General features: G+C 41.8%; 1 long non-coding RNA gene across 1 annotated transcript; it reads left to right on the top strand.

Annotated features, from left to right (window-relative positions):
• Nucleotides 1-45,393: 45,393 nt before the first annotated feature.
• LOC144366889 (uncharacterized) lies at nt 45,394-45,904 on the top strand. Its single transcript, XR_013426052.1, has 2 exons — nt 45,394-45,586; nt 45,821-45,904. It is a non-coding gene; the product is annotated as an uncharacterized LOC144366889 (long non-coding RNA).
• The last annotated feature ends 26,185 nt before the right edge of the window (nt 45,905-72,089 follow it).

Raw genomic sequence — 72,089 nt, 5'->3', positions numbered from 1 at the left:
GGTCTGGATGCCAGAAATATCTTCTATCATTAGACACACATCTGGAGAGAGATGACTTTATTCCATGCTATGGCTGATGCACATTAATTCTTAGGGTTAACAATAATTAATATAAGTGATTTATTTTAAATGATAATATAATTATATGTATATATATGTAATTATCATCATTATTGTAACAATGAAAATAATTAATGGTATATTTATGTTGCCACCTCTTTTTTCAGTATGCTTGAGTTAATTTTAAATAGCACTTGTCTTTGTTAATTATCATAGACTGAATGACTGTGTCCTCAAATTTATGACCTTTGTTGTGATGGGATTGGGAGGTGGAGGCATTGAGATGTATTTAGGCCTTGAAGGTGGAGTTCTCATGGATGGAATTAGTGTCCTTATGAGAAAATTCTGGAGAAAGCTTGGTTCCTCTCTCTCTGCTCTCTGCTCAGTGAGGAAACAAGACAATGGGCATCTGTAGACAAGATGCCCTTCATCAAGAACTCAGTCTTGACCTTGGAATTCTAGTCACCAGAACTTGAGAATGAATTTCCATTGTTTAAGCCACTAGGTCTACGGCAATTTGTTATAGTAGTCTGAACACTGAGTGTACAAGCTTAAAGTAAAAGAAAATAAAGGAAAGCACATTGGAAGGACATCACATCATCTAGACAAGAGAGACCTTCCATTCCTCTGACCTCTGTGATGTGTTCACCAGATGTCCTATTCTTTAAGGCACTTTGAAATACATTGTCCCAACTATTGGAACTTTTTCCAGGAGGGTTCCTCCTATTTACCTCCCTCCAACAAAAGTAGGAATTCAGACACTTTCAGATCCTCTTTTCCCATCCTAGCCCTGGAGACTTCTTTGTCTCCTATACAAAAATTCAAAGTCATTCTCTTATCTCCTCCCACTCACTCAGATGCCAGTGTGTTCTAGTCAGCTTTTCATTGCCATTAAAACACCTGACAAGAACAACACAGAAGAGGAATAATTTATTTTGGCTCACTGTTTCAGAGATTCAGTCCATGGTCAACCAACTCTAGCTCTGGGCCGAAGACAAGACAGAACATCATGGCAGAAGGTTGTGGCAGAGGAAAGCAGCTCAGGATGTGGCAACAAAGAAGCAGAGATAGTTCTGCTCATCAGGGACAACACAGAAACCACAAAGTCCCCAGGGACCTATTTCCTCCAACCACACTCTACCTGTCTACTGTTACCACCCTGTTAATTCATATCAGTGGTTTAATCCATTTATTAGATTTCACCTCTCATAATTCAGTTATTTCATTTCTAAAATTTCTTTCATTCTCTCAAAAATGAACTTTTGGGGGACACCTCATATCTAAACCATAACACTGAGAGTCCCCACACCTCTCTGCCTGGACCCCAGAAGATTAGCCTTGGAAATCTGGCCTATAACCTCATGGGCATGAGAAGTGAGATGCTCCTAAGAGATTAGGGATTCAAAAGGCCGCCACTTGGTAAAATGGCCAGGATCGTGCTCATGCTGAATTCTATATGTAGAGCACCCTTGAAGCCCTTCACAGAAGCCAGGGCTGCAAACACCAGAATCATGGGCAGCAGATTGCACAGAACTCACTACATACCCCCACCGTGGATCTTTGATTTAAGACTCCATACCCTCTCTCTGCCCTTGGAGGCAAACAGGGTGATGGTGGGGTGGGGTGGTCATGCTGCAGAACCAGTGTTACCTCTGCCCTTGGAGAACGCAACACAAAAATTTCTGTAAAAAGTCACTGGGGAATTCTGCATTCTGCCCTAACTCACTGACATTCTGCCTCCTCAGCATCTATCCTCCTTTGGGAGTGCACAGCCTAAATAGATCTAGAGAGAATCTTTACCTGAGGAGCTCTGATTTCTTCCCTAACTCATCCCAGTGAGCAAAATAGTTAAGAGGTATTCCAATCAACTTCCAGACATGGACAACCAGGTACAGGAGACCTTTACAACCCCAAATAGACATGACAGAAAAGAACCTCTACAGGACATGTAGTTAATCTGGCAAAAATCAAGACAGAGAAAGAATATTAAAAGCTATACCCAAGAAATTTCAAGTCATATTTAAAGGTAGGAAATATAAATAAAATTTACAAGGCCTTAGCTAAATTAACAAAAAGAGAGAGGAGACCCAAGTAAATAAAATTGTAGTTGGAAAATGAAATTTACAACAGAAACCAGTGAAATTCAAAGGATCATTGGGTAATATTTTGAGTAACTGACTATATGCCAATAATTTGAGAAGTCTAGAAGAAATAGACATATTTCTGGACACATAGACCTTCTAAAATTGAGTCAAGAGGATATAAAAACCTAAATAAATCACAAACAAGCAATGAAATTGAAGCAGAAATAAAATGTCTACTAACAAAGAAAAGTCCAGGTCTAGATGAAATCAGTGCTGAATGTTACCAAACTTTAAAGAAGAATTCTTATCAATGCTCCTGATACTCTTCCATAAAATAGCAAGAGATAAAATCCTCCCAAGCTCATTCTACCAATCTAGTATCATCCTGCCTCCAAAACTTAACAAGGAAATAATAAAACAAAATAAAACATAAAGAAAAGAAAAAGAGAGAAAAGAAAACAATAGACCAATATTCCTGACAAATACTGATGTAAAAATCCTCAACATAATATTTAAAACTGAATTCAAGAGCACATTAAAAAGATCATACACCATGAGCAAGGTGGTTTCAGTCCAGGGATGAAAGGATAGTTCAACATATGCAAATCAATAACATATAGATAGGATTATGGATTAAAAACAGATGATCATCTCAATAAATGCAAAAAAAACCCCTTGATAAAAGTCAACATTGCTTTATAATAAAAGCCCTGAATAAATTAAGTATAGAAAGATTATACCTCAACATAATAAAGCCTATCTATGACAAATCCAAAGCATTTCCTCTAAGATCAAGAACAGGACAAGGGTGTCCATTCTTGCTACTTTTATTCAATATAGTTCGGCAAATTTTAGCCAGAGAAAGTAAGCAAGAAAAAGAAAGAAAAGAGATCAAAGGAGAAAGTCAAATTATCCTTATTTGCTGATATGATTCTGTATTTAGAAAATCCTAAAGACTCCATCAAAAGATTCTTACAACTGGTAAACAAAGTCAGCAAAGTGGCAAGATCCAAAATCAACATGCAAAAATCAGTAGCTTTTCTAAACACCAAAAGTGAACTCACTGAGAAAAAGAAACCAGGAAAGCCATCCTATTTACAATAGCACCCCAAAATATAAGATAAAAGAGAATAAACCTAGATGAATAAGTGAAAGATCTGTACAATGAAAAGTACATAACACTGTAGAAAAAAAATTGAAGAAGATACCATAATCCAAAAAAATAAAAAACCTAACCATGTTCATGGATTGAGAGTATTAATATGGTTAAAATGGCCATACTTTCCAAAGCAATCTACAGATTCAATGAAATCCCCATCAAATTACCAAGGAAATTTTTCACAAAAGTAGAAAAAAATAATCCTATAATTCATATGGAAGCACAAAAGACCCCTAATAGTCTAGCAGTCTTTATTTAAAAAAGAGCAATATTTGAGGCATCACAATACCTGATCTGAAAATATGCCACAGAGTTATAGTGCCAAAAACGCATGGCACTACATAAAACACATATGAGGACCAATGGAATTGGATATAAACCCAAAAATAATTCCACACTTCTTCAGCCAACTGATCCTTGACAAAGGCATCAAAAACACACATTTGAAAAAGAAAGCATCTTCCATAAATGGTACCAGGAAAACATGTTATCATGTAGAAGATAGAAACTTGACCCCTATCTCTCACCCCATAACAAGAAACTGATCAAAGAACTTAATTTAAGATCTGAGATTCTGCAACCACTCAAAGAAAACAGAAAAACATTCCAAAATGCTGGCATAGGCACGGAATTTCTGATTAGGATTCCAGTAGCTCAGGAAACAAAAGCAAGAATTGACAAATGGGAACACATCAAATTAAAAAGCTTTTGCATAGTAAAGGAAACAATCAGTAAAGTGAGGAGACAGCTTAAAGAATGGGAGAAAAATCTTTGCAAGCTGATCATTTGTCAGAGGATTAATACACAGAATGTATGAAGAATTCAAAAAACTTAACAAAAAACAAGTAAGCCAAGTAAAAAATGGGCAAATGACCAGAATAGACACTTCTGAAAAGAAGAAAAACAAATGGCCTCTAAATACATGAAAGAATGCTCAATATCATTTACCATTAGGGCAATGCAAATCAAAACTACACTGAGATTCCATCTCACCCTTATGAGAATGACTATTATTTTTAAAAATGCTGGTAAGGATATAGAGAAATAGGAATACTTATACACTATTGGTAGAAATGTGAAGTAGCATGGCCACCATGGAAAACCATATGGGTATTCTATCCAAAACTAAAAATAGTTGGGCATGTTGGCACATACCCCCAGCTACTTGGCAACTGAGGCCAGAGGACTGCAAGTTCTAGGCCAGCCCAGGCAACTTGGCAGGACCCTGGCAAATAAAATAAAAAGGGCTAGTAATAAATTCAGTGATAGAACATTTGTCTATCATGTACAAGACCCTAGGTTCAATCCCTAGTAATGCCAAGGGGGGAGGGGTAGACATGTTTATTGCAACACCATCTACAATATCCAAAGTATGAAATAAGCCTAGGTACCTGTCAACTGATACATGGGTAAAATAGATTGTGTATACACAATAGAGTATTATTCAGCCATTAAGGAGAACTAAATGCCATCATTTTCATAAAATGGATGGAACTGGAAGTCATCATGTTAAGTGAAACAAGCCAGACACAGAAAGACAAATATTGCACGTTTTCTCTCCCATGTGGAAACAAAATAAATAAATAAATGATGATGTGAAAGTAGCAGGAGTATTAGGGAGAGGAAGAGGATGAGGGTGTGGGGAAATGGGGAGCTAGGAGAGAGGGGAGGGAAAGAGAGGGCAGGAGGAAAGTAGACATGATCAAAGCCTGAAATATGCATGTAAGTAAATGTCACAGTGATGCCCATTAATTTATACAATTCATATATATTAATAATTATAATTAAAAATAAATGAAGAGACTGCTATTCTCCTTCCCCCTTTCTATACTCTAAGAATACCTAACAGGTCACCTATTACCTTCTGTCCACATCACAGGTAACTAATATCTTCCCATGGCAAAAACAAAGAAGATCCTACCCCTGAGAAATAATTTTTTTGTATTCTTAAAACTGTAGAATTTGGGTCTTAGTGGGTGTCATATTAATCAAAATGGTCTTGTCAATGCTTCAGTAACACCCTTAAATCTTAGTGGATTTTTAAAAATGGTATATTTAATCTTTATACTCCATGAGGTTATAACCAGAGCTTCTTCTTTGCATTGTCCACACTCTAAGACCTGGCTGACACAGCATCACTTTCTGGAATAATTCTGGCTGCCATGGTAGAGAAAAAGATGAATAAAGAGAAGGTGGAAATTTGTGCTCAGACTATCAAAGTTTGGTGAGAAGTTAAATATATCACTTCCTCCAATCTGCATTCACCAAATCCCATTGTTGCACTTACCTATAAGTGGTGTAAGGACAGAATCAGAATGTCTATAAACATCCTAAAAGATTAACTCAGAGTACCAACCTTGTCATTTTATATTAGAATGTCAAGAATGGAGCTTGGCATTTAGCAAGGGTTATGATCATTGTTATTATTACTATTATTATTATTATTATCACATTACATGAGGGGAAACAGATGCAAAGACATATATGATAACCTAAGATCACATATATGTGATAGCCAAAGAAGACATATTTAAGAACTCCAGAATTGGAGTTCTTCACTGCCCACTTACCTGAGTGCATAGGAAAAACATAACCATATCCACTTATTGGACCATGGATCCAACTAGAAGAACACAAAGAGTTTTGCTTTGTTTTCTTACTGAGTTACCTTTGGTTAGGAAATGTTTTCTATGAAAACAGAGTTAGCAAGTCATTTTAAAAGTTTTGGAGACCACGTAATTTCTGTCCCTATTACTCAACTCTAACACAAAAGCAGCTACAGCCAGTGCACCAGCAACTGGGCACAGCTGTATTCCACTACAACTTTCTTTACAGAAACCAGTAGCAGACTGGATTTGGCCACTAGGCTGTAGTTTGCTGATCTCTGTTTTACTATGTCCACTTATTTATTTTCTGTTTCTGGAGATGGAGCTCAGGGCCTCATCCATGCTAGCCAGTTGCTCTACCACTGAGATACATCCCTAGCTCCTACAGAATCCTTTATTGGAGTAAGACTGGTTAATTAAAAATATGGGAAGAACCAAAACAAAGAACCCTTGAACAAGCCCTCTCCGTGTGCTTCAGTTTCTCTACAGTTGGTAGGATTATAGTGAGGATTAAACAGGTCAACATGGATAATGTATTTAAGAGAGCCAGGCCCATGGAGAGTCCTCCAACCAGCCCTGCTAATGTGCATTGTCATTATTAGGTGTCAAGACTGTCCAAGTCCCTGCCCTCCTGGAGTGGGTATTTAGATCCAGCAAATCAGACAAAGAAACAAGTAGACATATAAGATGTTCAGAGGTGATGAGGGCTGTTAAGGAAAATGAAGCAGGTTAAGGGGTGAGGTGGGAGGGGTGCCTAAGGGATTTTGTGCAGAGCCAGTGTGGGGGGGATAATGAGAAGAAAACTTTGTGAAGGGATGGAGCAAGCTATGCAGACATTCCGGAAGTCATCATTCAACACAAGTCAAAGCAAGTGCGAGGTCCCTGTGGTCAGAGCCTGCTGGCAGGGTGGGAGTGAGCGTGGCGGTGGAAGGGGAGGTCAGGCGTGAGGGCTGGTGGGAGATACAATGGAGTGGAGGAATGCAAAGGGAGCAGGCTAAGGGCCCTGGTAAGGATTGTGGATTTAATGCTGCATGAGATTATTGTTATCATTATAGTAATATAATTATTATTAATAATATAATTATCCTGTCCTCTCAGCTTTCTTTTTTTTCTTTTGCTCACTTGTTTTATTCTTCTTTCTCCTTCTTGCTCCTCCTTCTCCCCATCTGTGCCTCTTTCTCTGTTATCCTCCAGATCCGTTCCGTACTCATCCTTTTGTAGCCCCGCCCCCTTTAGGTGACACTTGGCTCTGGCCGTGACAGGTGAAGCCCAGGTCATTCTCACTGCCCCTGAGAATAACCAAACAGGAAAGCCCCGCCCTGCTCAGAGCTTTCCAGGAGGATTTAAATTAATTCCTCAGACACCGAACACAGACAGAAAGGCTTAGGGAAAACAAGATGAACATTGAAGCAGAGAACTCTAAAGAATGTACTGTTGTTTTTTTATACAAGATTCTGAAGCAGTTAAAGAAATACGCAAGTTGTATTGGGTGGATGTGAGTACGTATAGTGGAGAAGAGATGGACGATTAATCCATGCTTTTCTTCCGTTTTACAGTGCCGAGTTTGCAAGTTTATGTGTATGTGTTTATCCCAGGATTCAGAATATAACCAACTCTTGTTTACCAGAGGAGATAGACGTGACATCAATATTCCAAGTAGATGAAAACTGAAAAGTGACTTTCACTGACATATTTGTGAGATAAGTTATCATTCTGATTAAACAAATGTTACATATGTATCTGATGGTGGATCTGTGGGTATATACCCATGCAGAGAGAGAACAATGACAATTGGTTATAAGAGAGAGATGGAGAGAGAGGAGAGAAGAGAAAGAAGGAAGGGGGCACCGAGAGAGAAAGAATATGCAGAAACCATCCATCAATACTCAGGGTTGCTGTGTAATGGGCAGATTAAACCTCCTCACAGGAGTTCTTGGCCCCAAATGCCAGAGGACCAAAATTCAGCTGTGCTCAGAAGTTTGTGGCTGAATCTGCCTGTGGGAAAAACACTTATTAAAAATAATTACAGTAAGAACATTTAGCACAGGTATAGACTTTAAAAATTTTTAAAGTGTGTCATATGTTTCTTGTTGACTGTAGGAAGGATGTTGCACAACAGATCTGCAGAGCACCTCCACCTTGCTGGACTGAACTCTGATGCCCATTGATTAGTGCCTTCCTGCTCCTGTGTCCTGCAGCCCCTGGAACCCACCTTGTCATTCTTTGCATCTCTGAATGTGACTGTTAGGTCCCTCATGTAAGTGGAACTGCAAAACCATTTGATTTACTGGAAGTTCACTTAGGAGACCCTGGATCATTTTTACTTTTCAAATTTGTATGTGCTGTGAATCAGCTAAGGGATGTCAAATGCAGATTCTGGTCCAATAGGTCAAGAGAAGGTCCTGGAATCCTGCATTTCTAATGAGCATCAGATTTTGCTGTTCCGTAGGCCAACTTGAGTAGAATAATGGACTTTTAATGTAATAATAAACTCAAAAACTTTAGTGACACCAAATATCCCCTTTATTGCATTAAAATGGCGACATTTGCAAGAATACATCTTGACAGGAGGCAAGCAGGTGTGGGGACCTGCAGAATTTCTAAAAAGATTTGATCAAAGTTTTCAAGACAAATTTACTTGATTTGGAAAAATGTTGACAAATTTATGGGAATAGTGTCCAAATGTGGTCTTGGTCTTGATCCCCGTGATCAGATGGCTGGAACCCCAGTGGATGCTCTTCTTTGGTTCTTCTAGTCTGGGCCCTCTAGTCTGAGCAAGGTGTAAGACTTGTTTAACAGACTGTCTGGCCAACATGTGTTGGCTCTTGCTGGCCTTGGTTGCCATCTGGTGGCAAAGAGCAATAGAACTTTTATATTTGTAAATCCAGAAATCATCAGATTTAGTATGTAGCTCTCAACTATGCATGATGCTGGTGTGTTATCCCAATTAAGATCAATTCATCTTAAAAATACTACATTTCTAAGATGTGTAGTTTGAGATTTAATATAAGCACATTTTCCTCTCTCGTTCTTGATTGCATACACTTGCTTAATTCTGTACATCTTGGCTCAGCAAACATCTTGTGCCCACTTCTGTTTGCTGTATGACCATGGGCAGATCTTGATTTTTAAGGCCTTGAGGTTTAAATCTGTAAAATGGAACTAATTTACCTACTTCAAGAAATGGTGGTGAGAAGATGCTTAACCCCAGGGTCTGGTGAGAGTTCAATAGTAAGAGCTAAAATTGGCAGCAATGTTAATGGTCATAATATTTTTTAAAAAATGGTGAGAGTAAAACAGGATATTTTGTTAATTCCAATTTAAAAATGAGGAAAATGAGGTCCAAAAAAGTCAAGTGATTTATCCAAGGTAACAAGTCCAGTGTCAGATCTAGATGTCAAATGTTTTTTAAATCTAGACTGTGAATTCCTTTAATTGCCAAATTGCTTTTGTTGTATGTATTAGTTTGATAAAACTAAAAGAAAAAAAGAATACTAGTCAAATTTCGCTAGGCTATGTGCATAACACAAACTAGTGAAATTTCACTAGGATATGTGTACCTAACTCAAAGTTGTGTATCTAACACAAAGGTTTGTTTCTTGCTTGTGTTTACCAGATTTTCTGAACTGTGGGTGCTCCTGTGGACAAAACAAGTAAATAGAGTTGTGTGTCAGTTGGTGGAATTGGTAGGAAAATGAGGAATTTTAAAATGTTGGTTATTTCTCTATTTTCTATGAAGTTACAAGCTAACATCATCTGATGACGGTAAGGTGAAGAAGCACTGTGGATGTAAGAGGAGATAAGTTTCACAGTGCACTTATTAGGATAGCACAGGAGGGCTGTTTGGCCAGTTAAGAGCCTCTTAAAGGGCTGGGGATATAGCTCAGTTGGTAGAGTGATTCCCTCACAAGCACAAGGTCCTGGGTTCAATACCCAGCACCACACACACACACACACACACATACACACACACACACACAGCCCACTGAGTTCTCTGTTGTAGGTCCCCTCAGAAATACTGAAACTGTTTGGGTTTAGGTGTAGCTTTTTAAGTAGAAAGGTACCATGAATATAACTCACGGGAGGTAAGCAAGTTCTTATTTTTATTTATTTATTTAGTGACAATATCTTAATCCCTTCAAAACCTGAAGGGAACCTGAGGTCATGCAGTTCATTCTCGTCACTCCTCTCTGCCCATCCTGCTGGTGGAGAATGGAGACTCAAAGTGGACAACCTCAAAGTTATGAAGGAGACCAGAGTCAGCCCTGAAATGGGATCCCTTGTGGGAAGAGAAGTGTTCCTTTGGCGTCCCATGACCATGGGCCATTCTTCACGCTTGCTTTGCCTCGCACTTCACAGCCTCAGCCTCCAGAGGGCGCCCTAGGCCATCGGTTTATGGAAGTGAAGGTTTAATCTGAGGGTGCTGGTAGTACATGGCTTAAAATGTTGCAGGCATATCATCAGGAACTGGGAGCATGGTAGGTGAAATTGACTGCTTCAATTCTTCATCCCTCCCCATATTCACCCTTTTTTTCATATTCCTTTGCGTTTTCTCTGACTGGAGATAAAAGTGTACTTCCCTACCCCTTGACTTAGGCGTGGCTATGTATCTTGCTTTGCCCAGTGGGGTGATAGAAGATGTGCTACAGCTAGAGGTTTGGGTTGTGCATTTATTCTCTCTTTGAGAATATTCTCCAAGAATCCCACTCATCCGAGGATGGAGGGGGACTCAAAACAGAACCAGAAGTGACTTGTAGCTTAGAGCCTAGATGAGCTCAGCCTGGATCAGCCACCCCTCTTCTGACCTGCAACTGCATGAGCAAAAATAAATGACTATGCTACTGAGCTTGGGGTAATTTTCTGTACTGCATTTTTGTGGTGACAGGTAACTATACAGGGGTATCCTTTCAGAATTCATTATTCTTGCTTTCTTGTCATTTAACTTTCCCCTAAAAATAGAGCACCACAGAATTTGTAGATAATTGAGGAGCTCAGTTAATAGCTTCTGCTTATCAAAGCCTTGTTATGGCATGTCACCATTTCCAACTAAAAATGTGCAAACCGTATGAGAGGAGACAAATTTGCATGCATATTCTAACTTCATGAGAAAAAGTTAGGTGGGGGAAGAAATGAACTTTTACTCAAAGTTTTGGTTTGTTATTTTCACATTCCATCATATGGTAGCTAGAAAAGAAGCTTGAGATAAGGAAAAGCAAGAGTGAAAGTATGCAGAGGGAGAAATGTGGAGAGGATGGAAGGGAAAGAAGGGGAAGTGGGTGGGTGAGAATGGTTGTGAACCCTGGAAGGGCACAGGAAACCCAGGCAGAAAGGGAAAGAACAGAGATTTCTCGTTAGAAAATCCAGGGATTTGGAATTGAGAGAATAACCTGATGTGGGGTAGATGCCTTTCTCTATTACATGGTGTCCACAGGTCACACACACACACACACACACACACACACACACACACATTTGGACTAAGAATATGCATAACAACTAAACTTTTAATACATTGTATAAATTCATGGATATCACCATGACCCTTATGTACATGTACATATTGTACCTTGGTCATGTCCACCTTCCCTTCTGCCCCCTGTTGTATTCCCTTCTCTCCCAGTCCCCTTCCCCCATTCCCTGATAGCCCCTCTTCTACTTTAGGGCCATTTCTCTCTCTCTCTCTCTCTCTCTCTCTCTCTCTCTCTCTCTCTCTCTCTCTCTGTCTCTCTCTCTCGTTTCTATACCTGAATGGAAACAAAAACAACACTTGTCTTCAAGCTCCAGTATTCTTCCTTCTACTTGACCTGGTCTGTCATTGAGGCTTTCAACTGAAAATTTTAAGGAGTTTTTTTCATTTCTAATATTTCTGTCTGATGTGTTTCTTTTTGCTGAATTGCTTATTCATATCCTGAATTGTCTTCTTTATTTATTCAAGTGTTTATCTTGAATTTCATTGAGAATATTTTTTAAAAGTCATTTTTTTTTTAAATTTTTATCAGGCATATTTCATCCAGGTCAATATTTTTGGAATCTGTTACTGGAGAGTTCCGGGCCTTTGGAGGTATCGCTTGGCCTTGTTTTCTAGTATTTCTTGTGTTTCCATTTGTGCTCATTTTGGGGGATGAATATCTCTTCAACTCTCATGGGATGACCTTCTGGGTAAGCAGTTTCTCTTGGTGATGTGTCTGGGGCATCAGTTGTTGTGTAAGATCAAGTTTATTTCCACTGGCCACGTTAGCATTAGCTCCTCGTTGCTTTTTTGGTTGTGATTGTGGGCTTGGATCCATGCTCACTGTATTGGAGTCTGAGAACCCACTGTCTCCTCAGGTCTCTCAAGAGCAGACACTGGCGATTTAGGCAGGCATGGTGTGGAAAGCAGACGACATGGGGTGCATGCTCTCTGTCTACTCTTACTCTAACATGGTGGCCACTATCAAGTGTTGGGGGTTCCCAAGGGCACTGTTGCCATTGGTTGTGTTACTTGAAAGAGATTTTGAATTGGTTGGACCAGTTGTGGTAAAGAGCCTTAAGTTTGTGTCTTCTGATGAGACACTTGTGAAGATCCTGGTGTTCAGTGCTTCACAGGGAGAGGTGAGGTAGGTTCAGCTTTCCACCTTTGTCACTCATATCCAGTCTTGTCTGCAATGTACAGTGTTGTAGAGTGTCCACTAGGTCCTGAAGATGAGAATATGCATGGATTTCTGAACCCCAGAGCAGCAGAAACTCAAACAACAGCATGCTTCTCAAGATGGTCCCAGCATTAGCACCCTGAGAATTCACTGGGATAAGGCAGCCTGCTGCACAGGGCACAGGTAGGACCAATGTAGGACCTGGGGTAGGTGCAGTGGCACTCATGTTGAGTCAACCCTTTCTGCTGCTACTGTGGGCAGTTTACCCAGGAAAAGGACCTCAGACTCCCTCTAGCAGTGTTCACCTGGGGATGGATTGGCAGCCCGGAACTTTTGTCTACCCTCTTCTTTAAGTTGAAGGGTCTTCCAAGCTACAAGTGGGGCTGGGTCATGGCTGGAGCTGGGTACAGTTCCCCTCAATTGAGTGGGGAGTAAAACTCAGTGGCACAACATCCACCCCATGTGTGTGAGGACCTGGGCTTAATCCTCAACATCTCAAGAAAAATAAAAAGTAAAGAAAAAAACAAAAACAATAGAAAAGAAAGAAAAGAAAACATTTTTAAAAATCAAAAGGAAAAAAAAGAAAAAAATTTAAAAGTTTTGAATTAAAAAACAAATATATCCTCCCCACTTAAGTGTTCAGGGGAGAAAGCAAGGGCAGATGATCACAATCTATGCCAAACAAAGCTTCTCTTTGGGTTTTACACTGTGTGTCTTTTGGGCAGAACAGTGGCCCAGGGTTTTCACCCCCCGCCCCCATTCTTTCAGTTGTGGTACCTGCCAGGCATCTATCAGGAGTGAGTTGAAGTTGCAGTTGAAGCTGGTTGAAGACCCTCTCAGCAATGCTGAACATGGATATGAGCTAGCACAGAATGTGGGAAGCGCCAGGCACAGATTCTCTCTTGAGATTTTAGGCTGTGCACCCCTGGGGCAGGGGAGAAGCTGGTGCTGCAGTGGTTTCCCAAACCACAGTGTTCTGCACTGGGAGAGGGGTGGTGGGAGCTCTGTGATCCGTCACCCTTGCTACTGATGTCTTCAGTCTTGGCACCTGTAGGAAACTATGTACCACAGGTGATGCCCCTGAGCTCAGAGGACAAATTCCTGCTTTGTCCATTCCAGAGGGCAGCACCCTCCACTCCCCTCCGTATTACAGACTATATTTTCCACAATATATAACTCATAGCAGATTTATGTCAAAGTCACCCCCCACCCAGAGCCAAGATTGTCTTTTGAGGTGGCTACTCACTGAGGCAGTGCAGTAGAATGTCCACTAGGTCCTGAAGATGAGAATATGCATGGATTTCTGAACCCCAGAACAGCTTAAACTCAAACAACAGCATGCTTCTCAAGATGGTCCCAGGACCAGCACCCTGAGAATTCACTGGGATATGCAGTGAACTTCTCTAAAGCCAGCCTGCTGCACAGACCCCAGGTATCTTACCTAGGCAAGCTGTACATCTGCTAGGTGACAGTTTCTTCACTAACAGAGCATGCTGGGACTCTCTTTCACCTATACCCCCACCAAGGGGAGACTCTCCCACCATGGTGCCAGATGATAGGTACTGGGCACTTTGTTTCTCTTGCCATTCTGTTATCTCAAGTCTCTGGATCTCATCAGGTTGCTGTCTCTCTGCGTCTAAGCTCCAGCACTCTCCCATAGCCACTCACCACAAGTAGCTACAACGCCCGTTGCTTTGGTTGATCCTGTGGAGAAGGCAGCAAATGCCAAGTGCCTTTTTTCTGCCATCTTGCCCTTCTCAGTTACAATTCATCTTCTGAACTGTGTTTCACCGTTTACATAGCTGATTTCAGGTCCTTCTGTATTTCATGTAGCACATTATAATCAGTTTTGATTACTGCCCACTTTCTACATTATAGTGGAACTTGGCAAATTATATAACATGGCGAATATGGGCTCCCTCTGTCCCTGCCACCAATAGCATTGGAAGTGGATATTGAGATGAAAGATGATATAAAGTAAGAAAGACAGGATAAGAAAGTGAAGAAAGAGGAAAAGCTGGGATAGAGAAATGCTAGTCCAGTCACCAGAGATGGAAATTGATGTTGGCCCCAAAACTGTGTTGCTGTTGGTTGCCAGCCTAAGCTTAGCCCAAGCTCAGCCCCTGTGCAGAGGATTGGCTGAACTGAACTCCCTTCTTCAGGGCTAGTCTGGTGTGCAGAGCTGGCTAGATGACAAGACCATTTTTAATCCCACCAAGTAGGATCCAAGTTTGCAAGATTCCTTGGTTTGCCCAGTTATCCCTCTGTCTTTTTCCTCATTCCTGTTTTGTCTCTTTTCCTTATTCAAGAAGTGTTCCAACTCCCAAGTCAGAGCCACAGACACAACTGTGCCCACAGAGAACACAGGAAGGTCGGGGGTGGAAGGCTGCTTTGAAGCCCTTGGAGAAAGCCTATTGAAGCTGTCAGAACAATGCTCTCCAAAGTTGTGTGGTTCTAAGATGTCACTTCCATTTTTTTAACTTCTAATATGCTTTCCAGAGTGGAGGAGTAAAAGAGAGATGTGAAGGTCAAGGCTGGGGGTTGTGTACAAACAAACCTAAGCACACGTCCATGGGAGTCATCTACCACATAAATCTGATGGGAACATAAAGGTCAGAAGCCCTATTTCCAGTCCATCTTCTGCTCTAGGTGTACTATGCTCAGAACTTGGTAGATGTCATGTGTTCTACTCTGAAAGTTCCTGGAAGAAAGAGTCTGTACTATTGCTCAATAGCACGGGCCTTTGCTTTTTTTCCTTTTGTTCAATAAATTCAGGTAAATGTTTCTAAGGCCAGTCCCATCGTCCAGCATTTATTGAGGTAGGTGGCTAGAGTCCTCTTTCTGCCCTTTTTCTGCCCTCTCCTTTCCATTCTTCCACTATTTGGGGCACTCACCATTGAACGTTGCCTTTCTCACTATCCAGCTCTGTAACAGTGGGAGAGTGGCCGTGCCACCCGACCTGGCCACCCTGCCTCCATTTCTTTATCTTTAAAGGGAGGCAGATAATAGTAGATACTTTGTAAGTGGTTGCAAGTAATTAATGATACATTACAGATCTAGAATAGTACCTAGTATGGTACATGTTCAATGAATATTGGTCATTATTAGTTTGTCATTTGGCCCTGAAATTATTTCAAGGTTGACGGATCACAGATCACACAAAAGAAGTCTAGCAAAAACAACTACTACCACCATTGACTGAGGACTTTTTATGTACCAGGCAGTATTCAAATTCTTTGCCTACATTTAGGGAAGCAAAATCAGGTAGTGGTTAAGTGTGCCTAAAGTTTGGGGACCAAAACTGATCAAAGAAGTGATGTGAATAAGATCAGGTAAGCAGATGAGATCAACATGTTAAATTTCTCAGGAACCTGTGATTTATAAACCAAGATGAAAAGAAAAACAATGGCTTGCTCTTGGTGGAGTTTAGGCGTCCATTGCAATGTAAACTAAGTGAGGTGATATAGGAAATGACACTTAACCTGGGCCTTTACAGTATCCTTCAAATAGCCTCTCATATATCTGGCTATGGAGAAATTGTTATTTTTTGTTTGTTTTGTTTATTTGTTGTTTTCTAGTCAAGCATAAGTTGAGCTGACTGCAGCTGTATTTTCAGGTGTTTGGGGATCAATACAGGACAGTTATAGAATGGGTCACTCCTCTAAATGAGGGCACAAGGGTTGCTGTTGGTTTCCTAGCTGAAAAGGGGAATCTGCTTCTTTGACATTATCCCCTGAGACAAGAAGGGGCATCAGTGAAAAACCAAGTAATAATCAGGTGAAGAAAAGTAATGACTTTAGCCTTGGCTGGGTTGGATTCAATTTATGTCTGAAGCATTTCAGTTTTAAGCCACTAAACCTTGGTCAGAATCTTGGGGAGAACAAGACCCTACAATTCCGAAAAGCAATCAAAAAGTAACTGCCAAGTTATTGGAAGGTTCCATGGTGCGTTTCTAAACCAGTGCTAATCTAATAAATGTACACGCGATGAACTGTGAAATTGAGAACATGATCGTCCACATTCTCTAAGCCAGAGGAATAAAATGGTTGTTTTCCCCTTTATTTCATATAAAAAAGGCATCACAGATAACCGGTTATTCTGCACCTTTGTATAAAACATGGAAGTTTGCATGTTTAATGCTATTAGTTGGCAACGAGAAAAGACTTGGAAAGTTACGATCTGTGGCTGGCCAGAACCCCAGGATCAAGCAAAAGGTAAAGAAGAATGCTGGGATTTTGAGTTAAATGGTCTGGGTTAGGAGTTCAATCTCTGCTTTTCAGTACTGTGTGAAATGAAGGCATTAATTCCTACTTTGTACCATCAATGAGGTTTAAGTGACATAATGTTTGTGAAAATGCTTTATTAAATTAGGAATCACTATTTTAAATGGATGAATGAATATGTGTAATGTAGGAAATAGAGTGTGTAAATATTTTTATTTCAGTTTAAAGAAACAGGCCCAGAGGTGGAAGTGTAATTTTGTGCGATACGTCAGAAAATGTACTGATTACATCAATATTTTTTTGAAGAAGAACTTTAGGGAAAGGTTATGAAGTAGCTCACAGAATAAAAGAAAAGTCTGGGAACCCGGTGTTTTAGTCAGTTTTTTCATTGCTGTAACTAAGAGACCTGATGAGAAGAATTTTAGAGGAGGAAAAGTTTATTTCAGGGCTCACAGTTTCAGAGGTCTCAGTCCACAGACAGCTGGCTCCATTCCTCCAGGCTTGGGGTGAGGCAGAACATCATGGCGGGAGAGTACGGCAGAGGGAAGCGCCTCACATAATGATCAGAAGCTGAGAAAGAGACTCCACTCTCAGATATAAAACATATACTCTATAGCCACACCCCCAATGACCCACCTCCTCCAGCCACACCCTACCTGCCTTCAGCTATCAGTTAATCCCTTCGGGGGACAAATTCACTGATTGGGTTAAGGTTCTCATAACCCAATCATTTCTCCTCTAAACCTTCTTTCATTGTCTCACACATGAGCTTTTGGGGGACACTTCACATTCAAACCATAACAACCAGGATCAGAAAATATTCAGGAATGAATAAAAGACAGCTAAGAATACAACAAAGCTCTCACCATGGAAACAGAGTAGTTAATACTCTGCCATTGATGCCACACAGTAAGTCACTGGTCACCACTGCTGCTGGACTCCAACCTGAGCAGTTGCCACATTGAGGAATCTGACTATCCTGCATCTTCGTGTCTAACATCCTTAAAGATTCAGAGTCCCAAGTAGAAGCTTCTTATGAGCTGATCCTGGGACAGGGGCACTCCGACAGTGCCCTCTCTGTAAAGAGCCCTCACTTTGTCTTCTGCAGTGGGAATCCAACCCCTGGACCCCTAAGACATACCCAGTGAAAAGTTTCCCTAAATCAGATGGAATTTCCTCTGCTGCTTAAAGAAGACAAGGAGCATAGTTCTGCTCTTTGGCTTCCCACAATTGGCATGCTTCCTCCTTCTCACTATCGTGCTAATCTCCTTGTCCCTCTAATTTCCTACGTAACACCTAGTTAATAAAACGCACCCCAGAGGGACAGAGGTTTCACACATTACTCTATCCATGTCCACATCCAGGATCCCTGGCTAATGCTTATTTTTTTTAACTAATCTGCATAGGTCTGTTAAAATTCCACCTTGATTCCTGTAAGGTTCTGTTGGATGATTCTCCTATAGAAAACAACTGTCGGTTCTAGGCATAAAAAGAAAAAAAAAAGGCAGCTGCCCAAAGACCTTGGATTGTGAATAGAAGTAGAATCTAGCAGGGAGGACACTCTGGGAAGAGGAGAGAAGGGAGCTGAGTGGAGGTGAGTTCCCACGCCTGTGCCTGGGAGGCCTAGGTGTTGTGGAGTGCAGGAAGCACCGATGGGAACACTGTAGTCTTTCTGGACAGGGGAACAAGGGCTGAAGCCAGGAAAACTGAAGAGACTGGAAGGGGAAGACCCAGGAATGGCAGCCACAATTTCATCTGTCTCCACTGTATAGCAGCAGATTTATATGTCTGATGGCCAGATGGATCACCACAACCAGTTACGGTTCCTCTTTTGCCTGTTCACCCAGTGGATGTGTCGCCCCAAATGTCCAGGTGGCATGTTCGGCTTCCAATCCAACATGGCTATTGTTGCCTTCCCTGGGCGGGGGGTGGGGGAAGGAAAAGAAAAAAACAGATCTCTAAAACCAAAGCTGGAGCAGTAGAGATGGAAAGAAAACTGGCATTATACCCCTTCACTCCCACTCCTCAGTTCTCTCGTGGTGAAATGCACTCACTGGCCATTGGTTTCAAGCATATTCTCTCCCTAAAGGACAGTACACCATCTCGTGTTGTAACTGAATATTACAGTCACCATCATATTATTTCCAGAGCACACTGCCTCTGGGTGACGAGGCACACAGGCTGAGGCTTTAAGTAATTCTGCAGTAATCAGCAACAAAGGTCCTTACTCACTCACTCTCCATGGGATGTTGCACCCCTGCTACGTGGTATTTTCACTCTCCAGGACCCAGGCAGATGGAACAACCTCTTTCAGGAACATTGTTGGTCTCCTGACAGGAAAAGCACAACATGGAAACCATTTGCTAGCTCAAAAGCTGCTTGAGGGCTGGGGTTGTGGCTCAGTGGTAGAGCACTTGCCTAGCACATGTGAGGCACTGGGTCTGATCCTCAGCACCACATTAAAATGAATGAATAAAATAAAGGTATTGTGTCCATCTACAACCAAAAACATTTTTAAAAAAAGCTCTTTGAAAGTAATATATACTTCCACTCACACTATTTTTTTCTTTTTTTAGCCTTGCGTGGACTGAAAAGGATGTGTGTGTATGTGTGTGTGTGTGTGTATATATATATGTATATATATGTATATATATGCCTCTATATGAAAATAGATGGAAGAACTTCAGTATACCACAAGTGGAGAGTCCTTGGAACATCTGTTATTGCTTGCCTTTCCACTGTGGAGTGGCTTCCTTTTGGTCTAAAGCACTACAGTGTGGGATATCATGAGTCATTAAGTGAGTCCATTCATAGTGATACTGGCAGGATCAAGATGGCTTAGAAGCCATCAAGAGGAGCAAATGCAAATATAGAAAAGCATGTATTCTAGCGAGGAGAAATCACTAGCTTGCCCATCATCCTAAGGATGGGTGTAATCAACCTGGACACAGATGTCCCTCAGGGTTTACATGCATAGACTCCAAACCTGCTGCTGTGGATACTAAGTTCACAAGACCATTAAACAAACACTGAGGTGGCTGAAGGAGAATCCGTCATGGCAGAATTTTTAGTGAGTATTAATGTGAGAGAGAGACAAGTATTCTCAGGGTCTGGACCCAGGAGATGCATCTCCAACTTATCGTTATCAATCTTCCAATCTTGCACATTTCAAGTCTTAATCACCCGGACAAATTACTAATTTTGTGAATTTGTTGAGGAGTTGCTCATGAATTGGTTCATCATTGTAATTCAAGCCATCGCCCTTTAGGGGAAAATGAACAATAAGGTTATGTAGAGCTTTAAGTTTTTCTTCCAGAAAGATTTTTCTTCTCTATTGTTCCCAAGGCCATGCCAAGTGGAGATTGATAGCCTCAGCCATCCACATATGACCAGGGCCTGCACAACCTGAACACCAGGTCTGAAATGACCTGTTTTTCCTTCAGTAACCTGTCTTGATGAGCACCCCACCACATCAGAGGTGTGTATTAAGGGTGGTCCAGCAAGGCAGAGGTATGATTCACTGACTTCCTCAACTTCCTTGTTTCTCTAGAACCTGCTCAGACCAGGCTCCATACCTCCCACTTGCATGTAAGAGTGCAACAACATCTGTGTCGCACACACCTGTCTACCATTGGTTAGATAAAAAAACAGCTAGTTAATGTTAGGCAGCCCATTGCATGGCCACCTGGTATTTCATAGCCTTAAAAAATAACGGTTATTTGTTGAAACATTACAACTTTGCTCAAAGAGTCCAAGGACCTGGGCTGTGATCTCCTGTTAGGGGTTGCCACAGGCTCTACACAGGCAGTCAAACTGCTGCAAACACTTCAGTATACACTGATCTCAGTCAGAAGCTTGAGTGGTATTGCTGTTTGCTGTCAAGTTTGGACCAGGTGGAGAGCTAGCTCTTGCTTGAAGGCTTTGCACTAATTTGAATTCAGAGCAATCCAATGAAAGTATAACTCATATCACTTCCCAAATCTAGAGGCCCACCTGGCATTTTGCCTCCTGGTAGGAGGTGTAAAGAAAGTACTGATTTGCTTTTCATTTTGGAGGAGTTAGTGCTGATACGCCCCAAATTGTTGAACCCTTGAGGGAATTTTGAGGTGGAGAGTCCTTGAACTGGGGGGAATTTATTTCTCCTTCTCTGACTCTAGAATACCGGCTAATTTCTACTGCACAGATCCTGTGATCTTATCACTACCTGAGTAAGCATAAAATAACCCATAATAATTGTTCAAGATCTCTTGCCTTCTGTGCACCCCTATGCAGAGTTAAATGGGATTATTTACAATTATTCATAATTATGGAAATATAGCCTAACATTTATTAAGTGATTAATATTTGTTATACACATGCATTGACCCATCTAATTATGCTAAAATCTTTATGAGATAAATAATATTATTGTCTTGATTTTGAAGAATCATCACCACTGCATCTTTCAAGTAACAAAACTCTATGAGTGCCTTTTTCTTCCCCCTTCCAGGGATCCTGGGTTGTATTTGTATTTTGGTCACTTTGGTAGAGTTTTCCAAAATTCTTCTTTGGGTTATTCCTACCATGAACTATCTTACTCCATAGGTGATAGGATCTGATTATCAGAAATGTTAATTTTAACTATATTCCTGGGGACTAGTGAAATAACCAGCATGTGCTTGGGACCTACCTCACTAACCATTATTTGAGGTGGATTTGGACAAAACGTCACTCATCACTCGGGCCCTATAAGCTGCATTTTCAACGTCTAAAAATCTGTTAGCATAGAATCAGGGTCACAATGATCTCTTTCCCTAGTTTCCAGTTACCCTGATCATGGTCTTTAGTTATCTTTAGAGAAAAGTAGGAGTGACCTTGGGGAATTGTCACAGAGGCCTTCTGTAGTGTGTCCAACTTAGTCATTTTGCTGCTCGTGGCTTTACCTGTTGTTGCTCTCTGACATGACAGCTTGACTTAAGTCAGACACATGATCCCAAGATCTGGAATTTATTAATTTATTTAACATCATATTGGATGAATTTATCAAAACTTTCAAATTAGGCTTCAAAAATATCAAAAACAAGCCAGGCATGGTGGTGCACACCTATAAATCCCAGTGGCTCAGGAGGCTGAGACAAGAGGATTGAGAGTTCAAAGCCAGCCTCAGCAACTTAGTGAGGCACTAAGCAACTCAGTCAGCCCCGGTCTCTAATAAAATACTTTTAAAAGGGTTGGGGATGTGACTCGGTGGTTAAATACCCTTGGGTTCAATCCCTAGTACCCTCTCCCAAAGAAATAAAAAACAAAAGTATCAAAAGTACTTATTTGTTTGTTTTTAGTTTGGTCACGGATTTTTGTTTGACTGCTACGTTACCAATGTGACAGACTTTTCCATATTTGCCTGTGTCCTGGAAAACTTGAACCAAGCAAGGCATTTCATTCACTGCTCTGCTCACAGGAGGCTCATCCGTTGTAAATAGCCTTTGGAGTCCCTTTTCATCCGTAGTGAAAAGACCTCTAAGTGCTGTGGATGTGCTACCATCATTCCTTGCGACTTGAGGGATCAAATCTGAAAGAAGTGAAATCTGCCCAGGTCCAAGTCCTCCTTGTTTACAAGTAGCACTACCATGTTCCAAGTGAGTAAATGGTAAATACACAGGAAATGCTGTCACTTCGGAGTTTATAAATCTAAATTCTCAAGTCTGTCACTAAAACTGATCATTCCAGTTGAACACTCAAAATAAAAAAATCAAGAAGAAAAACATAAAACAGGTATTTTCCATGTTAATCACTTAAATTAAATTCTTCAATTTTCTGTCCTCCAAGCCGCCTCCCCCAATAATTTGAATATTTTGACTTTGCCAGCCTTATTACAATTTCAGCATTATTACTACGTCAGTGTCAACAACAGCAAATGTTGATTCTCTGGCAGCTGAAAATTCAACATCCAGACCCCATGACTCCCAGGTCACCCACCTGCTTCAGGGGCTTTGGCTGGGTGACCTCAGGGACAGCGTCCAGGTTTGGATTTCTGTGGTAGTGCTCCTTTCCCCTTTCTCTCTACCTCCCAGAAAGATCTGAGGGGCAGGATCAACTTCTGAAGGGTCCTCTTGGCTCAGGGATTCTGAAGAAGCCCGGTTGTCCCCTGAAAATTTGTCAGGTTACTCTAGGCCCAAGAGCCTTGGGTCCTTGAAGCACTGTTTCTCAGGCCAAGCCGAGTACAGCCGAGCAGAGACAGCCACCTTCATCCTCTACATCAAACAGAAGAATGACCAAAATTTCTATTCAGACATGGATAATGCAAAACAGCAGAACTTTTAGAATCTTTTTGCACGCAACACTCAATGGTGGAAGAATACCCTGATTAATTTGAAAAACATTTAACCCCAACTTGGTTATAAATGACTGAAAATGTACTTTGGCGTCTGTTTAGGATGATAGTCCATGGGCATCCAGCGCTGCGTAATGATTTCCGTGACAATAAACACATAGACTTGTTATTTGATAGTTGCATATTTGTGGTTTTCTTCTGCTTGTCCTCAGAGGTGGGGAGCTGCCTGTGTGCTTTTTGTTCCCCCTTTTTCCCCCCCGGAGGAAAAAAAACCACAAATGTAAAACACACCAAACCAGAGAGAAGAAATAGTCAATGTGCCCTTGCTGCACGTGAGCTACAAGTTCCTTGGTTTGCTCCCAAGCGCTTTGCTGGGATTCCCAGCTCACTCTTGAGTGACGATGCTCCCTCTCCACCAGCAGAGGGCAGGCACGGCCTCCTAATACACCAGGAACACTGTCTTGCTGGACCTGTAAAATAAGTACCAAGGAACCAGTAAGCCCTGGCAATCCGTAACTTCTACCATCCCTCCCAACCACCATATAGATAATGCATGCTAAAAATAGATCTGCATGTCCTTTGCAGTCAAACATACTGGGTTCAAACCCCAGGTCTGCCACTTACTAAGCTGTGAGACAGCTTACTTAATCTCTCTGGGCCTATTTCCACATTTCTCCAATGGGGGTGTTAATAATACCCAGTTCGCAGGCTTGTTGCAAACATTAAATGAGTCACTATATGTAAAACATTCAGAACAGAGCCCAGCATACGGTATTGTATGTGTTATTAGTTATTACTAACAGTATTGAATTCAAACCCTTTTGTTTTCCTTCTCAGGCCTTCAACTAAAGTATCCAAGGAAGGGATGTGACTTAAGAGGAAGGAAGGAAAAGCCCTTGGTGAGTCCTGGGTCTTTCCAGCAGTCTCCACATGATGGGGAAGTGGGCTTCAGAGACATCTGTGCTCTGGCAAGAAAGCAGGAAAAGGGTTCCAGCCGAGGCTGGGAGAGGAAACTGGCCTGAGTTTGCCCATGTCTTCCCTAAAGGCAGAATGACAGACCTGAGCTTGGGCCAGGGGAAGGTCAGCAGATGTCTGGCACAAGAAGAGCTCCAGGCAAGTGGAGGGCTGTTCTAACCATCTGCATTCAAGCATGGTGCAATTAGCTGCAGCCTAGGGGGTCGTCTAGAACCCTGCCCCCTGGGCACCTCTCTTCAGCGTCTGGGTGAAGGACGAAGGGAAGACACGGTAAGAGAGGCTTTGGGAACTGTTGGCAGCCAGTGCAGCACTAGCCAAGGAAGCCTGTGAGGTTGCAGCAAAGGTGTCGATGTGCTGGAAGTGTGGTGTCTAGCTCGTGTGGAGTCTGGGGTCCACAACAGGAAGTGGACCCTCTTGTGGAACTGTTTCAGAGACCTCTGGCTAACGATTTGGGTAAACCCTGCCAAGCCGCTGCAGGTCAGTTCCACAGTTTACAAAGTCTCATAGGTGGTGGTATCTGGACTGGTTAAGGGCTGTTTAATAAATATTCCAACTCGCTCCTTCTGATACATGGCACTTCCCTGCCCACTTGAAGTTGATATGGCTGTGTGTCTTGGCTAATGAAATATAGGCAGAAGCTTCAAGAGCCAATGCAAACTTTGCCACGTTTTTTTTTTGTTTTGTTTTCTTCTGATCTTTGCAGTAGATGGCTACTCTATCAGCCTGCATCTCTATATGTTTACCATGAGTGAAGAGCTTCCTGAGCTTACCTGTCATAGATATGTAGCATGAGCAAGAAACATACCTTCATTACTTTAAGCCATTGAATGTTGGTCTTATCTGTTACTGCAGCATAACCCAGCTTATCCTGACTGTACCTCTATAATGCTGTATAGAGGTGAGACAACAGCTCACCTCTATACAGCATTTTGCTTATATCCAACATGCCTTTTTCACATCTCATCACCTCATTTGATCCTCTGGAAAGTGCTGTCAGGTGAGTCCATTATTCCAGTTTTTAGACGATGAAACAGGAGTTCCAGAAGCTTAAGTCTTCAAGGTCAAAAAGCAAAATATCCAGATGGGGATTCTAACTCAATCTCCAGGATTCCAAATCCTGTATTGCTGCTCTCTATCACACCTCCAGTATGATGCCTAACACCTAACAAACACTGATATTGACATAATGTTAATGCTAAAATTCAAATGATGCTGGTCAGTACAGCTGCAATCAGCAGCAGCATATGCTCCGCCTTTGTGCCATGAACATACATGCAGAACGTAACTGGTTTCATGAAGAGCAAAGGTCAGTAGGAACCGATGCATACAGGGTCTTGCAGAGAAGACAGACCTCAGACATCAGACACTATCTCTTTGGAAGACAGTCATATCATGACAATCTAACACTTGTTAGAGGATCTGTTAAGCTGTGTAAATAATTTTCTCATGGCTCTAGTATTACTAATACCACCCTTTCCCTACAATGTCCTTAAACACATCCATTCTCATCTTGAGTTCTCTACTTTACATCTAAATTTTCCTCCAGATTTTCCTGGTTGAGATCCTCAATCACTCAGGGTGCCTCTTTCTCCTGGGAAACTTGTGAACTACTTTAACTAACTCATGAAAAGGTTGTGGTGTGCTGTTGCTCCTGAAAGGCACACTTTGTTGTTTTTGTTTGTGATACCCAGGGAATCAAACCCAGGGCCTCACCCGTGCTAAGCGAGCGCTCTGCCCCTGAGCTACACGCCCAGTTCTACCCTTGTATTTTAACCTGGCTCCCTCCAGGCTGCAGGGGAGAGTTCTCAGCACCAGCTGACTCCTCATGACACCTCCAATCATATCCTGTAATGGGCAGCCACCTCGACTCAGCCTAAGACCGCTTTCTGCATCCATCCATCCTCTGCTGCTGACTTTGAAGGGATCAAAAGGGCTCTGTGTATTTTTCTAATCTCCCTAATCCTCATAACTATTCCTGTGAGGATGCAGGTATCATCACTACCATTTTTCAGATGAAACGGAGGCCCAGAAAGTTTTAGTGACAGACCCAAGGTCACCCCCGCGAGCCAGCGGCAGAGATGGGAATAGAACTCAGACGGCTGCTCTCCCCGGCCATCCGTCTCCATTAGACCCTGCTGTCTCACTGGATTCCCCCTGCAGTTTTAATTGAATATCATGTTCTTCTTCGCTTCCTGCCCGAAACAGGGCGACAGCTGCCACTTACCCTCCTGAGCCGGCTGGCGGTACTTCAGTGGTGGGTGAAGTTATGCTGGGATATAAAGTGGGCGAAGCCTCTCAGGATAAAAGGGCCCATCAAAACGGAAGATATTCTCCAAGGTATAAAAGGGATGCCCTGACTTTACTACTTTTCCTGACTTTCAAATGACACCGTGTTGGGGACGAGGCTAAGCAGGAAATCTGCTTGGGAGGGTGAGTATGGGAGCTGGGAGGAGGGAGCACATGCCACGGGAGAAAAATGCTTGGCCCAAAAGAAAAAGGAGCAGTGTTCTGGGTGGGGCCCCAGGGGTGGCATGTCAGACTGTTCTGGGTTGCTCCTCTTTTCTGCTACGGTGTTCCAGGGGCCTTGCCAACCAGAGGGCTGAGGTTCACTTCACCCACCTCCGTCTGTGATATAGTCTCTGGGCAGCGGTTCTAACCTTGGGAGGTGTGGAATGGCCTGGGGTATGTGGTCAGAGCATTGGTTTCTGGACCCTTCTTGGGAGATTGTGATCTGGGAGGATTCCTGATTGGCCTGTGGGGCACACGGGGGAAAGGTGATCAGTAGCCGTTCAGTGTCCAGAGTTTGCACCCCTATCCCCAAATACATTTGGGAAAAGTCTCTTCCTCTGTGGAATCAGAGGACTGGCCCACAAGGGACTGGCCTTGAGTCTTCTGCCTTTGTCACTGCCACCACCAACAGAGCATTTGGCCGAGGCCTGTCTGCAGGTGGAATGAAGCTCCTGATTACACTTCAGTGTGTGGAGGGCTGTAAGGAAAGGGGAATCTCGCCCTTGGAAATCTGAGCGGTGTCGCCCAGGCCAGGAGGAAATTGAAAAACTTCCCAACCAAAACGTTTACTTCCACAAGAGATAAAAAGAAGCTCAGGGTCATAAATCTGGGCTAACACCCAGGACCTAGAGGTCAGGCTGGAGGCCCAGAGGGGAAGCAAAACACCCGAGGGCAAGAAATGAACAGCCATCAGGGTGCACAGCTCCCCCCAATACCATCAGGCCCCTTGGGTCAAATGGGAGCCCAGCAAGTGCCCCTCAGAGGCCCAGGGCTGGAGCTCCATGCCACTCACACAGTCAGGGGGCAGGATTCTGGAGAAGCATCCAACCCCAGCCCCTTGTACAAATCATCTGCCTCTCAGTGTCTTGCAAAGTGGCACTTTGCAAACCATGGAAGCCAGCTAAAGCAAGTGGAAGCCAGCTAAGGCAAGTTCACTCAAGGGGAAGCAGACTGGTCTGCTTCTGATTCCTAAATGCAGAACCCAGAGGCAGGAATGCAGCTAACCAGATGCCCAGCCCCAAGCCCGTGAGGGGCTGGTCTGCCTACCCGTGCCCTGTCTTGGGCAAATAGCCTGAGGAGGCAGTCATAATTGTCCTCGGGAACCTAGGACGTGGGTGCTCAGGAAATATGACTGCCACAGCGAGGCCTGAGTGAGACTCAGGGGGCCTTCTGGCTTGACTGGTGTTTAAAGGGGCCTCTCGTTTTCAGCATACTGAAACTTCCCTCTGGAAACTGTTTCCCATGCTGCCTCTTTCTAAAGTCTTAGTCACCCTGAAGTTGTGAAAATATGCAGAAAGATGTCCACAGAATCAGACAAACGCTCCATACCTTTCTCACTAAACCCCTAAGAGCTGAGTAGGATACAGGCTAGCAGGGAGAAGGTCATTTCCAAGGGCAAAAGGTGGACCTGCTGGAACTAAAACTTCCACATTTCTACATTTTAATCACTCTCCACTGTTATGAATGCAGCAAAGAAATGTCCTGTGAAGCAGGCTGGAAGTTTTAAATAATTTGAACTTACAACAAAGCTTGTCCCCCCCCCCACAAGGTGTATTGTAATGTTGGAAAGTTCTTTAACCTTTAGGACTCAAATTATTCTCTCTACAGTATAACTGCTACTTTATGCAGTAAGCAAATCATGAATTTTAACTGCCTCAGAAGGGCCTTGAGCCCTGCATCTGAAACGTAGCGAAGGCCAAGCACAGTCTTGCTGTGTAACTGCTGGCAATAAACTCACAGACTCAATGTAAAAGGCTGTAGAAGTTTGATGGCCTGACTTCACAAAGATAGAGGTGAGCATTTAATGTAGACACAGCCCTGATCAACAAAATCAATTCTCTTCCAGAGCAGCCGTCTCCCAAGGCCATCTCCTATTTCTGAAATGCTGTAACAGATGCAGCAGAACTCAGGAAAAGGGGAGGAGTCAAAGTGCAGGAGAAACACCAGTGGCCAGCCTTAGCCAGCCCAACTCTAGTCCCAGCACCGACCAGCTCTGTGATCTTGAGCACATAATGCTGCCACTCTGGCCCTTGCTTTTATCATAGTTTTTGTTTAAGTTGTTATAAACAACAACAATAACAACACACATCACATAATTGGACTCTCGATGATTTTTAATTGTACAATATTGCTAACATGATGAACAACTGAGTGCCATCATGTTTCTGTATCTATAACGGATGCTCTGTGCACATTCAACAGCAGCCCTGTTTTCCCCCCTCCACCCAGCCCCTGGAAACCACCACTCAACTTTCTATTTTTGATTTTATTGCATTAGAATTGCATTAGCTAACTCACATAGCTAGAACAAGGCAATGTTTGCCTTGTTGTGATAGGCTTATTTCACTTAACACAATGTCCTCAAGATTCATCCATGTTAAGCTGATGCAAGGATTTCCTTCTTTTTTAAGGCAGAATAATATTCCACAGTGTGGGTAGAGCACATTTGTTTCTATCCATTTCATCTGCCAATGACAATGAGGTCACTTCCACACCTTGGGTACTACGTGTAAAACCACGATGAACATGAGTGTGAAAATATCTCCTTGAGACTGTGTCTTCAGTCTTTTGACTATGTGCCTGGAAGTGGGGTCGCTTGATCATATGGTTGTTCTATTTTTAATTTTCAAAGGAGTCTCCACTGTTTCTCCTCATGTTGCACCATTTTTGCAATCCCACCAACATTGACAAGGGTTCTAGCTACTCCATATCCTTATGAACATTTGCTATTTTCTGATGCTTTGATAGTGGTAATCCCAATAATGTCAGGTGATATCTCATGTGGTTTTGGCTTGCATTTCCCTGACCATTAGAGATGTTGAACATCTTTTCATATGCTAGTTGGTCATTTGTATATTTTCTTTGGATAAATACTTTTCCAAGTCCTTGCTCATTTTTAAATTTGGTTATTTGGGTTTTGTTATCGTTGCTGTAATTGTTATTTAATTCTAGGGGTTCTTTATATATTCTGGATATTAACCTCTTATTAAATATGTAGTCTGTGGATGTTTCTTCCTTTCCAGTTTGCCTTTTCACTCTGCCAAATGCTATCTTTGTTGCATCAAAGTTCCTAGGTTTGACATAATGTGATTGGTCAATTTTTGCTTTTGATATCATCTAAGAAAGCATTATCTATTCCAATTTTATGGAGCTTCCCCCCATGTCTCTCTCTAGAAATTCTGTAGTTTGGGATCTTATATTTAGGTTCTTAATGCATTTTGAGTTGAATTTTGCAAATGGTGTAAATGAATCCATCTTCATTCTTTTGTAAGTGCAGTATTCCCAACACCATTTGTTGAAAATTCTTTTCTTTCCCTATTGTGTAGCATTGGAACCCTTGTTAAAGACCATTTGACCATATACATGAGTTTTTCATTCTGGTCCATGTTTATTCTTGTGTCCATATCATACTGTTTTGATTATGGTAACTTTGCCATGTATTTTGAAACCAGACTGTGGGAGGCTTCCACCTTTGTTCTTTCTCAAGAGTATTCCCCACACACACTTTTTTTCAAAATGTCATTGAGATTTGGATAGAAATTGCTTTGAATCTTTAGATTGCTTTGGTTAGTGTGGAAATTTTGACAGTATTAAGTCTTCCAACCTATGAACATAGGATATCTTGTCATTTGTTTATGTCTTTTAAAAACTTCTTTCAGCAACGTTTTGGAGTGTACAAGTCTTTTGCTTCCTTGGTTAGATTTATTCCTAACACGTTATTCCTTTTGAGGCTAGTGTAAGGAGGATAATTTTCTTAATTTTCCTTTTGAATTGATCTTTGTCAGTGCATAAAAATGCAGATAGTTTTTGAGTATTGATTTTGCATCCTACAACTTTGCTGGGGTTTTTTTTCTATTAGTTCAAAACATTGTGTGTGATTACAATCTTCAGGGTTTTCTACATATAGGATGAACAAAGATGATGTTACTTCTCCCTTTCCAATTGGGGATTTTCATTTCATTTTCTTATCTAATAGCTCTAATTAAGACTTTCGGAACTACGATGAGCAGAAGTGGCATGAGTGGGTACCCTTGCCTTGTACCTAGTCGTGGAAGGAAAGCTTTTAAGTTTTCTCATCATTTAGTCTGACACTGGCTGTGGGATTTTGTCTTCAGAGTTGTTTTTTTCCCCCCAGTACTAGGAACTGAACCCAGGCTCTCACACATGCTGGCCATGCACTTTACCACTGAATTACATCCCCAGGCCAGCTGTGGGTTTTTTAGGTAGGTTGAAACAGTTTCTTTCTATTCCTGGTGTGTTGAGTGTTGTTATCATAAAAGGATGTTACATTTTGTTGAATGTGTTTTCTACAGCAATCAGGATGAGCATGTGATTTTTCCCTTTGTTTTATTAATGTGGTGTATAACTGTTTTAGTCAGCTTTTTTCCTACTGTGGCTAAAAAAAACCTGACAGGAACAATTTTAGGGCAGGAAAAGTTTATTTGGGGGCTCACAGTTTCAGACATATGAGTCCACAAACAGCTGGCTCCATTCCTCAGGGATCAAAGTGAGACAGAACATCATGGTGGGAGAGTGTGGTGGAGGGAAGCAGCTCACATAATGATCAGAAGCAGCGAGAAAAAGTAGACTCACCAGATACAAAATATATATCCCAAAGGCTGGCTCCCAATGCCTACCTCCTCCATCCACAACCCACCTGCCTTCAGTTTCTACCCAGTTAATCCCATCAGGAGATTAATTCACTGATTAGGTGAAGGCTCTCATAACCCAAAGCTAAACCTTCTCATAACTCTAACTTTCTTGCCTTGTCTCACACATGGGGCCCACCTCACATCCAAACTCTAACAATAGCATAAATTGATTTTCTTTTGTTAACTATCCTTGCAACCCACTCGATAAGGGTGTACTATCCTAAGGTGATGGTGAATTCTGTTTTCTAGTATTGTATTGAGGATTTTTGCATCAATATTCATCAGGGATTTTGTTCTATGCTTTTCTTGCAGTGTACTTCTCTGATTTGGGTATTAAAGTGATGCTGACCTCATAAAATGTGTTTGAAAGTGTTCCCTCCTCTTCAATTTTTTTAGAAGAATTTGAGAAGGGTTGGCATTAGTGCTTTTTTAAAATTTTATTTATTTTATTTATTTTTTTTAGCTACACATGACAGTACAATGATCTTGGAAATTCATACATTTGAATCATTGGGGTATAATTTCTCATTTTTCTGATTGTACAGATTGCAGAATCACACTGGTCATAGAGTCACCTATATACATACAGCAATCATAATGTCTATTCTATTCTGCTGCCCTTCCTATCCCCCCTACTCCTCCTCTCCCCTCCCATCATTTCTCTCTATCCAATCTGCATTAGTGCTTCTTTAAATATTTGTTAGAATTCTCCAGTGAGGCCATCTAGCCCTGGCCTTTCCTGGTCAGAAGGTTTTTGATGACTGATTCAATCAACTTATGCAATACCTGTCTATTCAAATTTTCTATTTCTTCATGATTCAGTCTTGGTAGGATGTGTGTTACTAGAAACTTATCTGTTTCTTCTAGGTAAAGCATTTGTTAGTGAATCATTTTCATAGTAATCTCTTATAATTCCTTGTATTTCTGTGCCTTCATATTTCTTCTTTCACTTCTGATTTTGGTTATTTTTCATTATGTGCATAATTGTTGAACAATGTTATTTCTAAGGGCTTTGTTAGCTCTGAAACTCTTCAATATGTTAAAAGTACATTTTTAAATATGTTATATACAAGACATATGAAATGATAAGGAAGACTATAATGAATACTTACCCAGCCAAAGTAATAAAAGTTATCAGTGTAACAGAGATTGCCTTTTCTTTCTTCACTGTGTTTCACAATCCAGCAGCTTACGCCATCCAGGATTTGGTGAGTTTCACTCCCATACATTTCTTTATGCTTTTTATTTTATATATGGATACAGGGAATATATAACAGTTTGGGCCAGTCTTAAACTGTATATGAGTGGTGTATCATTTTTCATTTAGTAGTCTGTAAGTAGCATTTTTTCTTTAACATTTTATGAGTTTCACTTTTTAAAAAATATTTTATATTTTAGTTGTAGTTGGACACAATACCTTTATTTTATTCATTTACTTACTTATTTTTATGTGGTGCTGAGGATCGAATGCACGGCCTCACACATGCTAGGCAAATGCTGTACCACTGAGCAACAACCCCAGCCCGTGAGCTTCACTTTTATTGATGCACATAGCACTTTCTCATTTTCACCTCTGTATGTAAACATAAATAAATAAAATCACTTATTTAAGTGTCATCACTTATTTATGGATTGCTGATAGGCATTAGATTGTTTGCATTGTTTTGTTTCATTCCAAATAACTCTATGCATACCCCTGTGTGCTTGCTCTAGTGGAAAACTACCTGGAACATAGGGAATGAATGTACTCCTTCACCTTCACTAAATGATGCCAAAGTTTTCTGCCAAGTAATTGATGTGTTCTTCCACTAGAAGGGCATTTCCCATCATTCAATAACCATATTTTCACTTACTAGTATTAGATGTTTAATGCCTAATCACCTGTTGGCATGAAATAGTACCTGGCATAACTTTCACTTTCATTTCCCTGGTAATCACCATGGTAGCCCCCTTTATTAGATGTTTAGTAACCATTTGTGTTTCCCTCTCTGAGAATTTGCTTCTTCATATTATGTGCCTGCCTTCAATTTTTAACTTGGGTGAACTGTATTGTTCTTTATCTCAAGAAAACCACAGACTGCCTCACCAGTTCTCATTATTGTGAACAGAACTCTTGAGGAATTTATCACACAGCTCCAAACTGTGACACAAGATTGTATGAGTGTCACTGTCCCTTCTTGCATTCAGTATATATGTCCATATTTTCTTCATACCAGTCAGTGCAGGTGACATGACTGTGCATCCCGGGGCAATGCCCCATTGACAATGTGGGTCTCCCCTCAGAGGATTGAAGCTCAGTTTCCCCCCAGAAGTTGTCACTAAGCTGATGCTGCTTCTCTCCGATGGCCATGTCACTACCCAATCTAGAAGGGCCTCAGCATGCATTGCAGGGAGGCTGTGCATACCAATCCTCCACATAAAGGGTCAAGGAGTTGTGGTTCATGCTCTAATGCTTAGATTTCTTAGACTTTATGGAGAAATGTGTATTCCTGGGTTTTTCCCAAAGTTGCAAAATGCTAACATTTATTTAGAGACATGTCACAAGTGAAGCCAAAGGAAACATAACCAAGGCTGAATTTGAGATTTCTCTGACTGCAATTTGAAGCAGAATGTTCACCAACGAAGGGTCAACCATGAAAAGAGAAGAAGCTTATTGTGTTAATTCTCCTTTAACTCTTCTTACTGACAACTAAGTTTGTGCACAATAGGTTTAACTCTGTCCACAAGAGACAGTGAGCATGTTGTCATTACAGGTCGTTGTCCTAGCTACAGCCAGGTTGTATTGGTTTGCAAAGTGCAATGCTAATGTTGACTGGCATGTCCAAAGTGGCTGCATCCCCATAAAAAAAAAAAAAGAAAAGAAAAAAAGAAAAAGAAAAAGAAAAAAGATTCTCATTTTCAGTTCCTAAAGCAAAAATGGAAATTGTGACTTTGGAATTGTGATATAGTTCAAGAGGCAGAGAGGAAAAGTTATTTTTTTTAAGAGGCAGAGAGGAAAAGTTATTTTTTTCCTAAGTTCCCCAACCCACCTCAAAAAATATGTCTGTATATGTACACACACGCATGCACACATACATACACATTGGTTCAGAAAAGCATGTCTTCTTCATGCAACCCTCATTCTGATCATTTGAGTCTCTCTTATTTCTGCTTCTTACTAACAGGAAAAGTCAAAAGTTAGGTAATTAGAAAAAAAAAACAATAAAAGCAAGCATCAGCATATCAGGCCTCATAAAAGAATGCACAATGTTTAGCAGCAGACTGCTGGTCAACCACACATTGTCAATCTGTTAGTTGATTGGTGCATGATTATTAAGCACATGAAGTTGGGTTTTTTCTGGGGAGCTCCTATGGCTTCTCCAGGGCCTTCTAGAATAAACACATAGGAACGACCCACACTTAGGTGGCTGATTTGCTTGTCAACCAGCATTTTTTAAAAATATAAGTAATATTTTATCTGCTCTTTTTAATTATACATGACAGAAGAATGTATTTTGACATATATACATGGAGTATAACTTCCCATTCGTGTGGTTGCATATGATGTGGAGTTACACTGGTTGTGTGTTCATATATGAACATAGAAAAGTTATGTCTGATTCATTCTACTATCTTTCTCCTTCCCATTCCGCCTTCTTCCTCCATTCCCCTCTGTCTAATCTGGTGAATCTCTACTCCTCTCTCCCCCTGGCCTGGTGTGAGTCAGCATCCACATATAGAACATTCAGCCTTTGGATTTGGGGGATTGGCTTATTTCACTTAGCATGATAGCCTCCAGTTTCATCCATTTACTGGCAAATATCATAATCTCATTCTGCTTTATGGCTGAGTAATATTCCATTGTGTATATGTACCACATTTTCCTTATCCATTCATCTATTGAAGGGCATCTGGATTGATTCCATAGGTTAGCTATTGTAAATTGAGCTGCTATGAACATTGATGTGGCCATGTCACTATAGAATGCTGATTTTAAGTCCTGTGGTTATATGCCAAAAAGTGGAATAACTGGGTCAAATGGTGTTTCCATTCCAAGTTGTCTGAGGAATCTTCATACTGCTTTCCAGAGTGTTGCACCAATTTGCAGTTCCACCAGTAATATATGAGTGTACCTTTTCCCCACATCCTTGCCAACATTTATTGTTACTTGTATTCTTGATAATTGCCACTCTGACTGGAGTGAGATGAAATCTCAGTGTACTTTCAATTTGCATTTGTCTAATTGCTGCTGATGTTGAACACTTTTTCATATATGTGTTGACCATTCACATATCTTCTTCTGTGAAGCACCTGTTCTCTTCCTTTGCCATTTATTAATTGGATTATTTGGTTTTTTGGTGTTAAGTTTTTAGAGTTCTCTATATATCCTTCAACCAGCATTTTAGACCCAGTTTGTAAAAGAAATATAGGAAGGATAGATCAAAGTGGAGAATAAATGGAAGACTATGGAAGGACCTAAGCAAGGATATCTTTGAAACAAAGTAACTTGATTCAATCAATCTATTTGCAAATATGTATTGAGAACCTAGTATATGTTGTCGAATGTCATAGTCCTATGAGAAATTTTATAGTATCTTTCACTCTATACCTTAGTTTTCTCAACTTTAAATTGGAAATAATAATAGTGCCTGCCTTGAAGGATTGCTGTAAGTATTAAGGGAAATAAACATAAAACATGTAAAGTGGCTGACACCTGGTCAGTAGGCAATCAATATCAGGGGTTGGGAAAAATCATAGGCACGTTAAAACTGAACAACAATAAAGACATCAATACAAGAGATGTCACAAGGCAGTGCATTATTAATTGCCAAACAAATGCTCTCACCCCTGAATGTCAAAACCTAGGGCACTGAGCTAAGAGAGAGCCAAAAGAGTTTGGTTTCTCACACTAGCCAAGCACCTGCCTTTTGCACGTGTCGGAGGAGCTGCAAACTGGGTCTCTCCTGAGATTCCATGGATCGTGATAGGCTCTTGAGAAAGGACTTAGAGCTGCCCCTTAGAGGAGGTAACACAGTGTGGAGCTGGAGGGTGCAGCTGTGGTGCCAAATTGCCAAAGTTCAAAGCCTGGCACTGACACTTTATGTGTAGGCTCCTGAGCAGGTTATTTATTTAAACTTGGTTTCTTTGTAAAATAGGAATGACAATCCTGTCCATTTCATAGATTGGCATGAGGATGAAAGGTATAGTGCATGTATGGTCATAACAGAGTACCCATCATATACGAATTAAATTGTACATGTAAATTGGATGCTAAACCAACTGCTTTTCCCAGATCTCTAAGGAAAGAAATCCCAGAATATGCCCCAGTGTTTAATCTGCCCCAAAGTTCAAAACTTCCCCCTGTGAGGAAATCCTCCCTTTAAAAAAATTATATAGTTAGAGAAGACCCTTCAAAGTTTTCATAAAGCAATTCACTCTGCAGATGAGTCCTGAAGGTTGAAGTGACTTGCCCGTGATCATCCAGATGGTTAGTGACAAGTGACAGAGCTGAGACTGGCTCCCACTTCTCTCCACACCAGATCCATGCTCAGCCTCCAAAGGCTGGGAGCATCGTGTGCTGTTGCAACCTCTCTGCCCACCCTCACTGAAGTGGAGACATTTTGTACCACGTGATTCCAAGATCCTGGGCAAACCCTTTCCTGTTATGCCTTTCCTCTACCTGGTGGGGGATCCAATGCATGTGGGCTCTGCACAAGTGCAAAACAAAGGGTGTAAACAGGGGTAGACTATCAGCCTCATCGTTGAAAAACTGGAGATCACAGCTTAGTATGACAGCCCAATGCACCTGCCAACTGACCCACTAAATAAGGCAGGGTTACCCATTGTCCCAGGCATTTGGCCTGGGGCACAGAGGAGCAGAGGATTCCATGAGGTAGACATTCTTGATGCAAGAGGAAGAAGGAGGACAGGGCTGAGCAGAACTTGCCCAACTATTCTCTTCTAATCAATCAATAGGGCAACCGTTGCATCTTCATCAGTATAGAAAAAAGTCAGAACTGTGTATTAGAGGGAAAAACTCCCCTTTCTTAGAAAAGAAAAGTGGGAAAAGAGTTTTTCTAGTTTCACCTAGACCAAGATTTAGGCACAGTAATACCTGGTAAGGGCACGATTCCTCATAGATGGCGCCATCTTGGAGCATCCTCGCACTAAGGAACGGGCAAGCCAGCTCATCAAATCTTTTACATAAAAAGGGCACTGACCTCATTCACCTAGTCACATCCTGAGCCCCACCTCTTAATACCATCACACTGGGGATTCGGTTTCAACCTGTGAGTTTGGGGAGGATGCAGACCACAGCAATCTCAGCTTTCAGGACTCAGTTCATGCATCTGCTTCTGAACAAACTCTTCCTTCTTCTCATTTCTACCCTCAACTCTCCACAGAGTAGAAATGGCAACCTCTTCTTTATATTCAATATAGATTGTCCTGCTAGTCCTTTTATTCACTAGATTTCCTAAAGGCAAAGACTACTTCTTGTTCATCATTCAAACACAAAACATTGAAAATAACAGGTTTTCAATAATTTTTATAGAATAAGAGGTTGAAGTCTCTTTTCAAGGCACACTGTACCACATCAATCCAAGTTTTGTCACCTTCTCCTTTTAAAAAATGTCATTCTCACATTCAGGGCCAGAAGGTGTGGGGGATGGTGTTTGGCATCATGAAGACATGTAGCCTGTAGCCTTCCCTCCCTAGAATCCTCAAGTCCACTTGGAAATAAAAGATATGTTCACAAGAAATATTCCAGTGTGTGAGCATGGCCAATACAAATGCCTCTTTATGCCCCTAGAATGCTTCTAATTTACAAAGCAAAATCTGTTCCATCTACCATTTGATCCAACAACTACCCTGTGATTCAGAATGGACTCACTAGCCCTATTAGATGGATTAGTAAATGGGTTTTGAGAGATTTCAGATGACTCACCAAATACACCTAGCTAGGTAAGTGAAAGTAGAAGCTTGTATCCAGGCATTGGGCCCTTCATCTCCTGTGGTTTTCGTGCATTTAGCAGGCAAATAAAACTGATAAAATGGAAGGTGTTTGGCTATACCAGGAAGAAAGGGTAATGTCTACACATGCTAATGACACCTTGGTTATTATGATAGGCCTGCATGTGTGCTGGCTTCCTCAATCCCAATCCTCTCTCTATACTTTGTTCAAAACATGCCTACTGATGAAGCTCAGGGTCTTTCTGTCAAATTAATGGGGAGAGTTAGAACGAGTTTAGGGATCCAACCTCACTAAACAAACTAGAATTTGAAAGAAATACAGATGTAGGTATATAATCTCATGGTTTTATGCATTTCTTCTGTTCTAACTCTGAAGTTTCAAGCCTAAAGAGGAATTTTTAATAGGGGAAATGTCTCTTGAAGACTGAGTGGGTGGGTGGTGGAGTGAGCAAATTTGAGTGGGAACTGAGTCATTTTGGGGCCAAAAATGGAATCATAATAAACAAACCATGAAATAGGAATCACTTAACTCTGAAAAAGCATTGCTTGTTCCTCTGTTTAAACAAGTGACTACAATTCACCCCTGTCCCTAGATTTTATTTGAAGGATACAGGTTTCTCCGGTATTCTGCCCGTAACTTCCCTTAAACTCCTCCAGTGTGGATAGCCTGAGGTGTACGTAAGTGTGTGGGCAAGTTAACTGTAATCTGTGTTAGTAACTGTGCTCTGTGTTAGTGAATATTGGGAGACACCTATTTAGGACTTTACACCATAGAGAAGGAAATAGAAAAGACTTCAGTTTAGTTGGTTAATCAGCATAAAACATGGCAAAGGTTTTCTCATTGCTGAAATAAGTAGTATTTAAGATAATTTTTTTTTTTTGGCAGTGGCTAGAAAATTTGTAGAGATACGCCTGCCCTTGCAGGAAAGGGGTTAGGTGTCTACTGAAGCCAGCCACATACCACCTTCTGAGGGCTGCTATCAGCCTGGAACTTCATTTGTCCTGTGTACCCCACACTCGGTGGAGGAACAGATGCTGATTCTGCTGTTGAAATGTTTTCAATCACCTCCAAAGCTGAAGCACAAATGGCCATCCTGTTTCTCCTGGCTCCCCTCAACTGGCCTTTGATGACTTCTGTTCTTCCTACTTGGAATTTGTCCTGAGTTCACCTCAGTCAAGGCATTGTTTACCACTGGCCGATAGCCTTACAAATAAAGTAGACTGGAATTCCGTTCCTGTGGAGTAATAGTGAATAAACAGAATTGCATGAAACAGTATTGGATAAACACTACGCTGGTCATGGTCAAAGAGAGAATTTGTGAATCAGAAGATGATTCTGATGAATTCATTCAGAACACAGCTCAAAGAGATGGAGATAAAAGTCCAGTGGTAAGCATAGGAGGTAGGTTGAAATGTCTAGTCATTTCAGCAAAAGATTCGGTGACTAGGGGAGAACTAATAGGTAAAGAAGAAATGGCTAGGAATTTTTGAGAACTGGAGAAGGTCATGAATCCTGAGGTGCTTTTCTTCTGCACATACTGTGTCCAGAAAAGAATAAAAAGCAACAAAACACAAAATGACAACAACATAAATCCTGGTTATTGCATTGTGAAATCAAAAAACACAAAGGCTAAGGAGATTCTTAAACCGAATGTGTTGGGGTTAGGGAGTAGGATAGGGACTTATCTTCAGATACTTGAAGAGTTGTGTCTTAGAAGAAGATTGAGTTAGAGTTCCTCCGAGTACCTTGGAGAGTGACCTGGGACAGCAGTGGAGATCACAGGGAAACAGATTGGCTATACAGAAGAACTCTCTAGTAACAAGGGCTCTCCGGAATGAACAGCTTGCCTTACGATGAGGAAGTGAGTTCTCTGTCATTAAAAGGTTTCCTTCCTGCACAGAATCCCCTGTCCTAAAGGGCTTTGGAAGGAAGATAGGCAGTCTGGGGAGGAACTGGAGGGCTGGGGTCTGGGCTATTTGGGCAACTTAAACACTGTGGGAAATGAGCTCTGAAGAATTCAGGAAGGCAGAGAAAAGAATCACATCCAAACGGAAAATGTGATTTTACCTGTGTAGTGATGTGTGTGGGTCTGTCCTCTTATTGTTTTTGAAACAAATTGTATACCTTCCTTCAGATTCCACTCCACTAGGGTCATCAGTTTTATTTTTCATTGGCCTGTTCATTTTCTATCTACATACTTTAGCTGAGCTATTCACTGGTCCTAAAATGCCCAGCCCCATCACCTCTCCTGAAAAGATTAGACAGCTTAACTTATCAGCAACTTCTACATATGAAAGGTTTCCTGGGAGATGCCTATTTCTGAGCCCTCATCCCTTAGCTCCTTGACATAGAAGACAAAGAGAATAACTCACCTAAAATCATGACAGCTCACATCAGTAGATGTTTTGGGGTTTTACAAGGCTCTTTCTTGTACACTAACCTTGTTTAATTTTCACAACAAAAATAAAACAGATTCAATTATCTCTGGAAATCAAGGATCAGGGAGGTTATACAACTTGTCCAAGGACAAAAAACAAAAGTCAGCAACAAATCACCCTAGGCTGCAAATCAGGAGGTGGTTCCAATGTTCCAAGTTGTCCCTTGGAAGGAGATTTTTATCTACTAGGCATTATGCTTTATCTGCCTGGACCCCTGTGCTGTACTGAGTGGACGCTATATGTCTGTAGCACAGCCCGGATGATACTCAGGGGGATATTTCTACAGAACCATGGCTAAGGACAGTCATACTAACAGGCATTCTGTAAATGATATTGTGGAGTTAGAATTCCAGTTCAGACTTCCATGGGCTCAGTAGACCACCAATGTGCTCGTGGAGGAGAGCAATCAGTATCTTGCTCTCCTGGTTGCTCTCTTGGCTCAAGTGGCTCTGCCTTTCCTGTTGTTTTTTTAACACACCAAGCCCCGTCTTGCCTGGAGCCCGAAACTCCTCTACTTTCTCAGTCCTTCAGGGCTCCCTCAAACAAAGTCTTGGGTCAACCTGTCTGCAATCCTCACCCATCCCAGTACCCTACGGCCCCTCTCTATTTTATTCCCTCCTCTGGCATTTAGGATATGAGATATTTTCCCTGATTCATGGGTTGTCTGCCTCTCTGACCAGCATATAAGGTATTTGAGGACAAGGGTTTTTATGTTTTTGTTTCCTACAGACTCCCCAGCACCTCAAATAGTGCCACCTTGTATTAATGCTTAAGATATATTCAATGCATGAGGGAATGCATCCATTTATAATGTTTCTGTGGACTTCCAGATGCAAACAACTAACACACAAGTTGACTTTTGCAACACCAGTCAGATCAACTAGGGAAATTCTAGACATGTTTTGAGGGTTAATAATGGAATATAGAAGCCATTTTTACTAAATTTCAACTTGGTGTTGCCTAAGATCAAGTAAGCAAAGGGGAGGAGGACATTCAAACTTTGAAACGCAGGAAAGAGATTCACAGAGCCCTCTTAGTTAGCTTGAGGCTCTGTGAGGACAGACTGGGGTTGTTGAAGGCGGGTGTCTGTAACTGAAAAAGAGAAAAACACATCCAGAGAGAGAGAGAGAGAACCAAACTATCAACCGTGGATGCGGAGACTCTACTTGGAGTCTAAGGCTGCACTGGGCACTGTGAACTAGAAAAAGTCTCTCATATGATCCCAAGGAGTTAAAACTTGTGGGTAGGGAGAGATAATTTTAAGGGAGGTCAGTGAAATGCTAAACAGAGTTGCAATAGGAGTTACAGAAGGAAGAGCTAGCTCAGCAGTCTGGAGTGTTCCAAGAGGGCTTTTTGGAGAACGAGGTCCTACAGCTGACCTTTAAAGAGGAGAGGGCCCTCTTGCCCCCGGAGGAAGGGAGTGCATATCCCACCAGTCTGCACCGGCAGCTCCTGTACCTCACACACAGGGACCAGGCACTATAGCACAGAGCCCTGTGCTAGCAAATCTAAAAATACTCACCCTCTCTCTATTTTTTTACTTTCCCTCCTCTCCTGATCACTTACTTTTCTTCTCACCCTCCTTCCTATTTTCTTCCTTCTCTGATTATCCTTTCTGGCAACTGTTGGACTCCTTTGCTCATCCCTCCCTCCAAGGGAATCTGTGATCAGCTGGGGGGCCAAAACCTTGCTGGACTCCCCAACGTTCAGGTACAGGTTGGCAGAGGCTCCAAGGCCCCCCCCCCCCTCAGCTCAGTTATTTCAAATGCCAATTAACAGGTGTCAGAAATGCTGGTCCCACTCAGAGACCTGCGTGTGCATAACAACCCAACTGTTTTGGCTCTCCACCCCACGAGCATAAATATCGTGGTGTTTGAGCCCTTGGGGCCTGTGGAGTTTACAAGTATGCTGTCAAGATCTCTCCACTGGGCTGGCGCTTGAAGTGCTGCCAAGAAGCGAGGGGACTCCTGTGCTTTTATGTGTTCCCAAGCACAGGCCGCCCTGGCTCCGGGAGGAGCCCTCTGGGGACCCAGTGTCGGTGTGAATCTCAAACAGCAAGCTGACATTCCGGTTGGGAGTGTGACAGTGCATGCCTGGGTGATGATGCCAGGGCGGCAGGTGACACGGGTCCACCGCAGAGGGGGAGAGTAACTGGAGTGGCTTCCAGTTACATGTCCTCAGAGCTCTGAAGGATGGAATCAGGGTCGGGGGAAGAGTTATAAAATGAAGCCACAAAATCCGGATGTCCCCGTCAAATGGGGACCACTGAGATGGGGCATTCAGAGCGCAGATGATACCCATGTTCCTGAAAAAGGCAGTTGACTTGGACTGATCTGGGGTTAAGGACATTGCAAGCCAGAGACACAGACCACGGTCAACCAGTGAAAACACACACAGATGCACCCTAACACAGACCCCATCAGGACACAGAGAGTGAGGAGGCATTCATCCTGGGTGCCCCAGAAGCCTCCAGAAGCAATCTCACTCTCAGGGTACCTCCCTGCCCCCAGGTCTCCCCATGACTGTCCTCCTCTGGGTAAACATCTGAGAACAGAGCGGCTGCCAGGGAGCAGAAAGAAGAGGAGAGGGTGGAATGGGACGGGACGGGGTGGGGCATGGCGACAGGAAGAGCTCAAAAGATTCTCAGCTTGGGTGACGACCAAGGTTGGCTTGTCCCAGAGGGCAGTTGGGCCCCAGCCTGGCGGGCGGTGGGGTTGCAAGCGTAAGGCAGGCTCCTGCCGGCTGGGGAAGCATTGCCTGGCCACTACCACCCCCCACCCCCCACCCCCGCTGGCTCTGCAGAGAGTTCAGGTCCAGGAGAATTGTCTGGACCTTTTCTGAGGTAGCTTCCACCCCACCAAGAACCACATCAAAGGACTTGAACGCATTTCCCTTGTCTACCTTGTGGTCTGCAAAGAAAGCTGGGAAAAACCCACATTAAGCTGCCTGACTGGCCGGGGCGGGGGTGCGCTTCTTGGAGGACCCCCTTGGGGTAAGCCTGGTTATGCTTTTGTGATCATTGTTCTAGAAACACCAAATGGAAAGACAGACCGCCTTCCTGAGTTCCCGAGTTCTTTTCTCCATTTCTCATAGAAGCCCAGAATATTCTAGATTTTGTATTTCTGAGGTCAAAAGCCCAAGGAGAGGCACTGAAATATACAAGATCACATACTTTTTTTTTTTTTTTTTGGTGGTTCCTAATATTATTCCAGCTGTGTTATTTCTTATTTTCTCAGTCTTACTCATCTCATGTTAATTTATGGAGATGATAATTTGCCATAAGCAAATGTGTCCTTGGGAATATCCTCCAGCCACCACTACCCCAGTTAGCTTAGGAACTCTTTAGCAGTAGAGGGGACGGCCTCTGTCACTTTGCTGCCTGGTCTGATATAACCTTACGGGTCTCTGCACAGGGCCTACTGGTGCTTCTGCCCCGCTTTGATGGGCAAATAGAGTCCACACAGATTTGAACCATCCTGAGAAATGCCAGGGGAGCCTAACACCAATCCCAAAGAAGATGCAGAATCCTGCCCCTCCACTGTCAGAACTTGGAAGAAGTTTCTACCCTTTAAGCGAAAGTCAGATGCTGCAAAGGTGAAATAGGAAGCTTTCAAAAGGATGAAGTCAGTTCTCTTAAAAGGAAATCTTGTTGGATGGAAACAAAAAACAAATAATTTTACCTCAATCAAAAGTCATTTATTTCTCTGCTGCATGATGACGGCCTGAGGCCCTGAGCTGTCAGTTCTGAAGGCCGTGTAGGTTTTAGAAGGTGGTTGTTGGGGTCATTTTTATTGGACAGTGCATGGCCTCAAGATGGCCAGAGAGGAATGTCAGAGCCTCAAATCGTCTCTGTTTTGGGAGGACGCTCTGGGCAGACATTTCGCTGATCATAATCACTTTTATATGTAACTGGACCTTAATTCATTTGGTAGTCCGAGCTACGGAAGGGCGGCACAGATTAGAGAGCTATGTCTGTAACTGACGAAATCTGCGCCTGGTGTGCGTTTGTGGGGAAATTAAAAATAAAATAAAGCTCATCTGAAAAATGTGCGGACTCGAATTAGCCGTCTCCTGACCAGTCACGCATGGAACTTGTCGGAGATGACCAGGACAGAAAAGTGAGACCAGGGCAGCTCATCAGGCTGCGCCGCCCGCCAGGCTGCAGAGCCTGTCATAATTTATAATGGATTATCTTAGGAAATAGATGAGGACAGCTTGTGTTCAGGAGCCAGGAAAAACTAGTAAAAAAAAAAAATCCCAGAAAACAAGTCTTAAAAATGAGCTATCCTCTTATACTCTGCAAGGATGCCTTTTGATTTGAATTAACTCATCAAATCCTCTGCTGTGAATGTGACTGACGTTTGATGGGAACTAACATCACCAGGTAGACTAAATGGACCCCCTTACTAATACTGGTATTGGGGTCCATGTTTGCACCCCTTGCCCTGAGGTGCCTATCCAGATGCATTGGAATTTTTGGATTTTATATTCTGAGTTTCAAAGATGGGCTTACACACACACACACACACGAAAGTATTTCCTGCTGTGATTGCTCTTTTTTGTGCTGCCCTTGATGCCCACTTTGTTTTCTCAACTCTGATTGCGCTGGACCAACTACTTTTGCTTACATCAATTCTGCTCTTCACTTTCACAGAGTCCCTTTGAGGTCTTGTCATTCTGCTGATTGTACCGATGAGGTCATTGCCGAGGACAGATTACAGGGCTGGCCAAGGTCTGTCATCTAGCAAGTGGCCTGGCTGGACTTTGAACCCAAATCTCTGTGGCTTCAAGCCTGGGCCTGTCGACTCAGTCCAGGTTTAATCAGCACCCAACTGTAGCTGGGCAGGGTCTGCTACAGCAGAAGAGTTCTGATGTGACCGTGGGCTACTAAATCTCCATCCCCAGCTTATCTAACCTCCATCTTAAATTTAAGCTTCTTTCCCTGAAACCATTATGAAAGGGGGAAAAAATGCACTTCAAACTTTCAAAGGTAATTGCAATTAAATAACTTGGTTTCCATTGTCAGCCTGGTTTCTCTGCCTTAGTGGAAAGTCTAATGGGATGTTTTACAAGGCTGACAAAGACAGATAATAAAAGTCGAACTTGTGCACAAAGCTTCCTTGAAAGCTTGGTAATTAATGGCTTTGCATTGTTCTTTAATAACAGCCACCTTCTTAATGCATCGGAATAAAGGCACAAACTCTGAAATATATTTGCATTTCAGCCACCCAGCTTGTGAACACAGGCTCCAGTTTTTCATTCAGAGGAACTGCACTTCAACCTTTGCATAAGGAAAGACCAAAGGTAACTCTTTCTGTCCAAATGCTGGCAATATCTAAATGTTTCATACATGGGAGAGTAGATATTAACCTTTGCATCTGTTTCAGAGGAGGCTGGGTCTTATGAGGACAGGCTGACAAGAAGCCTGGATGTGAAATAGAGTCATGACCTTCCTGCATGAAATGCCTGTATCCCACCCACCACAGTAGGTCCTAGAGTGGTGTGTGTGTGTGTGTGTGTGCGTGTGCATGCACACTCATGAACATAATCCCATGTGTTCCTTAATAATTCCTATGTAGACTATGAAGTAGAGGAAGTGGGAGACCGTCTGCTCTTGAGAAATTTCCAAAACAACGTATTTCCAAAGAAATTTAACTGCTGCCTGGTGCAGGTATTTTGCCACAAAGTGAGAGGAAAAGGTACAAACTTTATTTAACAGCTGCCTACTACGTGCCAGACACCATGTTAGCCACAGTCTCAAATCTTTTTAATCCTTGTCACAACCCTCTGAAGTATTATTCTCTTTTTAGAGATGAGGAAATTGAAGCTTAGAGAGTTAGGTTACTTGCCAAGCATTACATAACCATTAGACAGCCTACGATTCAAATCCACATTTATCAGAATCCCAGGTTGAACTCTTTGTCCCCTGTTAAAATGTGACTGTCCCTGAGAAAGGTGGCACACGAAATCCTATCAGTCGCTCACACTGTAGCGCAATGATTTGTCCTATCCTTTCCAAGAAAGTTTTGACTACAAAGCCGAAAGTTCTGGATTCCACAAAGGGGAAGACAGAGTGCAAGAGAGGAGGGTGATGACAAAGACTACATCAAACACTCTCCAATTTCACCCAGCCCGACATGCCTCCAGCAGCCTGAGAGCAAGAAAAAGGGGCAAGGGAATATGTAAAGAACAGTTTTCCTCAACTTCTATTCTGAAAGGATGGGAAAGAAAGGAAATGCTGCTCTGTTCCAAGGGCGCTCATGTACAAGAAGGGAGGAAGGGCATTATTTTAATTTAGCCACGCACAATTCTAGAGGCAAGAGCAACTGGCCTGAGGTAGGTTGCAGCACAGGTGCATCGTCTAGGAGCAGAGTGAGTCTAGGACTGAGTTATTCCTCCCGCCCTTTCCACAGCAGGTCTGCTCAGCCCTGAGCTCCTGGCCCCTGGAGTGCAGTGCTGTGGGTAACAGCAGAGCTGTGGCTACGTGGCCTTCAGCATGCTACTTACCCTTCCTGATTTTTCTCTTGTGAAGTAAAAATCACCATGCCTGCTTCCTGGGATCACTGTAAGAACAAGATAGGACAGTTTTCTAACAACACTCAGTGAATGGTAACAAGCCTACTGTGTGATCTGCCATCAGGGTGGGGAATTTGATACAAAAGGGGTCAAGTTGACTATAGCCATAGACAGAGCTTTCAGTGGCCACACGGCGTGAACTTAGGGGTAGTGGGAAGAGCTCTCAGCTCCAAAGTATCTTCTTTATCCCAAAGCCTTACTGATATTCTGTGCCTGGGATATATTCCTTTGACAACCACTCCAAACATCCTTTTATTAATCCCTTTGAGGGTAACACAATAAATTGGTATGGCTGCCTATTGGGATGGGGGGTTACACGTTAAAACAACTCTAATGCTCAGGCCTCGCCCCAGATGCCCCCGAAATTAGGATCATGAGGAAGAACCTAAGCATTAAAGATAAACTTTTTTTTTTCTTATTTTTTCCCCTGGTCCAATTATCCACCTTGATTTTATTTATTTTATTTTTTTATTTGTTCTTTATAGTGATACATGACAGTAGAATGTGTTTTGACATATCATACATACCTGGAGTATAACTTGCCATTCTTGTGGTTGTAGATGATGTGGAGTTACACTGGTCGTATATTCATATATGAACATAGGAAAGTTATGTCTGATTCATTCTACTGTTAAGGAAGAACTTTTCAAGTATTCCTGTTGTGTAGCCGGCATTAAACTGCTGTGTCCCACTAAAATGTAAGCCCCAGCAGGTCAAGAACTATAGCATGCTGTCCCCAAGCTGACCACTGCTTTTGGCACATACAAAAATATTTAACCTACAAATTTGTTGTTGCTTTTGTTGTTGGGAAAAAAAATAAAGGTATTGGTGATTTTAAACTCTTCATTGAGAGCCAGAGATAAGGTAGGGACAAGAGGCTGAAAGGTATAAAGGGGGAAAAAGCTCTAGGGTATATCAGACAAACAAATCACACTTCTTAGAAAATTCAGCTGCTGGTGGCTCTAATGCCATTTCTAACAGGAAAGGACAGAGCTGTCAGAAGGATGGGCAGAGCCTACACTAGGACTGAGAATATTCTTCAAGTTTCTAGAAGAAACTTAATACAAAGAAAAGTTTCAATTCAATGATTTAAAAAACCTTTCTGGCAGTTGGGGGGAAAAAGCACACACTGTGAGATTGGGTGAAGCTCTAGCTTCACATCTCACACCCGTCATTAATCACCTGTATGGCCTCATGGAAGAAGGCAGAATGTCTCTTCCTGTATTTCATTTAAGGCATCTCAGTTTCCACATGTATAAAAACAAGAATATTATTATCCCCCTCCCAGGGGAGGTAACGGATACTGGGTGAATCTGCAAGCACATAGTAGGTGATCGGTGCTTATTATCTTCTCCCCTGCCCTCTAGACATCAAAGCCTTTTCAACAGTGAGGTATATCAAATGTGATTTCTGTATTTGGAATGCCAATGTTTATGGAAATACTATAACGGGGTGAGGTGAGTGTGCAAATCCTCAAAGAGGCAAGGAAGAAATGGCCTACACGAGAGGCCCACCACAGATCAGCTCCTAGAGGGGTGGCCAGACCCCGAAATCAGCTGAGTGGAAGTTGTGCTGGCCTTAGAAAACACATAAGGAGATTTCCTTCTCTTGCTGAGATCTCAAAGAATGTAAATAACATTGGAATTGTCTCCTTTTTTATAGGCTTGTTAGAAACCCACTGTGACACCATTTAGTCCTAAAAACATTTTAGTAGAAAAATTTAATCACTTCCTTAATGTCTTCATACTAAACCTTCTCTACAAATGTCGGATCTGATCCTGGGTTATTTTGGAAACTTTACATCCTTCTAGAATTGTATTCCAATTTAACTATGGGCTTTTAAGCTATGCCTATTTGCGTTATCATAGTGCTTAAGTGGCTGCTGTATGTTTTAAGGTACATATAATAAATATTTCACAGTCATCATGGAGTTAATACTGTATGTTGCAACTGAGTTTTACCCCACTCTGTACTTTATACTATAGTCATTGTATCTATTGCATCTATATGTTCATTCTAAAGGACACAGTACAAATTTGTAATGCTTGCTTTAAATAGTTATGTCTTTTACAGAAATTAGGACCAAAAAAAATTATTTTCCAAGATAGTTACAATTTCTTATGTTTCTCATTAATTCCTGAAGAGCCAAGTTCACCTCTTGTATAATTTCCTTTCAGCCTAACAAACTAGTTTGTTCCTAAAGAACAGATCTACTGTGACAAATTACCTTAGTTTACTTCTAGTCTCAAAACATTTTTGGGGGCTGGGATTGTGGCTCAGTGGTAGAGCGCTTGCCTAGCACGCATGAGGCACTGGGTTCGATTCTCAGCACCACATACAAATAAATAAAATAAGGTCCATCAACAACTAAAAAATATTTTTTTTTTTAAAAAAAACCCTCTTTAAAAAAAATTTAAAAACATTCTTCTTTTACTTTCACTCTCAAAGAATACTTTCCCTGCAAATAGAGTTTTGGCTTGATAAGTTGTCATTCTTTTGTCTTCTTATCTCCATAATCTCTGGAGAGAGGACAGAAATTATCTGAAAAATTATCCCTCTGTATGCAATGTGTCATTTTACTGGAAATAGTGTTGAGATTTTCTCTTCACCTTTAGTTTTCAGACATTCAGTATGCCTAGGCACAGTTTTCTTTGTATTTAGCCTACATGAAGTTAATTGAGTTTAAGACAGACTTTTTCACTTTTGGTAAGTTTGGAAACACTTCAGACACTGTTTTTTTCATTTTTTTTTTTTTTTGAGATGCCCATTCTCTCCCTGCTCCCTTTGTGAAACTCCAAATCCACACAAACCATTTGATAATTGCTAGATAAGTTCTTGAGAATCATTTTCTTTTTGATTATTTTTCTTTTAATTCTTCAGATTGTATGATTCCTATTGCTGTACCTTTTAAACTTACTGGTTTTCTTCTCTGTTATTACCATTTGACTCTGAATCTCATTCATTAAGTTGTTTTTTCAAATATTTTAATTTTCCATTTTTAAGTTGTTTTTAGTTCTTTTCTGGGACATCCTATCTTTTCATTAATTTTGAATATATTTTCCTTTACATCACTGAACACATTTATGGTCACCACTTTAAATCTTTGTCTGCTAATTCTAATATCTGAGAATATTAGGATCCCTCTTTCTCTCAAGAATGGGACATATTTTCCTGTCTCTTTCTATGTTCAGTGATTTTGTGTGTCTCGAACACTGTGATGATAAGTTGTAGACATTTTGCGTTTTGTTATATACCCCCAATGACTGCAAGTGTTTTTATTTTAGCAGGCCTTTAATTTGGTTGGATTCCAATGAAAGACTCTATCTCTTGGGTTGGATCTCAAATCTCAGTTCCAGTCTTTCCCTTAGTTGAGACTCCCAGAATCTGCTCTATGTCTGTATAGTTTAGGGTTCAGCCAGAGGTTTGAGCAGAGTTTATATACAGAATTTGGAGCCCTTCCCTTCTGGCTTTCTCCAAAGATCTCCTTAATTTTTGTGGCTATGGCTCTTCTGAATTCTCTGGTTGGGTAAGCCAATATACTTGAGGGTTTCTTTCATAGTTTTTGAAACCCTCTATGATATAGATATATGAATCCTGTTCTGGGATTGCGATGGAGGATGCTGTTCCTTTCTTCTAAGGGTCAATTCAGAATCTGCCTCCAGAATCTGCCTTTCCAGGGCCTTCAAGGAATTGTATTTTTGTCTATATTTCATGATTGGTCTAATAATATCTCTCTTGTCCATATTATAAACAAAACCAGTTTTTTATTTACTTCGAGTTTTCAAACTTTATTACTAAGGGCAGTTACCTTATAATTACTTTAATTTGTTGACACTGTATACGCCTCTATTCTCATCCTTAACCATTTCCCTCACTCTCTTTGATTAATTTATTTTTTTTTTATGGTGCTGGAGATCAAACCCAGTGTCAGAGGCAAGCATTCTACCACTGTGCTGCTGTCCAACCTCTCATTCCTAACCTTTTGGCATCATCTTTTAAATTTGTAATGCTTTTAAATTCAACCAGACGTGCAAAGAATTTTATTTTTTTATCTTTTTTTTTTTCATTTTTCCATCTTGCAGACATTTTCAAAGAACCAGTTCTAGAATTCATTTATGCTTTTCTTCTCTAATTGTTTCTTTTTATTTTAACTTGCAAGGAATTTTTCTATTTTGTAAATATTCCCAAGTAACTGCTTTTAGAATGCATCTTTTCTTTTTTTCTATCCATTTCCTTTTATTTTAGCATGCATATTTGTAATTCTGGGAGGAAAATTTAAGACATAGTTGTGCATTAGCATTTGAACTGGAACAATGAGATATATACCAACATTTTCATCTTAAATCATCAAAGAATGAGGAGATAGAGGCATGCTTAGGAATACAGAGTGGCAGCAGAACCCTCCTACCCACTCCCAAAATCTGCTGCTCATGGGCCACTTTATCTGTATCTTAGAAAAATTTCCATGTTTGTGCTATTTTATTGCTTTGAGGTTTACACACATCCTGTTTTCTTAGGCCTACTTGAAGGACATTCTTGAAGCATTGATGACAAGCAACTATTTATGACATCAAAGGGTAGTAAGAACATAATCGATGACACTGGGAGAATGGAAAGATGATGAAGCTGAAGCTGAAGCATTTCCAAATGTTAACATGTCCAAGAAATTGTCATCAAAATGACCCATGTGGCCAAGGCCAAGGCCTCTCCCTGTTTTACCCAAGCTGATAAAAGCTGGGTTTTTGTTAGATAACCTGGTTATTGTTAGATGGTAGCGATGAAATGTCACCGTGAAACTTAGCTGTAAGCGTTAGTACTGACCAGATCACCCACCCTGGAAGGGACAACACAGAGGGGAGAAGAGACTCCCGGGTGGGTCATTGACATGCCAGCTCCTCCTGATTCCAACAAACATTTGGGCCCCTCCCCAACTCACTTCTGGGAGATATGCTCCCTCAGCTTCAGCCAAATCAACTTATTCATTGCTTCTGGGACATGGCCATGGGTCCGGGCCACACCAAGAATGTAACATTTAGAAACCCACTAGGGTAAACAGAATACTTCCCCACCCCACAAAAAAAGCCCACCAAGAAAGCCCAGAAAAGATGCCAAGACATGCTCTGAGTGCGAGTGAAACAGCGATCTGCAGGGTACAAGAAAGTCTATTTCATCAAGCAAATGATGGTTGACTATACAACTTCAGTTATTTGTCTATGTGCTTTGCCTTCAAGATTTGAAGCTCCTTAGAGTAAGGCTCATGTTTTCTTTTATTTTTTTTTTGTTGTTGTTGTTGTTGTTGCCCACAAAATTTAGCATAGACTATATTGGATGAATATCTCTTGATTAACGAGCTGGGGAATGCAGCTCAGTGGCAGAGTGTTACCTAATGTGTGAGGCCCTGAGTTTAATCCCCAGCACTAGAAAAACAAAAAAATCCCTTGACTAATGAATTAAGAAATAAATACTTTTTGATTCTGGACCAATTTAACTTTTTCATTTTTTTCATAGTTATTTCCAACTTTTCATTATTCCATCTATTCTATTTTTCATACTCATTTGCATCTCATCTTCTAACTCATTTTCACCATCTAAGTCATTCCCACAAATGGAACAAACCAGTCTTTCAGTTGCAAACTTGAGAGAGAAGACAGGATGGAGATGACAGCCAGACTGTGTTGTCTGAGATCAAATATAAAAGATGATTATTGGGACATTTAGAAACCCATCATGATAAACAGAATACCTCCCCACCCCACAAAAAAAGTGCACAAAAAAGAACCTGAGAATGTGATCTTTCATGGCGAAGGGGACTTAACAGGTGTCATTAAGCTGAAGACCTTGAGAAGGGGAAGCTATCCTGGCCGGATGTGATCACCAAGGTCCTCTTAGTGTACAAGAGAGAAAGAAGAGATCGTGTTGGAGTGATGCAGTGTAAGAACAACCTGGCTGGCCACTGCAGACTTGAGATGTCCAAGGGGACCATGAGCCCAGAAATACAGGAGAATACTAAAACTAAGAGGGGAAGGAAATAGATCCTCCATCAGCACTCCTGAGAAGGAACAAAGCTGCCAACAACTTGAGCTGCAACCACTAAATCAAGATTTCTGACCTCTAGAACTTTAAGATGACAAATTTGTTCAGTTTTAAGCCACTAAATTTGTGATGATTTTTAATAGCCACTATAGGAGATGAATACACCCATCTAGATGGTAATATGCCCCCCCAACACTTTTCTGAATACACTGCACTGTCAACTCTTCTTGAGAGGGAAGTTCCATAAGCCAAAGGAACCTCTGAATATACCCCTAAGTTTTCAGAACTACATTATGTTCCTCCTTGACCTTTATGTTAGCACTTATCTGTAGACACAAAATCACCAGTAGGTGCAATATCTAACACAGGATGTATCAACACAAGAGTGGCTAAGTTAAAGGTTAAAGTTTTCTGAATAAGCTGTTTTTCCCTCTGTTTTGTACTTTTCTCAACTTTCATACTTTAGTGACTGTGTTTCTTTGGACTCTTTGTATTACTGAATAAACATGTTTGCCAATAGCTTCGTGATGGAAAATTGCCCTAAAATTATGAAATGCGAGTTGATAGATGATAGATAGATAGATAGATGATAGATTGATAGACTAATAAAGGTGAGTCCGCCTGGCAGGCGGGTTGAATCAGCTGGCTCACCACCATTTCTGCAGCCAGCAGCAGCCCTTGGCCTTTGTAATATCTCTACTTCCCACTCCTCAAGGAGAACCAACCCATCATGGATAGCATAGCCTGGCATATTCTCCCAGAATTTCTACTCAAACATAGTCAAAATAGCTGGGAGAGTGAATTCCAGAACTCTGGACCTGCTGCCAAGAATCTCTGAAGTACAAAATAAATAACTAAGTATTGTTGGCAGAAATGCACATGTAATTGTAGCTGCCATAATGGAAAACTACCTAGAAAAAAATAAAACTCCCCAAGGAAACTTGGTCTCATCTATCACATTAGGATTTCATAAACCAACTCAGGCAACACGAATAATGATATTCTGAGTCATTTGGAAAATGAAGAACAGAGGGCATTTTTGGGCACAGGTTGCTGCCAATTCAGGGAATGCCAGGGACCACAAACAGTGGTTGGGAATGCAGTCCCCATGGATGACAAAACCTGGCAGTGCTTGGGAGAAGCCTTGGGCCAAAGGCTGGGCCTGGTCAAAACAGCTGTTGGACTTCACCCCAACCTCTGCACCCACCACGAACTCCCTAGAGGACCTGATATCTTTACATTGTCTCTTTGATGTCCAAGACAATTCATGAAGTGACTTGTGTGAGCTTGAAGTTCTCTATGTTACTTGTTCTGAAATATTTCATCTTTTCTTCATCATGGAAAATAGCAAAATGTACAAATGCTGTTGGATTTGCTAAGTTCTTTTAAATAATAGATACATGACTGTCATTGCCACTGCCACAGTATCTTATCACCTTCCTTCATGTAGTTTCACTCCCCATCAAAACTGAAACCATTTTCTTAATAACAGCTCCAGAGGACGGTCACTTCCTCCTTCCAATACCCTTGAAGGATCCTCCTTATCTGTAATATGTGCCAAACTCCTTATCCTGGTATCATGTGCCTCTGGGAGTTGTCCCTTGTCTTATCAGTCATAGAGTGCCATCATTTTGCTCCAGGTAAAGGCCCACTCTAATACCACTGTTTCCACTATTCTCCTTTCTTTCTCAATCAGAATTTATAGTTCCTACCTCTGGACTCCAGTAGCCAGCCAGATATCTAGAGTATCACTTTCTAGTATGGATTTGGTGCATATAACTCACTCTCATTAATAAAAGACTGTCAATATAAAGGGCTACTTGTGTTGAATTCATGCATCTTCCACAACACCTAGCGTAGCACTTTGCTCTTGGGCTTAATTTAAAAAGAGTTGCCAAAGTGTTTACTTACTGTGTTATATCATTCTAAAATTATACATGCTCTTGGATAGATACTTTCATTCTGGATAAAACAAGCCAAAGGAACAAGGTTGAACTTTTCTGGAGATTCATAAGTGGAAAAATTTGAGGAAGGTAAGAATGTTCATCCATTGATCAAATATTAATGCCCTTTGTATCTTTGATTACAAGCACTGGCCATCTTTATTTTCTTTTTCTTTTTCTTTTTTAAATAGCTCATCCCCCAAACATATCTTGCCACTGCGGAAGACACTGGACTCCTGGAGAGGTAGCGGAAGCAGACACTGTTGGTTCCTTGGTCATTGCTCATTTTTCTTTTTGTCCGGGTCCTCACCCCATCCTTTACATGACTCTGGGAGCAAATCCAAGTTAATCTCAAGTAACTACTATCATTCCATTTTTCTCAGCAGTGACTGGTTTACATGCTGAGGGGATTCTGAGACGGTTTTCTTGCAGATTAAGAGAAACACAGGAAAAGGCAGCTTCTTCTTTGTTTGGACAACCCATAGATGTCCCATGGATCCTCTGGAGTCCCGATTGCCTGTCCAGTAGATGTCAACACCATAAAATTGTCAAACCTCATAAATTTAGACTTTCCTAGTTTGGTATTTTTGATAAGAAAAAGATTAAACTGAATTTCATCTTTGCTTTACAAGAATCTTATAAATAACACATTAGAAGCATTTCTAAAAGGAGAGGTGAGAAGATGATGAATAAGTGGGTGGATCAATGACATCACATTTTTTTCACTCATTCATTTAACTGTGAATTGGTGAGTCTCCTTCAGCTGTGATTTTGTAATAATTCCTTAGTCATCCTTGAGGAATTGAAGAAGATCACCAACTATATCAAATATCCTTGTTGATTTTAATGTGCTTTCTCCTGGAATGGTGGGGGAGGGCAGTGCTAAACATAATGTATCTTAATGTTACCAAAGTATTTGATACATCTTTTAGGGCTACATTCTTTCCAATAGAATTTTTTTTTTTTGCACAAAACATTCAGTCCTCACTAATTAACAAGAATAATCATTACTGAGATTGAATTTCTCCTCAATAAGCCAAAAGGCATGACATGCAAATTCCCTTACCTTATCATGCAGGTATAGTGCAAGTTACTAGACAATGTGACAATGATTAATTCTTAGGAATTAGAAGGCTGTCATGGAGGTAGAGATTCAGCTGATCAGTTTCCGATGAATCATCTGATTTGGTTCATATGTCAACAGTCGTTCACTTCCTCTTCCCAGAAATGCTCTTGGTATTCATTTTGGAAAATTATAAAGCACTTGAACTCTGGAGAGTCTGCACATCGTTAGTGACAACAGATGCACAATACAGTAATCATCACATGAGTGCACTCCTGGGAAAAAAAAAATATCAAGCTTAGAGAGGGAGAGCGTCACGGTGATGGGGTTCATTCCTCAGATATCCTTCCTGTTGAGCAGCCAGTTAGTCTGCAAAAATCTGGGCTCCACCAACCGGCATTGGCTGGTCAGTTGCAATTTCTCCAATCCTGCTTCCCTGACGCAAGCAAACAGACACTACTTTTGTTCCACTTCACCCCCACGCCCTAAGAAGTCGCAAATGCCTTCTTGATGGGCTGGCTCCTGGATCTGTGCGGCCCCCACAGCTGGTGTCCTTTCTGGTACACATTGCTGGGGTGAGCAAGAGGATGTGTGGGTACAGAGCACTGACACAGGGCTGTGATTATGACTGTGCTTTTGGTCATCATCCGCTCCTAATTGCATATTAGGAACACAGATTGTATTGGGGATGCTGAGGATGGAGGGGAGGGCTTGTGATTTTCTCTTCTGGGGACACTTATCAGAGTTTACCACCACCTGACTTCTGTTGTTTTCTCCTGGGAACCAGAGGAAGAAAGGACACGGGCTGGAGTCTTCTGTGCTGTGAAATCAGAAGCGACTCCATTCTGCCTTAGCTGCACCGTCGCCCTTTCCCTCTGTCTTTCTTCTACAGACTTTAGCTCAAATTAGCCGAGCAATGTTGGAAGATCAGTGCTTAGCTCAGGGCAGTTTATTCAGATGCAGATTTGTTTCAAAAGGAAGGAAAGATGATGGATTATGGGTAGATAAGAAGAGTCAAGCAGGAGAGTGATTTAAGAGAAATTTCACAAAGAGTATTTAATGAAGCCTCATCCCACAGGGGAACTCTGGAGCAAAAATCCCATCTCTCAGTTTATCTGAAATCGAGGCAGAGGGTCTGGGCTTTCAGTCTCCTTTGTCAGTCATTGGTTAAGGACTGTGCATGGAGAAATAAACCCTAAGATGCTTCTGGTCTTCAGGTTTTCAGGTAAAGAGGGCACTGACTTTCTTTTGAGAGAGTCTCAAGTATGAACCTAGAAGGGAAATCACACAGAAGCCAGGGCAAGGACAACCAAAATGGTAACTTGCATCAGAGGAGAGCTAAGCAGAGCAGTGTGCACTACACTCCTGGGCAGATGCTGTGTCCTCTGGGCAAAGGTCGTTCTGTAACTATCAATGCTTGTCTCAGAAACTTTCATTTTCACCCAAGATCTATACAGCAATTCATGCAGAGTGTCATGTACTGTCTATGCTGGAAAATGGGTCTGAGGGAAATATTTTGAGAATTCTTGAAAACATTAGAAGTATTGCCTTTTGATTTTGCTTCTTTCCCTGCAGCTCTGATCCACCAAAGTCAGTCTTTTCCACATGCTTCAGCTTTAACAGTTCTTTGAATGCATCAACACCCCACCTCTGCCCCCCTCTCCTGCTGCAAGATACTGTGAGGTGGTAGCACTGTGCCTTGAACTCCTGTTACATAACAGGTGCCCCAAGTCTGCCCCATATTACTCATTTCTGCATACATCTCAATTTCCAAATAGACTGCAAGATCCTTGAAGGCAGGAATTTTGCCTCCCACATCTTCCCCCCTTCCACTCCTTCCTCCAATATTCAGCAAACTGTCTTACAACCCACCATAGGGGGTTAATGAACACTTACCACTGGATGAGTTTGTCAAAGCTGCTTATGATAATTATTGACCAGGTGCCAAACCCAAAATATGTTTCACTGACAATAGACTCTGAAAGAGATGTACCCCTTCTTGTTGAATTTTGGTGACTTTCATGTTACTAAATTTTATTATATGACATGCCCATTTGAAGGTAGATAGTGATATAGATATAGACACAGAAATGGATATAGATATAAATGTGTATATGTGTGTTCATACACATATACATTCACCAGGCAGGCAGGAGGTGGTGCCGAGGGAAGAACACTGGAACAAAAGTCTACTTTTCTTATCAGGACTGCTCTTGCCTCCATGAGGCCATCAGCAGGCATCTCATACCTTTGTGCTCCAGCTGAAGGAGCTACACCAGGTGGTCTTTAAAGTCCCTTCAACTCCAAAAGCTCTATCAGCCGTGTTCTCATTCTTTATGGAGGGCTGGAATCCAAGAAGTCACACAGAAGCACTGCTCCCACTCTTGATTCCTCACTGTGCTCAGTCCACGTGAATCCCACCCATGTTATCCCACATGTCCAACCTTGAAGTTGACTTAGGCCCCACCCAGGGAGAGAAGATATGTAGAAAGATTACTTTTTGTTTAAAAGTCCTTCAATATTTACTTTTTAACATAGGTGGATTTTTACAACTTCTTAGTCAATCAAGGGGAAAACTGTGGAAGCCATTTGGCTTTCCAGCAGACCCTACCTCAAATGCCTCACTACCGGTTGCTCTTCTTCCATGTAACATTCTGGGCATTCAACTTGCCTTCCTTTTCAGGGAGAAGAACATTGAACTCTGGTCCAGCATTCTTGGTTTCCAGTTTCAGTTCAGTTTCAAACTGGGTGACCTTAGAGGAGAAGGCTGATCTGCAAAGCTGTAACTGCCTCTGCCCAAAGAGAATGGTGCACCTGTGGCACTTGCCTCAGATCATTTTTAGGAGGATATAAATGCATGTGTCAAAAAAGTACATTAACTATATAATATAAGGTGATAGTTTATTAACTAATCAATAATAATACCATTCACCCGTTTGAAGTTGTTGCTTCTCTCTCAAAGGGAAAAATATGGATTTATTTACCTTTTTCTAATTTGTTTTGCAATTTTTTTCCTTCTAATACACAAGTTTATTTTCTGCATTTTGAAAAAATAAAACAATCTACCTGTTTATCAAGCAGGTGAACAGCAGTACAGAATTTACTTTTTTATTTCTTTGGTCGTACTGAAAAAAACATGGAGATACATTTCTGTGTAATGAGGAAGGGTTAGGATCAGCTTATTTAATAAAGATTAGTGGAAGCCTATCCAAAATGTTTTCCCTCCAGCACACAAAAATCTCCTTCAAGTAGCTAAATTAAAAGACTCATCAAATGCCCACAGAGTAACTGAACATAGTTTTTAAATCAACCCTTACTCTAAATGTCAGGAAAAGAAAGAAGACTTGAGGAAGATTTGGCATTTCTGACGCTTGGAAAATCAAGTCCACAAATAAAGAGCTGCTGTCAAAGAAGGTGAGTGAGATGTTTCCACGGTAACTCCACCTGCTTCTGCTCTGCGTTTGCCCAATCACTCTTTCAACATTCACTGAACACCTAACTGTGCAGAGTGCTGAACTAGGTGCTGAGCAGGAACCCGGGGCTCTTGCTGCATGTTCATATCATTTGTGGACTGAGATATTAGTGATGTCCAGAGCAGTGAAACATATTGAAACAAGACAACACTTTGAAAGACAATCTTTAATATTAAGCAACACTTCCTATTTGCCCATCCACTAACCCTTAAGACATTCTTCTCATTGCCCCCATGAGCACAGCTTTGCCTGTAATAGTGCATAAAGGGCATCTTTGTTCTCCTCCGAGTGAACTCAGCACAAGCCCAGGGAACAGGGAAACACCCGGGGTGGAAATGAGGTGTCTCTGTGACAGCAGACTCATTCTTTGGCCCCCATTTATCCAGATCAACATGACGACTGAGTCAGCAGTGGATGAAACCGATGATTGTTTTATTCTGCGTCCCCCAGTCACTCCCTGAGTCAGTGGGTAAACTGGGACTAGAACCTAGCCTTGTCCTACCCCGGCTGAGCAGTTCTACTATATTTATCCAGGGTCTCATGATTCTTAGTGCTTTTGCTCTGCCCTCTAATTTGCACTGTGCCTGCTATAATATCAAAACGGGAAGTTGCTAGCTAAAATGGTCATTATCCGGGAAATCTATTTAAACATGTTTATAAGGTCAGATAAAGTGGGTGGTAGATAAGCTAGACAGAAAACAACAAAAGCTTTGGCTTAGCCTAGCCAGTGAGCAAAAGCTAAAGACTGCAGTGTTTCAGTGTTGAACTAGCACATGGGAGGAAAGGGCAGCCTAAGCAAAATCATATCAAATTGCAGAGGTGAGCAGGCAAAATATTAAACAAACAATTTCTATTTCAGAAGCCGGACAATGGACTTGACTCATTCTAGCCTAATGGATTAGCAGCCTGTCCCTAAAGCCCCCTATCCAGAGTGTAAAAATGCTCTTTATACACATCATGCGTTCCCATGAGAGGGAGAAGTTGGGATCATCAAGAAGAGGGCCCAGCATGGACCAAAAATGACCTTTGATGGAGGTAACAGTATAACAGCATTATCAAACCAGAGAGAAATAAGGAAATTCAGAGAAAACACAACATCTCTCAGAGCCCAAGCCGGGATTCTCAAATGTTCAAGACTGAAGAGCAGCACTCAGTTCCCCAAACCCACAGCTCAGAGTTTTGAGTCAACTACCTCCTTACATGATCCCCAGGGGTTATTAAACATCAAAGAGGAGGCAGGAAGAAGAGGGGAGAGAAACTATCTCCTCATTCCTGTTTTGTAAGAAGCAGGGCTATGAGTTGTAGTGGCTTCGGGTGGCGGACAGGAGCGGGGCCTCTGAGAAGGCCTCCTGTGTCCCCTGTTTGAGCTCTGATGCATAAAGATCGAGCCTGAACTAGATTCTATGCTACTGAAAGAAATCCAGGATGGTTACTGTAAGAAAATCTGACACACATGGGCAGGGAGTAATTAAATCAGAAAAAGTCGCACATTTTTTTATTATGAATGAATGAAATAAATGTAATTGCCAATGCCAATGTCTGGGCTTGGCACCAGAATCACGAGCCACCACACACCTTCGTAGGTTCAAACAGCAATTCTTTATTCCCGCTCTCACACCGCCTCCACACAGGTCCAGGGACAATCGCGTTCTGCCGTCTCCCGCACAATTCACCTACTCCACGAGGCTATCTCCAAATCTCATTTTAATCTCACGAGAACTCAATGGGAACAAGCAGCAGGAACACACTAATCCCAGCAATAATCTTCAACTTCCGGTTACTTCCTCAAACCTGATCAGCTCTAAACCCGATCAGCTCTAAACCCGGATCCGCCTTGGTCCTTGAGCAAGGTCACCTTATTAAAACATGCATGCAATGTCCCATCGAATGTCCTCTAAGCAGCATGGGGTACGCTTGGCAAGGAAATTTCGATGCGTCATTCCTACTTGGTAATGGCCCTCAGCATGTAATGACTTGCTTTGCTTACCCAATCCACTTAGAAATCTTCTTTCCTTCTGGAGCCTGATTTCATATGGTTTGGGCTACAACTGCATAGCATGAGCCCTTCTATCCCTTCCAATTGACCACAAAATTAAACTCTTTTTTTTCTCCCTTTCTTTTTGGTCCTGACTCTTCTCATTTCTAACGAGAAAGTCATTGCTATATGCAAAGAAAGGAGAGAGAAAGGGCGGAGTATTAAAACATGAGTGGCAAGAATGGAGAAAGTAGAAAGAAAGGGAGAGATCAGAGAGGGGCGTGGGAATGAGAGTTGAAAGCAGCTTTGATATATTAAAGCAAAGGGTCTTCCTAGAACTGTGCTGATTAGGATAGCCACTAGCCACACATGGCTTTGGACACTTGGAATGTGGCTAGCCTGAACCACAATCAGCTGTAAGTACAAATTACCCAGCAGATATTGAAGATTTTGTACTAAAAAAAAAAAAATTGCAAAGTAACTCCTTAATACTTTTATTTGATTACATGTTGACACAATACTATTTTGGCCTCATAGGGTTAAATAAACTGTTATTCAAATTCATTCCACCTGTGTCTTTTTACTTTCTTAACGTGGCTACGGGAAAAATTAAACTCCCCCGTGGGCTCGTGTTCTTTCTCTGTTTCTGTTGCACAGCACCCCTCTCCGTCACCCCGAGAAGCGGTGGGGTTGCCTCCTGTTCCCACCGCTGTCTTGGCCACTCACCGCCAACCTCCCAGCCCCAGGGTCAAGGCCTGCCGTCATCGTCCACCTTGCCTCAGCCGAGGCAGCCTCTGGTCCGGGGACCCAGGGGTCATGAAGGGACCATGAGGAAGGGCAGTGCCCTATGCCTGCGTTGGGATTTCTGACTGAGAGGGCGCCCAGGTTCCTCAGCCAGTCTTCACTCCTGTCCTTCTCCACAGCCACCGTTCTCCTAGAACCATGGGCGTCTTCTCTTCCCCGTCTTGCAGCCTTCTCCTCTCCAGCCACCCTGTCAAGAATCGGCCTTTTCATTCTGTTTTAATAGTAAGTACATTCAGCATGATTCTGGGTACACTAAAAAATCTCTTTCGACTCAGAGAACACACTGGGGCTTGGTGTGGAGTGTGTTCAGGGAACTCTGAGCCTTTTTTGATTTGGGAGCAAAGATGAGAAGGATGGAAGTTTCTAGCTGTAGAGAAAATGAAGAGGGAGGGGACTGAGTGAGTGGAGCAGGTACAACCCAAAGACTTTGGAAGGAGACAAGCAAATTCCAACGAATTACTAAGAATCATTCCGTGTGTCCCAGATGGGTGAAGTCAGTGTGTGCCACAGAGTTGGGGACTCCCAGGGCGGGTGCTCACCTATTTTCAGAGCCATAGCAGATCCCAGATATCTGGGTTGTGGACGTGCATCACGTGGAAAAGGCTGCTGTGGTTTTAGACGGATGGCTGCCTGCTGGGTTGTCCAGGTGCCCTTCTCGGGCCACTGGCCTGGAAACTACATTTTTGTAAGAACCCAAAGAACAGCATTGTGTTTCCTCACTTAAAATGTGTTCCCTGATACCCAGAGGCAAGTCAGAAATGCAGCTGAGTCTGTCTAGCCATTCGTTATCTCTTTCTTACCAAACTCAAACTCACTCCAGGAAGCAATGTACCTGGCTGCAAGATGGCATTTCTCAGCCTCTTTTGCAGGTAGGTGTGGCTTGTGAGATATTAGTGACATTTTTTCAAATGACACTTCAAGGAAAAATCCTCAAAGAAGGACAGATAGCTATTACATGCCTTTTTGGTCTTTCCTCCTTCTTTCTTCTTCTTCCTACATTGTGGCTAAAACCCAGAAGTCACAGCTGGAGTGCCAGCAGCCATCTTGGCCCATGGGGGTAATCTAGCAGGTGGAAGGCAGCCCCAGGAGGATCAAGAAGAAGGGCGGAAGGAGCCGTCAAGACTGAGGATCTTATGTGTATCCACAATAGCCCCCGATCACCTACCTCCTACTTCTTTTCCAAAAGAGAAGAATAAACCTCTATCTCAAGCCCTAAGCCACTGTCATTTGTGGGTTTTGTTTTAAGCTATTCAACCTAATTCTAAATGATTTACATAAACTGAATCCTAGGCCCATTTCTCCAGAAATCAATTAACGTCATGGACATTGATCAGTTGAATAAATTTTCTAAATTATTGGTTTGTGGCCTGGGCGTCGTGGTGCACGCCTTTAATCCTAGGGACTCAGGAGACTGAGGCAGGAGGAGTGTGAGTTCAAAGCCTTCTTAAGTTATCAGTTTGCTTAAAATTTGCTTATCTTAATCACTTATGGAGTTGATACCAGTTCATGTTTTGCTGGAATCCTTTTAAAGTTAACTATATTTTGTGATGTAGTTATTTTTTTCTCTTTTTTTTCATATAGAATGAATTTCAAGAGATTTTGTTAATAATAAAGTCATTTTCTACTTTCAAAAAAAGATGTGCTTGATTTTGTCCACAATCTTTACTAAATCCAAGAAAAATAAAAGTTTGGTATCAGAGGTGGGGAAATCGGAACAGGAAGTAGCTTTCCCACATTTCCTTCATGTACCAATACCCAGCACCTCTTTGTGTGCTGACGAGAGATAGATCCACAAGCACACACAAGCATCTGCCCCTGTGACACCACACTCGAACTCAGGCAGACTCGATTTCCCCATCTGACACTTCATCTATGACAAAAGGCACTTAAGGGAAAGTCATCCCATTCACATATGAAATTCTGAGCTTTGGGCGGTGCTCAGAAGTGACCAAATCATGAAATACTCGTCATACTGACATTCAGAAGATGGGCCCTGACAAAGGGGCACACTAAAGAGAAACAGAAAGATCCTGTTGAAAGGGACAGCTGCATCAAAGTTAGTACACCGTTCATTTTTTCCTTAGGAATAGCTTTTTCTAGATATTTCCTTTCTGCTACTTTGAAGGTTCTGTACTGTGAACTCTCTAGTTTCTTCCTGAAAATGGCAGATTCAATTGTTCTTTTGTTTTTCCCAGGTTTGTAAAATGGGGAATGACATCCTCCTAGGATTGTGGGGACTAGGACAGTGCTGTAGCAGGCACATACTACAGATGTGTCACAAATGCTCATGAGGATGGCTGCAGACAGGTGAATACATGCTCCTGAACTCATCCAGCTTCGGATTCAGTTCCATTCCCTCCAGAAGCTCCGAGAAACCCAGCTCTGCTCTGGATAGGCCCTGCTACTCGATGTGCATCCTCAAGGAAAATGACTCCCTCCTCGGGATTAGGCTCTTGCCAACTTACAGCCTCAACTCTTCCATGGCTTCCGCCGAGCCTCCTACCCAAGCCTCCCTCCGGCTTCCCACAAGCTCCCGGCGCCCACTGCGCCAACCCCTCTCCTGGCAGACGCCACGTGGCTTTGTGATTACCCTGTAGGTGTAGCCTCCTCCTTTACTCAGCGTATCATAATTGTCTTCCGATAGTCTTGAGAGATGCGTCCCAAGGCTGTCACAAATCCCTATTTTCTCTTTTTACTTCTATTTCCAGGTTCAGTGTTGATCCCCAGTTTTATTCAGGCTGCTGGGGTTCAATCCGCAACTCTGTCACTCACAAACTGTGAGAGTTTGTGCTGTCATTTGGAGGTGGTTTGTTCCACAAAAGAAAGGTGCCTGTGCGGGAAGCTCGGTCCCCAGGGGAGTGGTGTTGACATGGTAGACCTTTAAGAGGAGGGCCCCACCCTCACGAATGGATGAATGCTGTCTCATGGAAGTAGCTCAGGTCTGGTGGGAGTGGGTTAGTTCCCAATGGAGCAGGTGGTTATAAAAGCAGTGAGCCTGTTACCTCTCTTTTGCTTTCTGTCTCACCATGTGTTCTGGTTCTCCCTTCTGAACATGGCTGGTTCCCTTTCCACTTCTCTGCCATGTTGTGAATGAGGCCAGGGGTACCGTCATTAGGACACTAGAATGATAATGTTTGAACTCCTCCACTACTACAATTGTTAGCTGAATAAACCTGTTTACTCTATAAGTTACCCAATCTCTGGTACTTTGTTATACCAATGAAAAACAGATTAAAACACAACAGGCAAGTCTTTAAATTTCTTTGACTCAGACTTCTTATCTATGCATGGGAATTACAACAGTATCTAGCTCAAAGGGTTGCTAAGCAGATGAACAGAGTTAATGTATAGAAAGCCATTAGAACCATGCCCAAAACAAAGGAATGGCTGTACATTTAGACATATCCAACAATTATCTGTTGAGTGCTAACTTCATGGCAGGCATTCTGACATGCAGAAGGGACACAGCAGGGAGAGAAAACACTGCTCTTCTTGAGCATGCATTACTCTGGCAGATGTTCACAGCTGTCCTTCAGAGATTCTGACTTCAAAAATGTGGTTGAAACTAGGAATTTGCATTTTTTTAACAAAAACCCCCAAGTGATTTGATGCAGGTGGCCAATGAACCAAACCTTAAGAAACACTGCAAAATAATTCATTCCTGCATATGTAGGATTTAAATTCTTGCTTCAGTTCAGCCACAAATTATCACACACTGAGAATTTGAGAAGAACTGAAACTAGGAAAGTTGAGTAATGGGAGTGTCAAGGGACCCAGGACAGAGTCTGGTTGTTGTGCGTCTTTCATGTGATGGTAAGTCCCGTACAGCCAGAGGAGGAGACTCAGAAGAGGCTTGGGGAAAAAAGTCTACTATCCTCACAGGCCCTAGAGACAGCAGGCCATGCAGAGCCACGTGCAAAGTCAAGAGGATTGTCAGAAGGCAGAGGACAGCCCCTTCACTGGGCTTCCCAAGGAAGACCGGTAAGGCAGGGTGGACAATTTTGGCTTGGCTAATTTGAAAAATTCCAGCAGGCTGCGAGGTACAGGGGTGGTCCCTCATTGTCTGGCGCGTGGCTCTGGGATGATTAAAGCAAGTGGATATTGCTTCCTGGTTGCTGGAGCCAGAGAGAAGACCTGGCTCTGGATGGAGTAGTTCACATCTCAGAGGCATGCTCCCTGCCCTGGAGCCCTGTGTTATCTCTAAGAATCCACTAATCTAGAGGCCAGCAATCTTTCCCCCGCCAAAGGAACTTTTAAGAGGTCAAAACATCATAGCATACAGAGACTATCATATGAGTGCATGCACACACATGCACATACAATTCCAGGTGCACAGAGAGTGCTTGGCGGACGTCTGCTGTGCGTGACTGGTATGTGTGTGAAGGACAGAGGAGCAGGTAGGGAGGGAGGCTCTCCAAGTATTACCCATCCCCTTGTTGCTCCTGGGGAACGGTGTTCTTCCTCATCTTACATTAGAAATAACTACTTTCAGGTTTATTACTAGCATTGTTGACTGTCCCCTCCAAAGGCAAATTGGCTGGAAGTATAAATAAATTCAAGCAAGCAAGTTTCAGGTATGTTCAGGGTGAGATATCCACAAGAGGTATGAGGACATTGCTACTACCTTCTATTGGGGGTGATAGTAGGGCCGACCTGCTGGGCACCTGCTCCACCTTCTCACCAACCTTAACTTGGTGGGGAAGTACAGTGTGACCAACAGAAAATCCAACACACTTTCCCACACCTCCTGCAGACAGAGTGTGGCCCAGAGGGAATGAGAATCATTTTCTTGGTGGCCCTAAAAGGAGGAAAGAACTAGTGGACCTGTACTATTTACCCCTAGTATTTATAAGCCACAGTTTGGGAGGTTTGTTACTTGTAACTGAAACAGTTCCTGATACAGAGAAACTCTCCACATTTTTCCATACACACCTTCGGTGCCATGACTAGCTCTAAAATACAGACCTATTTCCTTAGGGATTTGCAGGACCAAATAAGAATCTGAAACTGCATGTTAGAGAAAAAGCAAAATAAATTGTCTTTGTGATTTTCCTTCAGTCAGTAGAGATGCAGAAACCACAGTCCTATAAATTGACCTAAGGCGGAGTCCTTGCTAATGTAAAATATTTGGTAGAAAGAGATTTTCTCCTCCTGAGCAGACTAGATCATTCTTACTAGTATGTTCAAAACCATTTCAAGGTAATTCTGAAAACAATGTCATGCAATTTAGAGAAACAGTGAATTCCTCTCCCCAGACACCGAAGAAGATTCGACTCTAGGTCTGACTAGAAAAATAAAGGAATAGAAATTTTACTTTACATTTGGGTTGTCTACAGAGTGTCTCAGTCATGGAAAAGAGTAGGTTTTACACTAAATTTTGTGCATGTAAAAATTCAACCACTGGTTCTTTGTATAAACTATGTCTTCAAAGCCCCAACACCATTTTCCCTCTCCTAATTGCTATTATGAGGCCATAAATCATTTATATGGAAATAATGCAGATATAACTACATGGCGTATGTAAGCCATGTGTTTTAGCAAATCCATAAAAAATGCTTCATTTATGCTTTGATGAAAGGCACAACAATCTTCCAAGAACATTAATTATTAATCTGGGAAATGTAGGCTTACTATGTACTTAGCTCAATACTTGAACAATGCTTGGTAAATATCTCTCAAAGAAACATTCATTCACTCAGCAACTATTTAGTGAGCAGCTACAATGCTGGAATTTAAGTATCAGGCCTTCCTTGGCTACAGTGGCATTTGTACATAATAATGTGAATGATTTTAAAATGATATAAAAGTAAATGTGTTTTACCTTCAGGTTTCCTAAGACAAAATACTCAAGAAAAACTATTTTAAGGTCAAGAAGGTAATGAAAGAGAACCATCCAAGCTTTTCTCATCTGCAAATGTCCTTGAGATTTTGGTTAAGATTTGTTACATTAAAAAAAATAACAAACTCACTGAAACTTAAGCACATGTGTGCATCTCAGGACAGAAAGTGTATCTGGGCCTCATATTAGACCAGATGCTATAAAGCTAGATCCAGTATTTCTCCATCTTTCTGAGGCCATGTGGCTTCTTGTTTCTGTGTTTGTCTTCTGATCCACATCATTCTCTTTTGTTCCTTTCTGAACACCAGCCTGTTCTGCTTTATCTTGCATATGATGGCCAAAGGTCTAATTTGCATCATGGTCTGGCTCAAAATTTCAGCAGGATATGGCCAGCAGCTGAGAATTCTGGAGAAAGACTTGACTGGTTCATTCTGGGTTGGGTACCCACCAGTGATCCAATCCGCTTTGACAATGAGGGAGAGAGAGTTACAGAGTCGAGATGTGCCAGAAGAGCCTGCTCCTATGGATGGGGAGAGGACATTCTCAGAGATGGAAACCAAGGATCGGGCAGACAACGCTAAGATTTTTCTTCATTTGTACCAAACAGAAAGCACTTTGAAATGTGAGCTTTTCAAATATGACATTTTCAAATGTGATTCTAAAGATAATATTCCAGTCCTGAACCTACTCAGTTTTTCAGAAACAAATCAGAATAAATGCATTTATCTGCAAAGCTCGAGGCAAAGTTGCAATTCATCCTGAGACCTGATTGATCCTCTAAGGCAAAATGGTCTTGGTGAGCACGGCAGAGCACCTGATTTTTCTTTTTAGGGATGTAATAAGAGGGGTGCATTCCTCTGCAGTCAACGATCAATTTAATGCACATATTCTATCTTGGAGTTTATCTATATCCACAGATTTCCAGCCTGATTTCCCTCCTAAGACACATCACCCCACACAGTTACGGTGCCTTTGACACATTTAGATAACAGCATTGGCTTGGAAATCTGTCATTACTACCATAACTCATATAATCCTTGATTAGAATCAAAACCAACAACATCTGAATTGCCCCATCTTCCCATATTCAAATCAACAATTTGCATCTGTTTCCAGTTTTCTAGTAGCATTTTCTGGAACCAACTCTCTGCCTTGTCTGAAACCCTTTCCTGTGATTGATTCAAGGTAGCTCTGACCCTGACCAAATCAATGCAGTTCCCCTCCAAGCCTTCTTCTTATTTAGGAAATCACATCAAACCTTTGCCTCGATGCTCCAATTCTTATGAACTAGTCTCAGTGAAAAATTACAGAGTTGATTAATATTTAAAAGATATGTGTGAACACATCATATATGTTTCCTCTCTCCTTCCAAAGAAACTGATTTAACTCTCTGTCCTTGTCAGACAATGTTTTGTACACAGAGGCAATATGTGCCCTCTCTAGCAACATGACCCTGCTTAGGGTCTCTGAGACAACAACCTTGTCAGAATAAAATTAATTTGAGTTTCCATGTGTTTATTAAAGGTACTATTTATCTAGCAAATGTAAAGTTTTTAAAAAAACACATCTACAAAGATGTTGTTACTTCAACCTTACAAAAATTCTACAAGTGAAATAATAATAATAATAATAATAATAATAATAAAAGATTATCCATCCCATTTTAGAGATGAGCAAACTGAGAAATTGAGGCCTAAAATAACGAGCTTTGTAACTAGGTCACAACTAGTCTGATGTGTAGAGTGAGGATATTAAATCATGAGTTCCCTGACATCCCATCCAGTACTGAGATTTCACTGTAAATTAATTATGCTAAATTAATTGACTGTTTTCTCAATAAGTGATAAGGTTGTGGCCAAGATCTCAGATCCTTATTCCAGATTCTTTGGTGAGGAGTATGGGAGTATCATGAGATGGAACAGAAATGAATTGCTACACCTCTGTTGAGTTTGAAGTTGCTGAATTAGAAGTTCCATGTCTAGGGTTATGACAATATCCAGAGTGAGTTATAGAAGACAGTGTAAACAATCCTGAAGGCGAAGTTCAACCTCCTCTGACAGAATCTTAGCAACAAGTAGAATATTTGAAGCAAGACAAAAAAAAAAAAAAAAGTTTATCTTTCAAACTGTAAAATGGTCATGTTGAAAAATTTTGTCCATTTTCCAGCCAAGTGACCCAAATAAAGATACAAATGCAAGTGGACCTGGAATGATTTTTCAAAATGGAAAGGTTTTTATACAAGAAATGTAGTTTTCACAAAGATCCACTTTGGATCATAGCTCCTTCCCTGTGCCAAAGGCAAAACACTCCAGGCTCCACTGGGGACTGCTGGAATCCGCCCCGGGGGTGTGTGTGCTGGGGCTGCAGTTATGCACAGGAACATTGGGGTCCAAGTGCTCAGGGACATGAAGCCTCTCAGTTCAGGAAGACTCTCACCAGATAGCTTACTCTCTTGGACCTGCTGTGAATTTGATTACTTGGCCAAATCTCTGACCACCGTTAAGCAATAACCTTGGACCCAGGTCCACACTTGCAAACCCACACTTGCAACTTAAGTGTCCCCTTATGTGGATGTTTAATCAAGGATTTACATTGGGCTATTTTTTTAAAATGCTTTATTGAGATACAATTTACATATCATAAAATCTACCCATTTTAAATGTAAAATTGGCCAGGCACAGTGGCGCATGCCTGTAATCCCAATTGCCTAGGAGGCTGAAGCAAGAGGATCCCGAGTTCAAAGCCAGCCTCAGCAAAAACAAGGCACCAAGCAGCTCAGTGAGACTCTGTCTCTCAATAAAATACAAAATAGGGCTGTGAATGTGGTTCAGTGGTGGAGTGCCCCCGAGTTCAATCTCTGGCACCACCCCTCCCCCCCCCCACACACACACACAAGTAAAATTGAATGGTTTTTAGTTTATTCAAAATTATGCAGCCGTCACTGTTATCTAAGGATAGAACATTTTCATCAGTCCAAAAAGAAACCTCCCAATCATTGACAATTCTTCTGCATCCACACTGACCTCAACCCTAATATTTCCCTGTCCATAGATTTTCCTTTTCATATAAATGGATCATACAACTTAAGGTCTTTGTAACTGACTTCTTTAATTAGCATAATGCTCTCAAGGTTCATCCAGGTAGTAGAAGGTATCAGTACTTCATTCCTCCCATTTCTAAATAATATGGTATAATGTGGTATGAGTGTACTATATTTTTTTTATTCATTCATCTGTTGGAGGTCATTTGGGTCGTTTCCACTTTGGGCTGTTATGAATATGACCCTATGAACCTTCACATCTAAGACTTTGGTGAGTATTTACTTGGCGGGTAGCTAGGAGTACATTGCTAGGTTGTATGATAACTCTGGGACTATCATTTTGGAGACTACAGAACCAACACCATCTCATATGTCCACCAGTGATATGTGAGGGTTCCAGTTTCTCCACATCTTTACCAACACTTGTCATTGTCCACATTGTCCATGGTAAGTTAATAGAAATGGCACTTCTCTCCCAGTTGGCTCTTCCACTTATGTCAGTGTATCTGGAAGATGACTGTCCACCTCTTCAATGGCCTTTCTTTGGGGCTTCCAAAGTGGCTGTTGTACATATTCTAGCCAGACCACCCAAACATAAAAAGTCTGGAAAAACTAATCTCATCTTTGCATGCTGTGATAATATTTAATTTCATTCATGAAGTCAGGCTTTAGCCACTTAATATCTTCTTGGTCTCCTCTCTGGAGTTCCAAGACTCATAGACCCAAGTGCCTCTTGTTCAGTTCCCC

Source organism: Ictidomys tridecemlineatus, chromosome 1 (genome assembly GCF_052094955.1).
Source record: "Ictidomys tridecemlineatus isolate mIctTri1 chromosome 1, mIctTri1.hap1, whole genome shotgun sequence".
Lineage (NCBI taxonomy): Eukaryota > Metazoa > Chordata > Mammalia > Rodentia > Sciuridae > Ictidomys > Ictidomys tridecemlineatus.
Note: the sequence above shows the minus strand (reverse complement) of the source record. Positions and strands in the feature narration are given on the sequence as shown.